The 72,089-nt window shown below is 40.6% G+C and overlaps 1 protein-coding gene across 1 annotated transcript; it reads right to left on the bottom strand.

The window, feature by feature from the left end:
- Positions 1-17,393: 17,393 nt before the first annotated feature.
- Positions 17,394-71,245, bottom strand: SLAIN1 (SLAIN motif family member 1). The gene is made up of 7 exons (XM_081214744.1): positions 70,413-71,245; positions 56,176-56,315; positions 32,408-32,557; positions 29,189-29,530; positions 24,843-24,998; positions 19,795-20,077; positions 17,394-18,481 (listed from the first exon to the last, which is right to left on the bottom strand). The coding sequence occupies exons 1-7, from the start codon at positions 71,024-71,026 to the stop codon at positions 18,406-18,408; spliced, it is 1,761 nt and encodes a 586-aa protein (XP_081070870.1). The 5' UTR covers positions 71,027-71,245; the 3' UTR covers positions 17,394-18,405.
- Positions 71,246-72,089: the final 844 nt, after the last annotated feature.

Raw genomic sequence — 72,089 nt, 5'->3', positions numbered from 1 at the left:
TTACGATGTGATTGTAAATGAGATTGTTTCCTTAACTGCTCTTTCTGATAGTTTGTTATTAGTGTATAGAAATGTAATAGATTTCTGTATATTGATTTTGTATCCTGCAGTCTTACCTAACTCACTGAGGAGCTCTAGTAGCTTTTTGGTGGTGTCTTTAAGATTTTCTATGTATAGTATTGTGTCATATGCAGACAGTTTTACTTCTTCGTTTCCAATATAGATTCCTTTTATTTCCTTTTCTTTTCTGATTGCTGTGGCTAGGACTTCCAATACTATGTTGAATAAAAGTAGCAAGAGTAGGCATTCTTGTCTTTTTCCTGATCTTAGAGAAACTGCTTTTAGTTTTTTACCACTGAGAATAATGTTAGCTGTGGGCTTATCATATATGGTATTTATTATGTTGAGGTATGTTTCCTCTATACCCACTTTGTGGAAAGTTTTTATCATAAATGGATATTGAATTTCATCACAAACTTCTTCTGTATCTATTGAGATGATCATATGATTTTTATTCAGTTTGTTAATGTCATGTATCATATTGATTGATTTGTGAATATTGAACTATCCTTGCATCCCTAAGTAAATCTCACTTGATCATGGTGTATGATCCTTCTTATATATTCATTGAGTTCTGTTTGTTAATATTTTGTTGAGGAGTTTTGCATCTATATTCATCAGATACATTAGCCTGTAACTAACTACTTATTTATTTATTTATTTTGTAGTGTCTTTGTCTGATTTTGGTATCAGGGTAATGGTGGACTTGTAGAATAAACTTGGAGGAGTCTTCCCTCCTCTTCAATTTTTATAATAGTTTGAGAAGGATAAGTATTAGCTATTCTTTGGTAGAAGTCCCCTGTGAAGCCATTAGGTCCTAGACTTTGTTTGCTGGGAGTTTATTACTAATTCAATTTCACTGCTAGTGACTGGTCTTTTCAGATTGTCTATTTCTTCCTGGTTCAATCTCAGAAGATTGTTTCTAGAAATTTGTTCATTTTTTTCTATGTTGTCCAATTTGTTGGCATATAACTCTCAATAGTATCCTCTGCTGATTTTTTTGGGGGGTATCTCTGTGATATTGGTTGTTATTTCTTCTCTTTCATTTCTTATTTTGTTTATTTGGGTCCTCTTTTTTTCCTTCATGAGCCTAGCTAAACGCACATCAATTTTGTTTATCTTTTCAAACGCACATCAATTTTGTTTATCTTTTCAAAAAAAACAGCTCTTGATTTCATTGATTTTTTTTCTACTGTGTTTTTTTCCCTATTTTATGTATTTCCTCTCTGATCATTATTATTTCCTTCCTTCTGCTGACTTTGGGTTTTGTTTGTTCTTCTTTTTCTAATTACTAGATGGTAAGTTAGGTTGTTTATTAGAGATTTTGCTTGTTTCTTGAGGTAAGCCTGTCTCACTATTTACCTCCCTCTTAGAACTGTTTTTGCTGCATCCCATAAATTTTGGAAAGATTTTTTTTCTTATTTTTCTTGAGATATTTTCTGATTTTCATTTTGATTTCTTCATTGACCCATTGGTTTTTTAGTAGCATGTTTATTCTCCACTTGTTTGTGTCTTTGCAATTTTTCTTCCTGTAATTCTAGTTTCATATCATTGTGGTTGGGAAAAAATGCATGATATAATTTCTGTCCTCTTAAATTTGTTGAGACTTGTTTTGTGTCTAGCGTTTGATCGACCCTGGAGTACGTTCCATGTGGACTTGAAAATAATGTGTATTCTTCTGTCTTTGGATGGAATGTCCTGTAGATATTAAGTCCAAATGGTCTAATGTGTTATTTAAGACTACTGTTTCCTTATTGATTTTCTGTCTGGATGATCTGTCCATTGATTAAATGGGGTATTAAAGTCCCTTTGTAATATTGTATTATTGTCAATTTCTCTTTATGTCAGATAGTATTTGCTTTGGATATTTAGGTGCTCTTGTACTAGGTGCATATATGTCAATGAGTGTTATATCCTCTTCTTGTATTGAAACATTTATCATTGTATAATACCCTCCTTTGTCTTTTGTTGTAGACCTTGTCTATTTTGTCTGGTGTAAGTATTCCTACCTCAGCTTTCTTGTCATTTCCATTTGCATGAAATATCTTTTTCCATTTTCTCACTGTCAGTCTGTGTGTCTTTAGCTCTAAAGTGAGTTTCTTGTAACCAACACATAGATGGATCTTTTTTTTTTAATCCAGTCAGCCACAATATATCTTTTTTTTTTTGCTTTTTTTTTTTTAATGTAGTTGATCTAGTTGATTTACAATGTTGTGTTAGTTTCAGGTACCCAGCAAAGTGAATCAGTTGACCCTACATCTTTTGATTAGAGCATTTAGTCCATTGACTTTTCAACTAGTTTTTGGTAGGTATGTACTTATTGCCATTGTGTTACTTTTCTGGTAGTTTCTGTAGTTCTTCTGGTTTTTTTCTTCTTTATTTAGCTTCTTCCCTTATGGTTTGATGATTTTCTTTAGTGGTATGCTTGTGTTCCTTTCTCTCTAGTTTTTGTGTATCTATTATAGGTTTTTGATTTTTGGTTACCATGGGTTCATATATGTTGACCTATGTCTATTTGTTTTAAACTGACAGTCACTTAAGTTCAAACACTTTCTCCATTTTTTATGCCCCTCCCTCATGTTTTGTGTTTTCGATGTCATATTTTACATCTTCATGTTTATCCCTTCACTGTTTATTGTAGTTATAATTGATTTTACAATTTTTTTCTTTCAGTCTTCACACTAGTTTATTTAAGTGGTTTATCTACAGCCTTTCCTATACATCTTCCTTTACTAGTGGTCTTTTTCCTTCCCTATACTTACTTCTGTTGTGGCCTTTTCTTTTCTACTTAAAGAAGCTCCTTTAACATTTATTTTAGGGTAGGTTTAGTATTGATGAACTCTTTTAGTTTGAGGTTGCCTGAGAAGTTCTTTATCTCTCCTTGAATTCTAAATGATATTCTTTCTGGGTAGAGTATCCTTGGTTGCAGACTTTTCCCTTTCAGTAGTTTAAATATATTGTTCCACTCTCTTCTGGCCTACAAAGTCTCTTCAGATAAATCAGCTGATAGCTTTATGGAGATTCCCTTGTATATGATTCTTTGTTTTTTTCTTGATGTCTGTTTCTTAATCTTAAACTTTTGCCATTTTAATTATGATGTTTTGGTGTGGGTCTGTTTTGCTTCATCTTGTTTGGGACTCTCTGGGCTGCCTGGAACTGGATATCTATTTCCTTCTTCAGATTTAGGAAGTTTTCAGCCATAACTTCATCAAATACATTTTTGATTCTTTTCTTTCTCTCTTCTCCTTCTGAGACCCCTATAATGAGAATGTTGGTGCACTTTGATGTTGCCTTAGAGGTCCATAAACTGTTCTCATTTTTTTAATTTCTTTTTTCTCTTTGCTCTTCTGATTGGGTGATTTCCATTATTCTGTCTTCCAGATCATTTCGGCCTTCTTCTGTATCACCTAGTCTGCTGTTAATTCCTTCTAGTGGTTTTTTTTTTTAAATTTCAGTTATTGTATTCTTCATTCTGGTTATTTATATTTTCTAGATCCTTGTTAAAATTCTCACTGTGTTCATGTATTCTTTTCTGTAATTCAATTAACATTCTTGGTAGTAATGCTTTGAACTCTTTTTCTGGTAAATTGTCTATTTCTGTTTATTAGTTGTTTTTTTCAGGTGTTTTCCCTTATTCTTTCATTTGAAATAAATCCCTCTGTCTTCTCATTTTGCTTAACTTTTTCTGTCTCCTTTCTCTGACTTATGAAGGGGTGTCCTTGTGTGGGACCATTCCTATTTAGTCTGCATGTGCCCAGTGGCTTTGGTGTGAGCTGGACCTTCTCCTCTGCTCAGTGACCAACAATGCCCTACTCGGGGGCAATGTCTGGTTTGAACTTGCTGGAACAGAAGCCCTGAGTGTTGGGGCCAATCTGGCTCTGTGCCCTCTATGTGTGTGGTCTGTCCCCTCCTAGCACTGGCACTTTTCCCTCAGAGGAGAGCAGTGCTAGAGCAGAGGGGCAGGAGTAGGTGCTTGGTATGGGTTGAGGCATGGGCTGTGGTGGTCCTGGCACCAGAGCCCCAGACTTCTCTTGCACCCTTGCCTTCTTGGGTGCTAGCAATGGCTGCCATTGCTCTGTTCAAATGCCATTATGATCCAAGCCCGCTCTGTCCCTCACAACCTCGCATTCCCCTCAGTTGCATCAGCCCTCACCCTAGTGTGGAGCTGTGCCATGGAGCAAGAGGGGTGAGAGCAGGTGCTTGGAGTGGGTCGGGGCACAGGCTGTGTTAATCCCAGCACCAGTCAGTGTCCCTGACCCCTCTTGATCTGTTGTCTCCTTAGGGCCAGCAATGGCCACCCTTGCCGCATTCAGATGTTGTTCTGGGCCAAAGCTGGCTCTGTTCCTCATAACCATTCACTCCTCTCAGCCACAGTAGCCCTTATCTTAGTGCAGAGCTGCACCATGGAATGAGAGGGGTTGGGGGTGAACTCGGCTCAGGCTGGGGCACCTGCTGGGGTTGCAGGAAGCTGGTCAGAGGCCTGGGCAGTTTCAATCTGCTTCCTCCACCTTGTTTTGGGAGTAAGCAAGTGTGTTTGTGCCCTTCACAAGTGGAGTCTAGGTTTCTATGGCCTCGCCGTCAGTCCCACTGTTTTTTAAACCACCTAAGGGGACTTGTTTTCCCAGTGTCAGATCCCAGGGCTGGGGTGCCTAATAGGTGGTTCACACTACTCCCCAAGAAGTATCTCCACACCCATGGAATTCCCCTCTACTCTGTGTCCCGTCCCAGGGGTGCAGATCCCAACCTGATCACGTCTCTTCCCTTCCTACACAATTCCATGTGGATTTTTCTTACAGCCTTGCTTGTATAAGTGTCTTTCTGCCAGTCTCCAGTTTGTTTTCAGTGAGAATTGCTCTATATGTAGAAATATTTTTGATGTGTTCATGGGAAGAGGTTAGCTCTGGTCCTCCTACTCCATCTTTATCCCCCTCCTGTGTCCTTCAATTTTGAATGTCAGCTTTGCTGGGTAGAGTATTCTTGGTTGGAAGGTTAAGGGAGTGTCATGATATATTCAGTTTCTTCTAAAATGCTGCTGATAGTCTTATGGAGGTTCCCTTGTATATAACAAGTTATTTTTCTCTGGCTGGTTTTAAGATTCTTTCCTTGTCTTTAACTTTAGACATTTTAATCATAATATGTCTTGATGTGGGCCTTTGGGGTCATCTGATTTGGAACTCTAAGGCTATCCTGGATCTGAATGTCTATTTCCTTCAGTCATTATTTTTTCAAGTATGTTTTCTGCCCCTTTGTCTCTTCCTTCTCCCTGTGAGACCCCTAATGTGAATGGTGGTCTGCTTGATGTTGTCCCTTGAGCTATCTTCACGTTTCTTTATTTTTTTTCTTTTTTAGCTTCTCTAATTGGTGAGTTCCACTGCCCTGTCTTCAGGTTCACTGATCCTTTGCATCATCATCTAGTCTGCTTTTGAACCCCTCTAGTGTATTTTTCAGTTCAGTTATTGTATTCTTCAGTTCTATGACTTCTGTTTCGTACTTGTGTTTTCTGTCTCTTTGAAGTTTTCACTGGGTCCCTCCATTCTTCAAAGTTCAGTGAGAATCTTTATGATTGTTTTTTTAACTCTTGATCAGGTAAATCACTTACCTCCATCTCCTTAAGGACTTTTTCTGAGGCTTTACCTTTGTTCTGTGTTTAAAAACTATTCCTCTGTTTCTTCGTTTTGCTTGACTGTGTTTGTTTCTGTGCATTAGATAAAACAGCCATCTTTTCCACTCTTGAAAGAATGGCCTTGTATAGGAGAGGAACCTTTTTGTTCAACACTTCCCTAGCTCTAGGCTGTCACTCAAACCTTTGTGATTGTCCAAGCTGCCTATTTTATTTTTAGCAGCTCCCAGTAGTTATGGGTCATCAGTGTCCCAAAGAAGAGGATCTAAGTTAGGACCTCAATTCGGGCTGATTGAAAGCCAGACCCTCAGGCAGCAGCTTTTAAAGTATGGAAATATATACAGTTCTCTGGGATCAAAAGCATAAGTCCTGCTGGCCACCAGAGCCAGGTGACCTAGAAGTGTCCCCTGGGGGCAGCCAGAAGAACCAGGGTGCCAGAGGAATGTACAAGCTCCTTTCTGGAGATACTGGCAAGCTGAAGTGAGGCAGAGGAGGAGCGCAAAGATGATTTCCACCAGGCTTTATTTCCTGAGAGAACCTCAGTAGGCTGCTAGATATGTGCCTGCACCTCATGCCAAAGCTCCAGGACAAGCAAATAAGCCTCTTTCACAGAAAGACTGGGGGTGTATTTCACTTGCCTGTGTAGTGCCCTGAAGGTGGTAGCTGGCCAAGAACGATGTCTCTGATTGTTACAGTCCCATGGGACCCAGGAATGCAAGCCCTCCAGCCAGCAGAGCTAGGTGATCAAGGGGCATCCCCGAGGTGGCAGCCATAAAAGCTGTGGCACCAGACATAAAAACCAGGGCACGAGACACATGTAAACTCTTCCCTCTGGAAGATACTGGCACTCTGGAGCACAGTAGAGGGAAGAGTGTGAAGATGGTACCCAACAGCCTCCTTCCCCAGAGAACACCCCAGCAGGCCCCCACATGTGTGTTAACTTAGATGCCTGCCCCTCAAGCTGATGATTTAAGATAAGCAAATAAGCCTCTTTCACATAAGGTCTGTGCACCTCTCAGCCAGCTGCTCTCACACTGGTTCCTGGGGCAAGTCAGTCTGAGCACGCGAGCCCTTTAAGAGCCATTTCTCAGTGCACTGTAGCCTTTTGGGTCTCGTGGACATGAGCCCCATTGGTTTTCAAAACTGGTTTTTCGGGGGGTTTTCTCTGAAGTCCAGGTCTTAAGAGTATGGGTGCCCAATGTAGAGTTCAAACCTTTTTTTCCTCAGAGAGAAGCTCCCCAGCCACTGGTGACCACCATCCTCCTTTCTGTCTCCATGTATGTGACTAATCTAGGTACCTCATATAAGTAGAATCATACAGTATTTGTCCTTTTGTGTCTGGCTTATTTCACTTAGCATAATGACCTCAAGGTTTATCCATGTTGTAGAATGTGTCAGAATTACCTTCCTTTTTAAGGCTGAATTCCATCGTATGGAATTTTATTTATCTCCAGATGACCACTTGGGTTGCTTTCACTTTTTGGCTGTTGTGAATAAAGGTGCTATGAACATGGGTATACGAAGAATCTGATCGAGTCCCTGCTTTCACTTCTTTGGGGAATATACCTAGAGGTGGCATTGCTGGATGTATGCTAATTTTATTTTTAATCTTTGGAGGAACCTCATGTTTTCCATAGCAGCTGCACCATTTTACATTCCCATCAGCAGTGCATAAGAGTTCCAATTTCCCCACATCCTTGCCAACACTTGTTTCATTTTGTGTTGTTTTTATTTAGTTTATAAAAGCCATCCTAATGGGTGTGAAGTGCTATCTCATAGCTTTGATTTGCGTTCCCTAATGATTAGTGATGTTGAGCATCTTCTTGTGTGGAGGAGGCTCCAGAAGTAAAATGTCTTCAGAGAAAATGAAGAAAAAATGGGATTAATAGATGGCTGATAGATTTGACTATGTGGGAGAAACGTATTTTACAGAGCTCTGTGGACTATAAAACACTTAGCCACAGGTTCGAAGAACTCTAAGAAATTTTTGTTTTAAATGAAGCAGTTCTTAACTCCAGGAAAATGTAATATATGAAGTCAATAAATATTGTTTAGATTAAAAACTTGTTTAATTATATTGGGAAAATGGAGGAAAGAGCGCTGGTAGCTGTGAGCAGTGCTCACCAGTGTTCCCAAATCTCTTCCACTTCTTGGACTCAGAATATCATGCTTCATACTTCCTGTGCAGCTAGAGAGGCCGTGCGGGCAGCTCTGGTCATATTCTGAGGAGATGGCACGTGCCTCTCTCAGTGTGGAGCACTGAAGTCTTGGTCTCTGAGTCTCAGTTCTCTCTCCCTGCTGTGATGAGCTCTGGCGCCCCCTGTTGACATGGCCGTGTTATAGGAAGGGGCAAAGTGACTACCTTTGTAGCAAAACCCTCCTCTGACTCCACTGGACCCTAGCGTGCACGGGAGAAATGGCTGTTTGTAGCCTGAGATGTGGGGATCCTTTGCTACTGCAAGATAATCTACGTCAGGGGCTAGGAAACTTTTTCCGTAAGGGGTCACAAAGTTAATAGTTTAGGCGTTGCCACACATAATCTGTTACATATGCTCTTGTTTTTTTAAACAACTCTAAAAAAGTAAAAATCATTATTAGCTCATAAGCTGTATGAAGATTGTACAAAGATGGGCTGTGGGCCAGGTGTGGTAGTTTTCAGACCCTGATCTAGACGACTGTAGTGGGTACCGACCGCAGATCGGCTGGGTCTTTGAAGCTGGGGAAGACAGCTATGTCGCCCAACACAGAAGGCCAGGAAGTCTGGGGACTTAACACCCACTGACTGAAGGGAGCTGGTGAATAAATATCTCAGCTCTGTGTGGGAGACCCGAAGGAGTGCGTTCACACTATTTCCTCGAATATCCTTATAGGCTTAAGTTCCAGCAACTGGTCAAATAAACCCCCTTTAGTGCCTGCTTTCCCAGTTCTTCCCCGATTCCACTCACCTACAGCATGTCCTGTACCTCCCAGTTAAACGGCTGACCTTTGTCTAGAATCTGCCTCTGGGGAAAGTCAAATGAATATATCTATCCTTAGTAGCACAGCTATTAGTGCAGGAATGTAGTGCTTCTGTGCCACTGGCTTAACAGTCAAGCAGTGAAAGATGAGGAAATGGCGTCGGAGTGAGAAAAGTGGTGACCCGTGTCTTGCCCATGTTATGGCAACACATCTGTGATAGCTTCTTGGCTGGGAGGCTGTGGAGAGTGGACCACAGCCCTCACTCGCCTCTAATCATTGGATGCGATGTTCCCTAAAATGAATCTGCCAAGTGCATGTGCTAAATTGGCTTAGCTCTGTTTAAAGTCTTTTTAGTAAGTGACCAAGCTCTGCCTATCTTAGCTTCTCCACATTTCCCACGTCTTTCCCTTCCGGTCTGTCCAATGTCCACGGGGCAAATACAGTCATCTCCCCAGTGGATGTGGATATGGTGCTCCGTTGCGGGAAGCTCCCTACACTGCAGAGGACAGAAAGCTAAAACCCTCAAACCTCAGGCTTTCTTGCTGCGAGAATTGCAGATGCAGTCAAGGGTCCACTGATCAGATGCTCTTGCAGGGGAGGGTGACAATTCGGGAACGTCTGACGTGTTGTGGGCAAGCTGTGGAGGCATTGGCTTCATCCTGTGGCAGCATTAGCAGAAGTCCCTTATCTGGTCCCTACTTTCATGTGTGGGACACATGGGGCCCCCTGTGGTCCATCTGCCTTTTGTTGGTACAGACCTGGAGGGTATGGTGACACAGCCTGGATGCAGCGTCCTGTTCTCTGCAAGGGCAGCGTGTTAGTGGAGCTAAGGGTTCCGGGGCAGCTTCTCATTCCCGTCTGCCCCATCTCTGGCACCGTTGGCCCATCTCCTGGTCTGCGATGCTATGTGACGAGCTGTTCTCAGAGGCCTATCCTGGGCTGGCCCACTTGTCTTGCCAATTATCTTATAGGCACTAATTTCTTCCATCAGATCCCTTCTGCTTCAACATAGCTAGGGTAGTTCGTGCCCCGCACTGAACCCGGGCTAACACAGTCTGAGATGGCATTCTTGCCTTCCTGTCTTCCCTTGGGGAGAGCCGGCATCCCCGCCCTGTTCTTACTTTGCATGGGCTACAAGGCCCTCCCCAAATTAGCTCCTGCCCATGCCTTCAGCGTAGTTCCCTCTGGCACTCCCTTGCACCCTGCAGGCAGCTGAATGAAAGTTCACCAGATTGGCCACGCAAGTTAACACCTGTTCTTTGCACACTCCGTTTCCTTGCACGTCTTGCCCCCTCTACCAGGAATGCCCACCCCAGCTTTGTGCTTGCTTCCACCCTTGGCTCTCTTTAGTTCTTTCTCCATAGACCATGAGTTTTAACTTCACATTTATTCAAGTTATCTTTTGGTTCAAAGCCAGGGTCCAAATCCCAGCTCTGGCCCCTGATAGCTCTGTGACCATGGGCAAGTTGCTTAACCTCTCTGTACCTGAGTTTCCTCATTTTCAAAATGGGGATAATAGAAAGACAGATACCATATGAGCTCACATATATGTGGAATCTAAAAACCAACCACAAAAATGAGCTCACAGATACAGAGAACAAACTGGTGGTTACCAGGGGGGCAGGGGGTGGGGAGTGGGTGAAATGGGGTCAAAAGGTACAAGTTACCAGGTATAAAATAAATCCTGAGGATGTAGGAAAAATAAAATAAATGGGAATGATAATAGTATTTACTTCAGTGGGTGTGTTAGCTGTACTTTCTTGGATTTGTTATGTCTGTTGGGCAGCTGTTCATCACAGGGCCAAACTATCTACCGAAGTGTTGACCTCTTCCCTGTGAGTCGGCCTGCATGTGCAGACCGGCTGATCCCAGGCCAAGTCCCCCACCCACTTCTTATCCAGTTCTCACACACCAAAGCAATATTCCCCCTGCACTAAATCACCCTAGGACCAAGTACTAGGCAACTGGAGACCACCCCTATAGCTCGAAGCCCCCTGGAATTATTCAGATCAGCCCATCCTAGACTGCTTACTCTGCCCTGCCTTTCCTTTCCTGCAGAAACCCCAGCAAAGGCTCTGGCCTAGACTTCCACCTCCTGACCAAAACCTGCCTCTGTGTGCTGTGACCTGCCGCTTCCTTTCCGGAAACATGAGTAATAAAAGTCTTCTTTCAGTGGCATCGACCTCTTGATGTCATCACTCAGTCACTTCCACAAATTAAAATCCCATAGGTGTAATTTTAGAACAATAAGATTGTGTGAGGATTAAATTAGTAAAAACTTCTAAAGAACTTAGCTGAGTGTCTGGCACATAGGAAGAGAAGTATGAGTGTTACAGTGTTACTATTAATAAACAGCTTCCCATTGAACTTGGAATAAAATTCAAAGCCCTTCCTTACTTGACGTTCCACAGGCTCATGCCCCTCCCTCTCCCGTGGTCCTGGGACCTGTGCAGTGGCACGTAGGCCTGTGCTCAGAAGGGCCCTGTGATTGGCTTAACGCTGGACTGTTGCCATCCTGAAATTCTTAGTATGTTCTCAAAGTTCATTTCGTACTGGGCCCCACACAGCACGGAGCCAGCTGAGCCACTAGCACACGAAGATCCAGCCCCACCAGCCTTCTTTTGGCCCTTTTACACTCCAAATGCTTCCCTCTCTCTACGTGAGATAATCTTTCCCTTTCTCTTCATTTGATGAATTCCCATACATCCTCAGCTTAAATGTCCTCTTCTCAGACAGGCCTTTCTGGAGCATCCTTGCCCCCCTGCTCCCATCCCGTTATTCTGTATCTTAGCTCCTTGCTTCTTCCTTTATAGGAAGGACATGGTATTTGTTAGATGTGAACCTGTCTCTCTTACTAGGTCAAGAATGTCACTTCCATGAAGGTAGAACCACATCTGACTTGTTGGCTGTGATGTCCTCCGCGTTTAGCACAAAGCCTGACAAATAGTAGACTCTCAAAAAATATTTGTTGGATGAGTGAGCCCAGGACCTGCTTTAAGACCAAACTGCTGACCCCACCAAAGCTGATCATTCCCTTGGTCCCATCACCACTCTTTCTCTAAATAGCTTTTAGCATAGTGTTGCATTGTTTACATGGCTAATTCTGATTTCTCTGAATTTTAGACAGCCCAAAAAAATATATATGGTCTCTTCTCCCTAATCCCTGGCTGAATCATGAATTTAAGGATTAGATGTAGGGAGATTTGGGGGTCCTTCTGTTACCTACGAGGATGATAAAGGTAGATTATTCTTTGACAGTTTAAGGATGCAAATTGTCATTTCCTGGGTAACCACTAAAAGAATAGCAAAGGAGGATTAGGGTATAATTTTCAAACTAATAGGAGAGAAAAGCAGAATTAAAAAAAAAACAATCTAAAGGAAGACAAAAATGGGGGGAAAAGGAACAGATGTAACAAACGAAGCTCACAAGAAGGTGGTAGATTTATATCTAAATATGTCAGTAATTATTTTATATACAGTGGCTTCAATGATCAAGTTCAAGGGCAAAGATTTTCATACTAGGTTTAAAAAACCCTGAACTATGGGCTTCCCTGGTGGCGCAGTGGTTGAGAGTCCGCCTGCCGATGCAGGGGACGCGGGTTCGTGCCCCTGTCCCGGAGGATCCCGCATGCCGCGCAGCGGCTGGGCCCGCGAGCCATGGCCGCGGAGCCTGTGTGTCCGGAGCCTGTGCTCCGCAGCGGGAGAGGCCACAGCAGTGAGAGGCCCGCGTACAGAAAAAAAAAAAAAAAAAAAAAAAAAAAAAAAACCCTGAACTGTATGTTGTTTAACACAAGAATGATACAATTTGAAAGCAAAGGTTTAAAAATATGTATCATATAAACACTAAAAGAAATATGTAGCTATTTAATATCCGAAAAATAGATTTTTTAAGACATTAAAAAGAAAGATAAAGAAGACTAGTTCCACGAAGCAAAATGTGATAGAACTATGACGAGTAGAGGAGTGTAGAGATAAGCCACCAATAACGTAGGAGGTTTAATCATGCTTTTGGAAGCACAATAAACACAACATCAGATTTTAAAAACATGACTTGACTGGACTCCAGGCCCCAGTGGCTTTACCAGTGAGATTTATCACATATTTAAGGGAGAAATAACTCCAATATTATATAAATCCTCCCAGCTAGAAAAACACATAGTACTCCCCAATTCATTTTATGAGACTAATACTATCTTCATTCCAAAACCTAATAGGGACAGTTTGAGAAAAATTATAAACCAATTTTATTCAAAAGTTGGACAGAACTCCTAAATAAAATATTAGTAAATGAAATCAATCTATTTTAAAAAGGAGTAATGCATCATGACCAAGTTGGATTTATCAATAATTCAAGGTTGAGTCAATATTAGAAAAATCCATTATAAAGTTAGCACATTAACAGATTAAATGAGATAGTCTGATTTTAATAGATGCAGAAAGTTTGTTTAAACTTCACATTCTTTTATGATAAAATACTGTTAGCAAATTTGAAACCTAATGGTAAGAAAAGAGAAAGCTTTCCTTTTGAATTAGCAAAGAGACAGATATCTATTATCATTTATGTTTACTACTTCATTGAAGACCATAGGCAAGAAAAAGAAAGAAAAGATATAGGATAGGAAAGAAAGAAATCTAACATTCATACATTTTGACTGTGTATATAAAGATTCTAAATATAAATTAATGTAACTAACATAAATTTAAGTTGGTTGAATAAAACATTTGAATGCAATTTTAAAAATATCATAAGTATCACATAGCATAAAGAAGTATCACATACCTAGAAATTAATCTTGCAAAAGGCATTTCAGTTCTCTGGGAAGAACTTGCACAATTTTATTGAGAGAGATTAAAGAATACCTCAATCAATAAAAGAAGAGGTAGACCATTTCATGGATTTTTAAGACTCAGTATGTAAACAGTCAATTTCCAACATATTGAATTATAAATTCAATGCAATCCAATCAAAACTCCAACAGGATGTTTTTCTGGCTAGTTTGTTTAAAAATACATATGGAAATGCAAAGGGAGAAGAATATCCATGACACTCTTGAAGGAAAAGATAGCAAAACTACTCTATTTAGCAAAATGTAATTATAAGCCTATAGAGATTAAAACAGTATGGTTCTGGTACAGGAATAGACAGTTCTGAAATAGACACATACACACACAAAGACATCTGATTATGACAAAGAACAGTGAGGTAAGGACAAAGTTTTCAGTAAGTGTTACTAGGACAACTATAAATCCACATGAACAATATAAAATATAGGTGAAAAGCAAAATAATAAAACGTTGAGAATACAGGAGATTATATTCACGATTCCAGGGTCAGGAAATACTCTTTAAACAAGACACAAAATGACTAATCTTTTTTTAAAAAATGGTAAATATGTACTATGTTAAAATTAATAATTCTATCAAAATACCTCATTAAAAGAATTAAAAGGTAAGCTACACAGTGTGAAGATATAGTTTTAACCCATATAACTGACAAAAGGCTTGTAGCAGACTATATAAATAACTACTACAAATCAGTAAGGAAACCCCAATAGAAAAATGGACAAAAGACCTGAACAGGAATCCATAAAAGATGATACGCAAATGTTCAATAAACAAATGCAAAGGTATTCTATCTCACTACAACCAAGGAAATGAAAATTAAAACCATGAAACACAACTAGATACCCACAGACTTAAAAGTTAAAGATGTTAATACCAAAAGTTAACAATACCAAGTATGTGTAGTAACAGGAATTCTCATAGCCTCCTGGCAAACATGTACAGTAGTAATACAACTAATGGGAAATTAGGTTGGCATTATCTAGTAAAGTGGTTGGCAGTGTTTTGCAGGCAGCTTCTAAGATGGCCCCAATGACCCTTGTCTCCTGGTATTAACATTTCTGTGTAATCCCCTCCCCTTAAATGAGGGCTGGACATAGTGACTTGCTTCCAATGAATAAAACATGGCAAAAACGATGGGCCGTCCCTTCTAAAAACTAAGTCACAACAGAAAACTTGCCAGCTTTCTGGCTCATGCTCTCCCTTTTCCAACCTCTCTCTCTCTCTCTCTCTCTCTCTCTCTCTCCCCCTCTCCCTCCCTCCCTCCCTCCCTCTCTCTCCCCCTCTCTCCCTCCCTCTCTCTCTCTCTCACGTGCTCATTCTGATGAAGCAAGCCACTATGTTGTAAGCTGCCCAACGAGAGGTCCATGTAGCAAGAAAGCAATGGTACCTTCTGGTCAATAGCACACAAGGAAATGAATCGGCCCAACAATCACCTGAGTGATCTTGGAAGCAGATTCTTCCCTAGTGAGTCTCAGGATGACTGCAGCCTTGTGAGAAACCCTGAGCCAGAGGACCCAGCTAGGCTGTGGCCAGGTTCCAGACCCATAGAAACTGAGATAATAATGTTTTAAGCCACTTAGTTTTGTAGTAACTTGTTATGCAGCAATAACTAACTAATACAAATGTCAGCCAGGCTAGACTGTCTGTTAACTCAGCACCATAGTTCCCTTGAATGTTGCAGAACTAAGCATCTCAGGATCCCTTTTCCTGTATGAGTCCTGGTTTGTTACAGTGAAGAATGCACATGAGATAGAAGGTGTAACTGTTTTTTTTTTTTTTTTTTTGGAATGTGTCACATGGCTTTTGGGCTCCTAGTTCCCTGACCAGGGATCGAACCCAGGCCCCGGCAGTGAAAGCACCGAGTCCTAGCCACTGGACTGCCAGGGAACTCCCTAGAGAGCATAACTGAGCTCAGCCAGAATCATGGTTTTCCAGCCTACTCCACCCACAGCCTCCCCGTCTCTGTTGGAGGAACTCCATCCTTTTAGTTGCCAGCCCAAAACACCTGGAGTTTTTCTTTTGGTCTCTAACACAGTATATCCAATCCATAAAGAAATCCTGATAGCTGTAGTTTTAGAAGACAGACTGAATCTGACCATTTCTATCTCCTCCATTGCTATCCTGCTGGTCCAGTTCCACATCATCTCTTATCTGGACTAAATAGTTTAATTCACCTTCACAGCATCTTCATTTCTTAAGAGTCTATTCTCACCAAATGCGAGTGATGCTTTTAAAAAGTCAAATCATAAACTCTGCTGCTCAAAACCATGAATAGCTCCCATTTCCAGAGTAAAATCAAAGCCTTATAGTGGCCCACATGCCCTACGTGATCTTTCCCCGTCTCCCTTCGGACCTCATCTCTACTGCCGCCCTCCTTGTTCCCTCTGCTTGCAGCCACAATGGCCTCCTTGCTCTTCCTCAAACACCCCAGGCACGCTCTGCCCTAAGCCTTTGCCCAGGCTGCTCCCTCCTTTCCAGCAGCTTTTCTCAAAGGGGGCTCTGTAAATCACCTAGAGGGCTGATTCAACAGGTGTGGGGTGAGCCTGAGGATCTGCGTTTTCTAATAAGTTTCCAAGATATGCTGATGTGCGGACCATACCGTATGGCATCTATTGATGCAATATATTAAAGTCTCTCCTATGCATCTAGAATAAATGTTACATACCATCCTGGGGAGAACTGTGAAAATAATCACCAACACCATTTTGTCTTTGTTCAGGTGTCACCTTCTCAGTGAGATCTACCCAGATGACCCTACTTAATGCTTGTTCTCTCCCCATCTCCATTTTCTCACCTCCCCCCTTACTTTCATCTCCTTTTTTTGCCATAGCACTTAAGACCTAACGTACTGTGATTTACTTACTTGTATGTGGTTTAACTGTCTCTCTCCTAACTAGAATGTAAATTCCAAGATACAGGGATCTTTGGTTTTTATTCCAAGGGCTGAACAGACTTTTTTGAATATAAATGAAATACTTGATTTGCAAATGAGTTGAATCCTTTCATCTTCTCAGCAGAATATAAACTCATTTTAAAAAAATGTACTAACTGAACTACATACGTTCATAGGAAGAGCACAGTAGGGGCAAAAACAGACTTTTGAGATCAGATACACCTGGATTCAAAAGTCAGCTTCACTATTTACTAGCTAGATGTTTACACTAGGTTAATGTCACATCCCTTGGGCTCAGGGTCTTTATTTTTTAAGTGGTGGTAATAGGAGCTGATTGATTGTTAAAAATTAGACAAATATATAAAAAATTTCTAGCACAGTCCTTGTCACTAACAAAGTGCTCAATAAATATCACTTCTCCTTTGATACCTCACCTCCTCTAGCCCACATTTCATTTGAAGGACAGGCTAATTAAAAGCCAGTCTTTTAGTTCCCCATGGAACTATGCAGAAAGGCACACTTCTTAAAAATAAAAATCTCTAATGACCTTCGGGAGAACTCTGTTTTAAAACTTAACATTGAAACCTTTTACCTAACCTTTCCATAGCAACTTCAGGTGAAAAGTTTTCCAATGTACATCAAATACAGTGTAGACTAATGATAATACTTCGCTATTTTACTGACACTGAGAAAAGAAATACTTCAAGTTCAACCCCTATAAAATATTGGAATCTCCACTGACAGTATTCATCCACAAATGGGTTTCTGGGCAAGAGGCTCCTTGGGTTCTAGTGACCATCCTCAGTGGTACCGAAACCCCACTGCAGAACTAAAGCCTCACATCTCTTATCCCAAGCATTTTAGAGAGAATTGTTTATAAGTGCGAATATCCTGCCTACCCGCCTCAGGTATAAACGCCCTGTACAAGAGCATAACAGTGACAATACTTTCACAGTCGTGGTGAAACGTAGGCGTGGTATTTGTACTGTTTATGCTGCGCATTCATGCGTGACCTGGTATTGCTGAAATAGTCTTTATTTCTGAACATTCCAAAACAGCAGTGTACACAGTAACAAATATTAAGTCATATACCATAAGAAAGCATTCATTAGTGCAAATGGATTTTGTAAAAGGTCTATCAAAAAGATTTATTTGCTTTAAAATGCGTTCATTTCCAGAAGCATTATTAATAAAATGTTACAGTTTCATCTTCTGTAAAAGTATTGAAAATCAACTGTAGTACAGTAGCAAACATTGCAGGTATTAAGTGCAATGAGCTTGTGATGATGCCATTATAAATATGAAACCCACGTATGACAATTAATAATGAAACGACAAGACCATTTCACTCTGTTGTTTGGCTGTCTCAGTGTTCAATGCTTCAGATTACATTGTGCTCATTCAACATAAAATTATGTCTCTCAAATTGTTATGATGGATTTTTGCTGATATATCCCTAGAGCTAAAAAAATAGTACCTTACCACAAAAATATTTTTATGGCACAAAATTTAAGTTGTTCCATAGTGGTTCACGTAGGTGTAAAAAGAAATAGGCACAAAAAATAAAATTCCTGTAAACTATAAAAAAGAGAATTTCAAAGCATACGTTATAGAACCTGGTTGTAAAGATGCAGTGTATTAAAATACAGAACATGTAATGGGAAGATGTTTAGAACATGTAAGTAAACTGAACAAGTTACTTTAAGAAACTCAGATGGCAAAGAAAGCATTATGGATACATCTCAATTCTCTCAAAAAGGATTCAGGTACATATCAGTTCTACAAAAACTTCCTAGCTCTAAGTGTCACAATACTGCAACCATGGATTTGTGAACGCTGCAGTATCTCAGGCAAATATTTAAGTGCAATAATTAGTCTCTGGTGATTGGTCCATTGAAAAACAATGCAGTAAATATGTTAAAACGCAGAAGGGAAAGAATATCCCGACATCCGCTGTTACCCAGCCAGCTAGGTAACACGACCCTCATTTCCACTTCTTTCCAGCTGTTCTAACGTACATAGAACTGCATCAGTAGCAACCATCTCTCCAGTTTCCATCCCTCAGAGTGCTGAGTGAAGACAGAGGCTTTGGAGGCTGAAGGAAACTATAAAGGAATGAAAAAAGGACACGGCTTGTAAGTAATCCCACGAGTCCCATCACTTACTTTGATCTCTCCGCCACTCCAGCCGTGACAACGTGCTGGCACCTTCCCAAGTGTGCCTTGTATTTCTGGGCCTTCAACATGCTCACCTAATGGAAAGCCCAGTTCTCGGCACATTGCCACGCATGTTGTATGTGAACAAGCAGATTTGCAACCTAAGTGGAAAATGATCAATACCCTTAGTGTATAAAGAATATTTTAAAATCAGAAACAGATAAACTCAGGAGAAAAAATGGCCTAAAAACATAAGTGGTTACTTCATTGAATACAAATTGAAAATTTCTTCATGTTATTCTGTCTTACAAATAATCAAAGATTTGCCTATTATATTGGCAGAGAATTTAAAAAGAATGATAATATCCAATGTTTGCCTAAGTCTGTGGCAACAGACCTTCTCATTGTCTGGCAGTGACAGCCCTTCCAAGAGGTTAGTTTGAAGACATATATCCGAGGATAAATGGACTGTCCACAATGACCTACATACATCAAATTATGTGATTCTATTCAGTCACGAACGCAACACAGCCCGGCACTGAACAAACATGCACCAAAATGATTTCTATCTGGATAGTAGGATTATTTACTTTTCTGTGTTTGTTTTACAATAGTTTCTGAATTTGTTTTTGAGCACCTATTTATCGGAAAATAAGAACTATTTATAGGTACCCAATGCATAAAGAAACATTACTTGTTCTCACATCCTCTTCACACTTTTACCATGGCCCCCTCCCTCTCCTCCTCCAAATTTTCCTGTCAGAGTTGATTTACTGCCTCCATTTTCTCATCTTCTACCCTGTCCTCAACTCGCTTTTATGGAATTGTTTTTAACCGTAAGACACTCCAGGAGATCCAGTTCAAGAAGGGCACGTCACAACCATAAGATCATCGAACGGGTGCCCTGGAAGCAGGCTGGAATTTTGAAAGAAAAAAAAACCAAAAATTCTACCTGGAACATACCAAACTTATACCAACGTAAGCTAATACAGCCCCAGTTAAATATCACTAAGATGCTTTTAAAATCATGACTGTTGGGGGAGGGTGTGTATGTGCATGTGCCTAACGACATTTTTGCCCAGTTTGATTAAAAATTGATTAAAACAGTATTGAACCCAGAGGCAGGAGGTCACGCGTCAGGCCCAAAGGGGCAGAGTGACCTACCAGGGTCAGACAGAGGGAAAGTCAGGATGGTCCCCGGAGCAGCTTCTAACTGCAGCCTGCAAACGAGGCCGTGCAGGCGAACGAGCAAAGGTTCTTACCTTCTGACAGGCTGTGCAATTTTGCTTCGAGGCAGGTTACTCCCATTTAGTGCCAATGAAGGTCTTGGGAGTGCGCTGCGGCCCATGATCCCAGAAGCTGCAGCTTTGTTGGGGGCAGGGATCCCCGTGTTGGCGTATAACTGTAAGCCGTTGGATAAAGGCATGTTACTGCTGCCTTGAACGGTTGGACTCACGTAGGCTGTGGCTTTAAGAGGCTGCCGCACAGACACTGGGAAATGTCCCACGCTGTGGATTCTGTGTTGAAGCTGCCCTGGTGACGGAACTAGAAGAACAAAGGACACTCACGTGAGAGAACGCTTACCACTATCTACACGTGTGTTATGTTCAAAGAAGCTGATACTGCTGAAAGGGTTTTAGATATATAGAAATTTATCTACATATATGCACGTACATAAATGAGATACGAGTTCCAGACTGCATTTAGTATTGGAAAATTCTACTTCTTGACAAGCATCTCCTTCTCTGTCAATCAGCAGCAACATTTCTGAGTGCCTGACTATATTTAGAAGCCAGCTGGAACAACCACCTTCTTTCCTTTAACAAATTTGAGCATCTCTGAGTTCTCACAGGATTTCCTCCTTGCTTGCTTGCTTGCTTGCTTTGAAGACATTAGGATTGCTTGATGGTTGCACTGGGGGTGGTTTCATGAGGATAAAACAAGGGGACAATTTAATAGCAGTAATTATAGTAATTATAGAAGGGAAGACAGGTGGCATCGGAAGGCACCAACAGCTTATTACAGACATATTTCTTACATAATTTTCATCATGACATTTATCTCATAGGGTTGGTGGGAAGACTAAATGAGTTAATCCACATAAAGCCTTACAATGGCTGAGTAACCACTCAGCAAGTACTACCTTGATAACAGCAGCAGAATCTGAAACGAAGGGAGCTCTCTGGGCAAGAACCCTTAAGAACTTCATCAATATACTGGCCCATCATTGTGCACTATTTTACATTAAAAAACAACTGTTTGGCAGAAATTTTTAAATTTTATAAATCCTTTTCTCCAAGGAAAAAACTGAATCACCAATTTAACATGAACTTAATACACACAACAGTACCTGTCATTTACTAACCACTCTAGCCTCTGCTGCTTATGATGCGTGATGCGGTTAACACAAACGGACCCTGTTTTCTAAAACAGTTTAACTGATTTTGAACTTAAGCACAGAATATACAATAGATATCTCTTTGATAGAAAGTGAGGAGAAAGACAAAAAACGTCTATGGTTTTAATATCTCTTGAAAATATTTCCTTAAATTAGCTTTGTTCAAGTATACAGTAGGTGAAATCTATATGTAGGAATGCTGATGTATGTGTACAGTAAGTAGCCAAAAAATTCGATGAAAAATGAGGTCTCTGTAAGATTCTGCTATAGTTCTGTTTCCATCAAGCTTTAGGGACACAGTAAACTTGTGTTGGCTGGCAAATCATCTCTAAGATCCTTTCCAACCAATTCTACAACTCCTTAATTTAGGAGCTTCTAACTGAATGTTCCAACATATTGGCTTATCAACTGTAACAAACATACCCCACTAATGCAAGATGTTAATAACAGAGGAAACTGGAGGAGGGGAGGGGGACGTGCGGGGATAATGGGAACTCTGTACTTCTCGCTCAATGTTTTTGTAAACCTCAAACTGCTCAAAAACAAAGTCTTAATTTTTTAAAAAAACTCAACAGGTGAATTTGGCCCAATTTTTTCTGAAACACAATATACGTAAAGTACCTAAATGTTAAGCCTAGAGCGGAACGAAATTTTGAAGTGAACACACGCGTGTAACCATATCCACAGCAAGACGTGAAACACTGCCAGCACCTCAGCAGGCTCTCACATACCCTCTCCCAGTCAGTACTCCCCCAAAGTGACTGTTATTATTTGCACTTTTATCACCCAGGCTATTTCTTCCTATCACCCAGGCTATTTCTTCCTATGTTGAACTTCATGTGAATGGAATTATATAGTATGTTCTCTTCTTTGGCTTCTTTGACTCAATATTATGTTTTTGAGATTCATCCATATTTGCATTGCTATGGGTATTCCATTGAATGAATGTCAAAATCCATTCTCCTGATGATAAAAAGCTTGGTTATTTCTAAGTTTGGGGTTTTATGAACATTCTTGAATATGCGTTGGTGTTCAGATACATTATGTTATGGGTATATTCCAAATTTATAACTATTAGGATAAATAAAGTTATTAGCAAAGCTGCTGAATACAACATCAAAATACAAAAATCAATTGTATTTCTAAATACCAGCAAACTAGTAGAAACTAAAATTTGAAAAAGATACTATTTATAAAAAACATTTTAAAAATAAAATACTTAGGAATAAATTATAGATGTCTTAACCTCTATATAGAAAGCTACAAAACTTTGAGAGACAAGATGATCTAAATAAATGAAAGAATGTTCCATGTTAATGCATTAGAAGACTAATATTATTAAGATACCAATTCTAAAATTTATCTACAGATTCAATAAAATTTCAAAATCATTTGAAATGAAATTACGGAACAGATATTCAGGAAGATACTCCTATTACTCCTATTAATTCTCCTACACACAAGATAGATAACCACCCTTGAGTTTAAAAAATAACAAAGAGAAACTAGTTAAGATCAATAGACACAATCCTAATTTTACAAATGAGAAAACAAGAATCAGAAAGGATATGGAGCTTTTCCATGAACTTATGATTAAGAAAAGACCCAGGGACTTCCCTGGTGGTGCAGTGGCCAATGCAGGGGACACGGGTTCGAGCCCTAGTCCAGAAAGATCCCACATGCCGCAGAGCAGCTAAGCCCGTGCGCCCCAACTACTGAGCCTGCACTCCAGAGCTCGCAAGCCACAACTACTGAGCTTGCGTGCCACAACTACTGAAGCCTGCATGCCTAGAGCCCGTGCTCTGCAACAAGAGAAGCCACCGCAGTGAGGAGCCCGCGCACCGGAAGGAAGAGTAGCTTCCGCTCATCGCAGCTAGAGAAAGCCCGCGCGCAGCAACGAAGACCCAAAGCAGCCAAAAATAAATAAAATAAAATTAATTAAAAAAAAGAAAACACCCCAACTCAAGTTTCTGACTGCTAACCCAGTGTCTTCCTTCTGTATCAGGCTGCCTCTCCAACTTTCTCTATCCCACCTTTGTTCACTCCAGAAAGCAGAACGGCCCAGAACTAGAATCTTCATGATACACACTTAGAATGTATAAAGCACATTCTCTTACAATGCTTAGGAATAAAAGTCAATGAGAGCAGAGTCCTGAGATCTGAAACAAGTTCATGACTGACCTCCTCTTACACATGAACATTGTTCTCAGGTTTTTTTGTTTTCTCTCATTATTATGCTTGACTTACAATGGTTTTTCTATTTTCTTCATTTCTTTCATGTATCAATTGCAATTCTTCTATAAAGAAGAATTTCCCCTCTTCTCCATTTATTTTATTCAATTAAGTATGACCCACAGTTAAATAACCTATGGGTTATAATCCTTTAATATAAATATTTATTCTGTGGCTCAAACTGTCTCAGATTTGGGCTCTGGGAGTTTCTTCAAGTTGTTTCCCATATCCTTTTGACATGTTCCCATCATTTTTTGAGCACTTCCATCAAAACCTGCCATGGTTTGTAGTGTGCGTTCTATTCTATTTTGGGTTACGTACATTTTTCTGGCACTCAAATCGTGCTATTAACCCACACTGAATTAGAGTTCACAAAAACTCCTAATCATTACCCTATCTGCTACCGTCACAACTGTATTTTCCCTTCTATGCTTATACTATTGACTTTTGTACTCAAGTGTAGAATTTTTATCTCAGTTAAATTTCATCATGATATATTTGGCCAATTGTCCTAACCTCCTGACATAAAATTAGTAGTCCTCTCAGTTTCCCACCATTAGTTCACAGGTTGTCTTCTGTGTCTATAAACAAGACATTAATTGAAATATTAACAGATCAAGCCCTAAGATACAGCCCTATGGCATTCATTTATACATTCGTTCAAACATTTACTGAGAGCTCAATGTTCCTGGCAGCATGCCAGGTGCTGGGGACAGAAAATCAGATGAACTATGGTCCAAGCCCAGAGGGAGCCAGTAGGCTAGTATGGAAGATGACATAATGACAGAAAAGTGTAACACGCTGAATAACAGAGGTAGGCACCAAAAATCTAACCCATTCTAGACATGTGTTGGAGGTACACAGGTTAGTCTGTTAGGGCCACCAGGGAGTCTTCTGGGTGCAGACTTAAGACATCTGGTTGATGGCACTTGGCCACACACTCTGAACACACTTCAGGCCTCCCAGGATTGGGCATATCAATACTGGGACTGTGACCTTGGATCTGCCACCCAGGGTTCAGCCTCAGACTTAACCCCAACTACCCCTACAGACAGCATGAGTAGGAGGTGGGGGGTGTGCCCTGGAGCCAGCACATCCCCACACAAAGCGAACACACACGCACACGCGCACACACACACACACACACACACACGATTTTACTTTCACCATGCTGTTCATCACTGGGTAAACCGTATGGAGGATGAATGGCACACTGCGGGGCAAACTGAAATGAAGTAGGTGAATCCTACTTTAGACACACTAAAATAGAACTTCATTTGCCAGGGGAAAGCTCTGGACTGGTGAAAAACAAGACCAAAGTAACAGCTAGACAGAATAAGTGTGCTTTCCTCAGAGTAAACGTATCAAGTACACAGCTTAAAAGAGGCAGATCTGCAAAGAAAACATTTTTGTATGATGAGTAAACAAATCAATCACCATTTAGTGCTTCTACTGCTATCCCTGGGTATAAAGGATTGCATATAATTTACTAATTATTAATTGGTGACATAGGCACCAATGAAAATACCACTCAGTTGTAATGGTGAAAGACAAAAAAGTGTCACAAGGAGCAAAGTTTCCTGTAGTGTTCTTAAGAGAAAGAAAGAAATGAAATAGTAAGATTTTCCTAATGGTGTTATAACTAATTAAAATTACACACAAAAAAATTGTCATACTTACTACAGGACTGTATTCTTGAAATTCCATTTGCAGCTCCATGCAAGCTTGAGTCAAAACTCTGACTATTCCGCACGGTGACTGGAGAACTACCATTGCTACTAACAGCGGTTGTACTTGGCATCCGAGCTAGATTAGGCATACTTCTTCGGAGCTTATCTAGAAAAGAATTTTAACTAAGTTAAAAATCACAACTTTTATGCCAATTAAAACACTAGCTTTCAAAAGTAAATACAAATAGAAATCATATTTTGTTCAATGACAAACAGAAATTATCATGTGTTATGAACTCTAGCAAGCTAATTAATTACCCCCGGTAGCGACAAACACACTCCATGTCTCCAGAAAGGTTCCATCAGACTGCTAAAGGAAAGCACTTGTTCTATAAAAAGAGGGAGGAATTAGGTAATCAATTAGCTGTTTGTTCCTATACAATAAGTGTATAAAACTGAATCGAAGTGAGGATAGAAAATAATCTTACAGTTTAAAAAAAAAAAGCTAGGAATTGTTACATGTTAATAAAAAAAAAAAACCCTAGAAGTGTCAAACCAGCAATTACTGAATCTTTTGCTAGCATATCAAAAAAGGAGGAAATTCTTAAAATTCTAACTTGAGATGTTTTGACATATCCACTCATCACATCAACATGACCACATTAACTTCTGGCAAGTTTTAAGGGGCATGAGTACACCACCAAACCTTTGGAGACTCGAAAAAACGCTTCCCTTTCTTTTTCCTTGCTGAGTACATCTTCCGCCAATAAGGGGCAGCAGAGAGTCAGTCACGCACAGACCTCAGTGCTGCTGAGATTTGAATTCAGCCACAAGAGGGCACCTCTACAATGTAGACAGTTCTCTCTTTAATACACACCCCGCCAATCTGAAGTACATATATCAGGTCACTCAAGCTCAGAAAACAAAGGATACATCTGAATACTCAGTAAAAACCCATTCAAGTACAAAACCAGATTCATTTTTCTCCCCTTTACACACAGCTCCTTCTGCATCACTTAGATCCCTTGATTATAGCCCAACTCATCAAGTCACCTAATCCAGAAAGCGGCGGAATCTTCCAAGTTTCACCTCCCTTCTTCACCCTCGACTCCCAAGTCCTGTCAATTCTGCCTCATAAATATTTAACAAATCTCCCACTACCACCTAGTTTAGACCTCATTATTTGTCATCCACATTTTCACAAAATTTTCCTCTTAACTGGTCTCTGTACACCCTGTCTTGTTCCTCCCCATCTTCCAAACAGCCAGTGACTTCTAGCCAGCCACTTGCTAAAACCCTCCAACCACTCTCCCTCCCCTTCCTCTGAAAGCCCAAGCTCCTGGGCTGAGACAAGGTCCTTCTAAGATACAGGCTCTGCAGCCATCTCTAGCCTCACCTCCTGCTGCCCTCGCCACACAGCCTACTTGCCAACCACAGTGGAGAAAGGAATTTCCAAATCCTTCACACTCTCTTGTACCCGTGGGCGTGCTGGTCCTTTCACTTGGACACCCTTCCCCACTTTGTGGAATGAATGAATGGACAGACGAGTATCTCCTGTGTATATATACTATACAGTGTGTTAGACAAGGGAGTTCCCGACTCTCAGTGGGGTCAGAGTCTAGACCATTGTTTCTCAATCTTTTCTTCTGCTATCAATCTTTAGGAATCCTTTAAGGAATAAAGGCAGCAGCCAGCTACCCACCAAACATCTAAATCTAGACTTGCAGTAAATACAGGGCTCAGGGGAGGTCCTCAGGCTAACACTGATTACACCATGCCACTGATAACCCCTGCCATACCCTAAAAATCACAGTTAGCAAATGTTCTACAAGCCTTACTCACTTATCATACCTGGCAAACTGTTCAAATACAGTAGCTCTACCCTGCCCCACCTTATGGGCAGGGGATACGTTCCAGAACCCTCAGTGGGTGCCGGTAGCCACCCACAGTACAGAACCTTCGATATACGATGTTCTTCCCATACAGGCGCTGACAGGCAGGAAGCACCCACAGCGTGGATACACAGGACAAAGGGATGATTCACGTCCCAGGTGGGACACAGCAGGAAGGCACCAGATTTCCTCACACTACTCACGACGATGCACAGTTTAAAACTTACGAATTGTTTATTTCTATAATTTTCCATTTAACATTTTCAGACTGCAGCTGACCATGGGTAACTGAAGTCACAGGTAAGGGTGGGCTGCTGTATGCTCCTTTTAATCCTATGATCCCCAGAAATATACCAAGAACTTTCAAGAGCCATCCCTTTGGAAACCAGGCAATGTAGGAGCTATGGAAGTAGGAAATATTAACACGCACTTCTATTTTATTTTTAATTATTTTCTTCTATCCATATTATTTTAATAATTTAGAAAGATATTTGAGAGATTGGTTTCAAAGTTACGACCCTCATTTCACAATTTTGTTCAAATAATCCTCTGGTAACAAATGAAGGCTCAGATATCTGAGCCATGTTAATAAAAGTTTAAAAAAACAGTGGGGTTGGGGAGACCACCTTTACTTTTTCAGCACTTTGAACTTTTCCAGCGTTTTTACTCCAGGCAATGGAATGGTCATTATTTCATTTATTCCTTATGACAAACTTAGGTTAAAGGATTACATGTTACATAAAGGAGAACGTGTACCAGATGATTTGATGTCCAATTATACCTAAGTTTTCTAAGAAAGGGATATTATTTGTCGACATTTTGTAGCCAAATAAGTGAGAGCTCAGAGGCATGAGAAGCCTGGGAAAGGTATAAGTGGCAGGCCAGGAGGGGGAACTCAGCACATACTGGCCTTCAGAGCCTGTGTACTCAGCCATTAAGTTAATTAGTCAGAAGTCCAATCCAGAGAACTGCTGTGGTATTCCATTTTCCTTTGCGTGTGGAGACCAGACCTTTTAGAGAAATAAAACTACCACAGTCAGACACCAGGCTGAGAAATATTTCCACTTTCCTAACAGGAACCATCATAACACAGATCTAGGGACACCTAACCCTTTTCATGATGGTACTGAATGTTAAGTTAATACCACTTTTCTAAGGTAGGACAATGATCCCACTGAAAACTAATCAAGATGCAGAGGGAGCATCTGCTTGACAGGCAGGACGTGATGCTCTAAGACAGCTGACAAAAAAAGCCTTTGCAGAAACAACTCTGTGCCCTCTCCCGCAGTTTTAATGATGCTGTAATTTTCGTTAAGCACCTAAAATATTGTCTTTGATATTATGAGCTTTAATAAATTACTCACTAGTGGCAGTCACTTTACCTGCCACTGTTTTCTTTTAAATTTGAAATCTGAAGGTATTAAAAAAGAGAGAAGTTCTGACTAAAAAACCTTAAATATTTTCAAATGGTCTCTCAATAAGCATGAATAATACAAGTACAGAGGAAGAAAAAGTAAACACTAAGTACATGATAGCAGGTGATGACTAGTATGATTTGTATTTGGCCTTGCAATATTTTTAAATAACTTGTTGGATCATTTCTGGGCCCAGATTTGAGAAATGCTGCTGTATAATAATTAAAAGCTATAACTCTATAAATATGGTTGGTTTCTCCATACTCTACAAGATTTGTGTGTGAGGGTCAGGCTGATCATCAGTGCAAAAACATACCAGTCTTAGAATATCACATGATTATTCTCCCTATAGTTCTTGTAAGTCAAGATCTATAACTCCTGGGAGTGGGGAAAGAAGATAAATGATGAAGAGAGAAATAGAAAAAATTACAAAAAAGAACGACACATATTCCCACCCACCGTGCTGCCATCAGGACAAATCAACTTGCCGTTACCACGCCAAATATCAGCTTCCATAGCCCCACTGCTGCACTGATCTTAATTCTAGATGTCAGGACACCAGAGGGAAAGACACATCCCAGACTTCCCCTAAATCTCGATGTGCACAGCAGCATCCTCTCCAAGCACCAGGGTCCACACTTCCCATCCATCACTCTGGGCTAGGAGCAGGCCGTCAGAGATGGGGGGTTTTGAGAAAGATGAGAGAAGATGCGGCTCCATGCATCTGACTCCATGGAACTAGGAACTCCCCAACTTCCACAGCCCTGCTGTCCTACAGCTTTACCAGCCACAGCACGAAGATGCTCCCCATTTCTGACTCAGTCTGGTACCTCACAATGGTTTTCCTGAAGCTATACATCTGGGACACGTAATCAGAAGCTGGTCAATTATAGATTTAAATGTACACCAACCAAACTGATAAGGTCTTGAGGATGTACTTAATCAGTCTTGGAAACATTTACCAGTTATTTATATCGACCTTAAAACCATTTCTTGACCATGTATGAAAGATCAAAGCACATCGAATACCAAAGGGACATACAACTTACCTCCGTTGGTCCTATTTGGTTGCTGATCTGGAGTTTGGGCTTGAGGTGAATAATACTGTTGCTGCTGGTAATTATTCGAAGGAAAATACTGGGACCCGGGGCTCCTCCTACACTCCCGAATGCTGGAGAAAGTCTGTGAATGGGGAATTCCTCTTTGGAAAGGTGAGCATCTTGGAAGACGAGGCTGAGGTGGTGGCAGGTGATCAAATTCCTCCTCGTCCTCCAGGCTGAATCGATCGTATTCTTGATCACTGCATGTCCCTTTTTTTCCTGAATTCAGTGACACACTGGAACTAGGTCTCGACACAGATGCTGAAGTAGAAGCATAATCTTGCCTGAGACCTATGGAACAACAGGGAATAGTATTTACCTTATGAGGCATTTCAATCTGGCTTAACTGTTAAGTTCCAATTCATCAAATATTTGAGGAAAATTTGTGTCAAGCAAGTGATTCAAGTGGAGACCCACTATCTTGTTCTTAGTTTATTAAATCCCAAGAAAACAGACAGGTTTACCTACCAAACAGACAGCTAACACTAGACTATTCTGTTCTGGGAAAAGATTGCCCCAATTTCCAGTGAAGATTAAATATACCGCTACAGTTCATCAATCAGTATCTGTCAATTTCCCCAAGCCATTCCTTCTGGAATCTGGAGAGATACTTAGGAAGGCTACTTAGGAGACACTATTCATCATCATGATGAGTAGTTAACTGTGAGTTAGACAATCAGACATCAAATCTCTGCCCAAGTAGGAACTCCCACTCCCCATCCCAACTTTCAAAGTCAAAGGAAAGTTCAAAACCTGGGGCACAAGTATTTTCTAACGAGGTCACTTCTCTTGTTCTTTTTGTTACTAATATTATCTTTTTCAAAGCATGCTGACACTTCAAAACTTCAATAGTTTTGGGTCATCCTAAATGACAGCCAACTAAAAATAGTCAAACTGGAAGTTTCTAGTTATCTTGTTGCCAACCCACAACTTTTTTTTTAAAGTAGTCTATGCCTGACTGACTACTTAACTTCTGAGACTGACATCCAATCTTTCAGCCATAATTTTTTTTTTTTTTTTTTTTTTGCGGTACACGGGCCTCTCACTGCTGTGGCCTCTCCCGTTGCGGAGCACAGACTCCGGACGCGCAGGCTCAGCGGCCATGGCTTACGGGCCCAGCCGCTCCGCGGCATGTGGGATCTTCCCAGACCGGGGCACGAACCCGTGTCCCCTGCATCGGCAGGCGGACTCAACCACTGCGCCATGAGGGAAGCCCCCAGCCATATATTTTTTTAGAAAGAGTTACTGTTTGTGTACTGTTACTAAGTAACAATATAAAATAATTGTTTTTCCTCTCAAAATGTATCTTGTTAAATCTTGCATAAGCATTACAATGTTTCTCATAGTAGCCTTGCCCAACTCTGAAAGCAGGAAATTGTTATGCTTAAATGATACTTGGCTGTTTCTACTTAGGTTGGCCTCAGAAGATAATTCCAGGATAAGCTCAGCCCAGTTCTGTGATCTGCATCTTCTTGTGCCTTTGGATACCATTAATACCCTTGAAGTAGTTCACTCTCAGATTGTTGTAACCTTATTGCAGAACCAGTAATAACTCAATGTTATTGGAAATGACATTTCCAATGATCTCTCCTTCAATAATTATGTATCTTGAGAAGTACAATTTTTATGAATAGTTGACTTACAATGTTTTGTTAATTTCTGCTGTACAGCAGTTATTCAGTTATACATATGTATATACACGTAATTTTTTATATTCTTTTCCATTATGGTTTGTCTCAGGACACTAAATATAGTTCCCTATGCTATACAGTAGGACCTTGTTGTTTAACCATTCTATGTGTAGTAATTCGCATCTGAGAATGCATTAATGCATGTTTAATTGAACTTTTATTAAGATAACTACACACTCACATGCAGTTCTGGGAATAATAGAGATCTTTTGTGTACTCTGTCCAGTTTCCCCTGATGGTATCATTTTGCAAAATCATAGAATAATAGGACAACTATGGTATCGCCACTTATATAAACCCATCTGATTTAGATTCTCCAGTATTACTTTTATATGTGTACATGTGTTAGTATTAAATTCTATACAATTTTATCACCTGTAGGCTCATATACCTACCACCACCGTCAAAAACAGAGCAGCTCCCTAAATCCCTTGTGCTGCGCTTTTATAACCACATCTACCTACCTCCTGAGAGCCCATGCCCTATCCCTAAGCCCCGGCAACCACTAATCTGTCATCCATTTCTAAAATGTTGTCATTCCAAAATGTTATATAAATGGAATTATACAGTATGAAATCTCCTGGGATCATCTTTTTCACGCAGCATAATTCCCTGGAGATTCATCCAAGATGGTAATGTCTATCAAAATTTATTCTTTTTTCTTGCTGAGTAGTACTCCATGGTATGGAGGTAACCCCCAAGCTTGACTAACCACTCACCTACTGAAGGACATCTGAGCTCATTCTGGTTTTTGGCTATTATTATAAATAAATAAAGGTGCTATGAACATTCATATACAGGTTTCTGTGTTTCTGAACACAAGTTTCCATTGCCCTGGGATAAATGCCCAAGAATACAATGTGCTGGGCCTTATGGAAACCGCATGTTTAGTTCTCTAAGAAACTGGCAAACTGTTTCCACAGTGGCTACACTGGTGATGTTTTACATCAATATATTTTGCCCAGAGTATGTCCTAATATTTTACAATGGTCATGAGACTGTGAGAAGCATTTAATTGCTCCACCTACAAAGTAGGATGGGATGAGGGAAAGAATAGAATTGTTTGCCCATTACCTGGGGAGAAATGCCTGAAACCTCCCCACCCCCTTAGATTTCAAGTAGAAGCCTCTAGTTTAAAATGTTTTCTAGTTTAAAAAGAGGAACCGGGGCTTCCCTGGTGGCTCAGTGGTTGAGGATCTGCCTGCCGATGCAGGGGACATGGGTTCGAGCCCTGGTCTGGGAAGATCCCACATGCCGTGGAGCAACTGGGCCCGTGAGCCACAACTACTGAGCCTGCGTGTCTGGAGCCTGTGCTCCACAACAAGAGAGGCCGCGACAGTGAGAGGCCCGCGTACCGCGATGAAGAGTGGCCCCCACTTGCCGCAACTAGAGAAAGCCCTCGCACAGAAACGAAGACCCAACACAGCCAAAAATAATTAATTAATTTAAATTAAAAAAAAAAAAAAGAGGAACCTACTTTCTTCTTGCAGACGAGCCATGATCTGAACATCAGTGAGGTCCTGTAACTTATATCCCATGGAGATAGAATCATCCTCCAGCTCTGAAGTACTCAGCTCACTGTCTATGGATGACTGGGGACTGAGAGGGGAGCCCCTGGATGTGTAACCTAAAAACAAGGGAAACGTATTTGTTACTTAGTCTAAAGAACTGCTATCTGCATGTGCTTTACAGTTCACATATCAACAGTCAGCACTTCAAGGCATTCTCCAATCAGAAGGCACAGAGTGGCTGAATGAATTAAAAACAAAACAAGACCCATCTACATTTTTCCTGTTTTCATTAAGTCACCAAAAACATCCAACACACCACTATGACAGGAGAATGGCAAGACAGTATGCACATCTTCACGTGTTCATAATTCATATATACAAAACCACTTGTTTTGTTTTCTCAAATTCAGTTTTCATAATTAAAAAATCCACTCTGTGCTGTACACTAAAAAAATTGTTAAAAAGGTAGATTTCAGTAGATTTCATGTTATATATTTTTTTTACCACCGCAAGACAAGAAAAATCAATAATGCTAAATCTGCATCCCGTTAGCTTAAGTATGTATCTAAAGGCATGGTATAAGAATACATATCCTGTACACTTTCAATGAATAATCAGACATGCTTGTCTCTGGTAGTAATGGATTATATATTTTAAACTAAATTTTAATCTGGTCCATTTTTTAAACAGGTACAAACAGCAGTGCTATAAATGGATAAGAATATCACACATAAAAGGCACACATCCATACAGGGAAGCACATACAAAACCTTCATAATTTAGAATCGTCACAGGAGACCTGTAGTCACTCATGAAAGTGAGAAAGTAATGGCTTGAGATAGGAGAACCAAGGAAGAAAGGGCTGAAGGGAGAAAATTATAGGGATGGAACCACCAATGCTGAGACAACTACGAGACCGTCATCTCATAAAAAGCTACTATGACTATTCTTTCTACACAGCCCTGACTTAATAAAAAGCACCAACAATTTTTTAAACAGCAAGATATAATAAAAGTCTGATAATCTTCAATCATAACGAAAATCATAAAGACCTTTATTTTGTTCAATATTTAATTTTAAAAGCACATTATGCATTTGGAAACACATAATTATATATATATGCATTTGATAAAGAGTGAAGGCTGCCTACTATACACAATTGAGAGATTAATGACGTTAAAGTACAAATTAACCCTAGCCTTTGTCATACCCAAAGTAAGTGTGCAGCAGACTCCCCATTGTGATAAGTAAGATTACCCTCAAGCTTTTCAATGAAAGGTGGATATTTAAGCTGTGTTTAGTGACTGATTTACAAAGCAAGCCGCTAGACGAGAAGTTGAAATATTACCTGTTCTTTCAGGTGTTAGTATTGCTTTATTTGAGGTTTTAGAGAAGCTGGGAGTATTAATGCCATTGCTATAAGGGCTGAGTCTTGCCACAGGGCTATAAGGAAAAGCCAGGGAGACATTTGAAGGGAAGAGACTCCGCCATCGGCTAGCTGTCACAGAAGCAGAAAATAAACAGCAGCGGTTAGCTATACAGAAGCAGACGTTGACTTGTCAGAGGGAGAAAGGGAAGAGGTTAAAAAAAATGAAGAGACAACGCAACTTTTCATTCTTAACTGGCTCTCCCTTATCTAAGGGAAAACATACGTAAAAGCGGGCTATTTGTGAAGCAGGGCCCGATTTCTACCTTCATGAAGAACCATTCAATCAGTGCCACCTTGATTACAGTCAGTATGTCTACATAACAGCGAAAAGTTGTTTTTAATTTCCCCATTACGAATGTTTTCTATTTCTGCACAAAAATTTAACTGTTTTAATAATATAAAATGTTAATGTCAAAAGAAAAACTCAAGGAAACTTATCTTTAGAATTATGGGAAATAGTTCTTAATATTAACTGTTCATAGTCCTATTTTCTTTCCTAAGGTTTATTTTCAACCCATTTAATATTAATAAATGTTGATCCAAGAATTACTATGCAAACTTGTTCTTGGATTATGGAAGAAACTTAAAATGACTACTGTATCTACTGCATCTCTGCTTGAGTCCAAAACAAGCTTTATGGAAAAATGATCTACAAAAATCACAGAAGGGTATATATACACCAAACCTTAGTGTTAGTTATTTCAGGTGGCAGGCATAGAGGTAATTGATAATCTGCTGGATTTTTTCTTTATAAAAAATGTTTTCCAAATTTTCTGCATTGAACATGTGTCACTTAGGTAACTTTTAATGGTAGGATTATACCTATTATTAATAATTATTCATTATTAATTTTACAGTATTAATTAATACTGTAAAATAAGGAACAAAAAGGAACTTTACCTGCATCGGCAGATGATCTAATTGCACATTATCTCTCCTGTCCTAATTAACATATTTCCCTCCTCCAAAATTACCAGCCCCTTGGATCTTGGGATCATAAAAAGACCCTAAATTGTAAAAAAAAAACCTTAAGTCACACCTAAAATCACTTCCTCTCTCTTCATGACATACAAATTACTGTGCTAGTCAAAATCCACTTTTCTAAAAAGCAATCACTTAGACATGTGCTAAAGCAGGACAGGAGGGAATAGATGAAAAGTATAAGTTAGGTTAAGTTTCACTTTGAGCAATAACTTCGTTACATTTGCTGGAAATTCGACAAAACTTGAAGAAACAAGTATAAAAAGAACTGCTTTGAAATGCACTCCCAGGACACTTTTAATGAGAGACGCTAATGAGCAAATAGCTAACAAGTGTTCAAAAATGGGCAGTGGGGTTGGAGAAGAAGAAACTGTGGGCTGTGGGCAGGCAAAAAAGTAACAAGCTCCAATCCTGAGACTGGTAAGGTCCTTGCATACTAGCACCATGGTTATTTATAAGAGCAAATGCTTCCTGTTACTTCAGCAAGAATTCTTGAGAAACAGCACCATCCCATTCAAACAACTACAGAAGAAATAACCTTTTCCTTATGCAGATGGAAGAACTAGTTGAGGAAACTACATTCACAGTGATTCTGCTTTCAGAATCCACAAGTTTCACGAAGGGGTCACTGCCAGGAAGCCTCGTTCCTAGTTGACACCAGTCACGTCAATTATCCAACAGGCAATTTCCAATCTGTGCCAGAGCAGAGATGTGCAGAGCTGGCACTCCCTTCCCTAAACCACCAGCTATGTAAACCTGATCCCGAAACACAGTGAGAAGTAGGGGTTAATATGCAACACACACTAGGTAGCTCTTCTCACATCTTCAATCTCTATAACTCAAAGTTTCTCATTAAAAATTCTATATTAAAAAAAACCCCAATGGTTCTTTGTGACAGCTGACTTGCTTAACAGTTGATGTTATGTTACACCAATATGATCACTCGCCAGGCAAATTACAGTGACTGCGTGTTCTCACCCACAGATGCAGGCGACAACGCATCACAACTAACCAGCATTCATTACTCTGCACAATGACTGCTGTGACCCGGGCCTCCCAGCACAATGGCACAGCGACTGTGGCTATGACAGCAAGATCCCAAGGAAGAACACAATTAGCATCTATTGCAAGAAAGAATGCTCTGCATTGTCCTTTGGCACGGAGGCTTTTAAGAAGAGGGAGGAGAATTATCGCAGAGGCAAGCTAACAAAATAACGATGTTATGTCAGTGCCGGAGGTTGTGGTGGAGAAGGAGAGGGGAGGGGAGCGGAAGCCGTCGCCTCCTGGTTATTCTTCAGTGTGGAGCTGAAGAACCGTAAGAACTGTAACAGGAAGCATTTTCGTAGAGGATAAAAACAAAAAGAACTTTCATAGGGCCATTTTGTTTTTTCCATTTAATTAATTTAATGGATTTTCTGTATAACACGAGGATGTCAAATGTTTTGAGAGGCTTGATGATGATCAAAGTGACCCTAAGAAAGGAGCAAGACAACTTTTGATAAAGGAGAAAATGGGTGATGAACTTCGGAACAGCTAAGTTTTCCTATCCTCCTACTCTAAAGTTTTATCGGTAAGTAAAGGGCTTCTCCAACTTGGATCAAACGTATCATACTTGGCAAGGCTTTCATTCCCAAATATCTCTCCCAGAACACTTCTGTCTGCACACTCTGTGGTCCTACTGCTGCTTCCTTCATCAAGACCTCGCCATCTCTCACTAGATTATTGCAATCTATTCCCCAGCCAAGTTCCAGCCACCAACACTGCCCTCAGAAAGCTTGCTCTGAGCATTGCTACCAAGCTTGTGTTGGTCATTGATTATTTTAACTGTGTTGCTCTCTTCCTTTCTAACGTGGCTTTTCATCCAATACTAGATCTCAGGTACTCCAGATCACCTCACTAGGACCCTTATCCAATGCCCTATACCTCACTTCCCACATCTAGAGTGTTTCTAAAGCTTCCTTGTTAAGAATACAATTGGTATTGGTTAAACTTTTGACTTTGCCACCTTCTGTCCAATAAGCATTTTCTATTGAAATAAATGTGACAAAGTACTAAGTTGTGGACAGATACCTCATCTTTCAGCAAGAAACTAGTTTGAGTGTCCAATGGTCTACTAGGTTATTTTTTTGTACACCTTCAAAGTTGTCTAACTTAAAAAATAAATTACACAATATCTGTGAAGCTATTTTTTGTACATCATTAGGCAAAGTATAACCCCCCCTGCAAAAATCAATTTGATAAATGCTCCAGTAATGATAATATCAAGAAAAATCATAAAGGACAGGTAATGGGATAGGTTTAAGAAAAAATCTAAATTTAAAAAATTTTCCATACTAAAAATTATTCCTAACAAAAAAAAGTTCCCAGGGCTTCCCTGGTGGCGCAGTGGTTGAGAGTCCGCCTGCCGATGCAGGGGAAACGGGTTCGTGCCCCGGTCTGGGAAGATCCCACATGCCGCGGAGCGGCTGGGCCCGTGAACCATGGCCGCTGGGCTTGTGTGTCCAGAGCCTGTGCTCCGCAACGGGAGAGGCCACAACAGTGAGAGGCCCACATACCGCAAAAAAAAAAAAGTTCCCAGAAACCATGACACTCCTTCCATGCCTTGATCATCTTTGCCTACACTCATAGTATATATAGTAAATATTCAAATTTTTGTTGAATATATATATCCATGCATATAATCAAAATCTAATTTAAGAATGCAGCATGGCTTAATTCACATAAAAGGAAAAAGAGTAACTGATCTAATATGTAAATCTTAGTGATAATCCTCAAAAGGACAGTACTGCATCTACCTAGAAGAGTTCAAAATAAAGCAACACTCTATTCTGGAAATAATCATTTTCACACTTTCCCCTTGTTATAGACAGAGCCAGTTGAGTACCCAGTACAACATCTGGCACACAGTATATAATTGATAAATGTTGAATGTGGTCAAAATCTTGGCAGGTTCACTAATACTCCCCTATTTCAAACCATTCTACCATTCCTACCTTGACATCTAAATGATTTTGCTACATTTCTCAAACTTAATATAACTATAATTTAGTATATCTTTGAAGACAAAGGTGAGTCTAGACATTTCAGCCCAGCTTGAGGCCCAGTAAAGAAATATACCTGTAGGAGCACTTCGTTAATACTTCCCAGTAACCGCTAAATTGTTGAACTCTATGTGTGTGAATCTTCTGGTTCCGAGCTAAATGATTTTATGTCACTAACGGCCAGGTCCTGTGCGGAGTAACTGATGCATCCGGATTAAATAGGCTTCAGCCTAGATGAGCTAGTTCCTACAATGCACAGTTAAAGTGAAGGATTGTGCCAGGAACACTAGTTGGCAGTAAACCATGCAAGAAGGCTACAAAGCTTCCTCAAATTCTTGAGATGCCAACATTTCTTAAAATCAAAGAAACCATATACAAAACAGCTGAAAGTGTGTTTAGTGGACTTTCTGTACACCCCACTCTCAGTGTAGCATCTAAGTTGGTTTGAGTCCTGGAGGGCTGGACTCTTACTCTGTCTAGTGGCTTCAAACAGCACAGACACACTTCTAACCAGGTGCTATGGTCTGATTTTTTGTGTCCCCCTAACATTCATACGTTGAAATGCTAAACCCCAAAGATGACGGTATTAGTAGGTGGGGCCTTTGGGAGGTGCTTAAGTCCTGAGGGTGGAGCCCTGAATGGGAGTAGTGCCTTATAAAGAGGCTCCAGAGAGATCTGCCACGTGAAGATACAGGGAGAAATCTGCAACCTGGAGAGGACCCTCACCAGACCGTGCTGGCACCTGATCTCGGATGTCCGGCCACCAGAACTGTGAACAATAAATTTCCGCCATGTATAAGCCACCCAGTCTGTGGTATTCTGTTATAGAGCAGCCTGAACAGACTAAGGCATGGGAAGTTATCCTAAAAACAAGCCCTACTCTACTTCTCCCATCTTTTTTGTTTCTTTCTTATCCAAGAATAAGACTCTAAAAGTCAAAACTGCAGTTTTGCTCACTAATTTCCCACATCCTGTTACTTGTCTCTCTCACAAAGCAGGTGATCTGGAGCATCACTCCAGAAGGTTGGAATGATCCCAGCAGTGTGAAGAAATCAGTCTAAAGCAGCCCTAGAAATGTTTTCTTTCTGCAGTTTTTAATAAGCCTGATGAAAACTCTTTAACAGCAAATCTGAGTTCTGTTTTACTAAAATTCACAGAACTGCCTTCTACATAAGTCATATTTTTGTATCTCCTTGCTCGTGGCTCTTCTCAGCTACCCAAATTTATATTCTCCATCATTCCCTAAACCAGGAGCTGCTTTGAGGAACTGGCCAACTATCTGTGTACTCCTGAGCCAAAAAAAAAATGGAGTCCAGAATAATTCAGACACCCAACATTTACAGACCACACCCACAGTCATTCCTTTATTCAACATTTACCGACAGATACCAAAAAAATAAAGGTCAGTCTCCTGGAGCGATCTCTTCCATAGGTACACACAGCACATAGTTCTTTTCCTGCTCAATTCCCACAGTCATTCTGGGAAATCTACCTGGCCCCCTATGCTCCCACCTGCTTTTCTAAAATTCATTTTTCTATTCATTTGAGTAGGCACCCACCATGGTGGCTCTCCAGTGCCAGATGCTACGGATACTGAGCTGTGTTAAATATGGTTACTGTTCTCCCGTCCTTCCCACTTCAATTTCTAAAGACCAGTAGTGCAAAAGACAGGCAAGTAATAAGAGTACAAGCACCATGACAGCACCATTAAGTGCACGCAAAGTGAGGACAATGGTCAACTTTGAGGGAATCCAAAGACTTCACCAGAAGACATGATGTTGAACATGGCCCTTGAAGGTTGAGGAGCTTATCTCCCAGGGTACAATGCCGTTCTACATATTCATCCTGGATGACACATGTGAAGTCATGGAGGCATGAACAAGCCATGCCTATTCAGGGAACGGCCGACGTTAGGACTGAAGCACAGGGTGTACATGGAGAAGAGTTGGGGCTGGAGAGCTTGGGAGGATCCGTTTCCACACCATCATGTATAGTAGAGGCTTTAATGTTCAAGTACTGTCTTGACTTTGAGAAGGAGAAAGGCATGATCAGATATGTATTTTATGACAACATATAGATGATGGACTAATTGGGTAGAGATTGATGATTGGGGGACCAGTTAGGAGGCTTCACAGTGCAGCTGGTGAGACACCACAAGGTACCAAACTAAAGTACTGGCAGAACATTTGGTGAGAACATGTGAAGCCACATCTGAGCTGAAGTGGAAATATCTGGGGAGCCAATGAATACAGGGAGTGCAGAAAAGGAGTAAGGCAAAGCTAACACCATGGATTCTAAAACACAGATGCCATCCGCTAAGATGGGAAACATGAGATAAGCATGCTTAAGAAAAAAATGAATTAAATTCGAGATACTTGTAGGACATGCCTATGTGCTTGTGTCCAGTAAGGAGTCAGAATGCAGGAAAGAGGGCAAGAGACAAAGAGATCAGGGTCCATCAACAAGTAAGTGTTAGATGAAACTGTAGGCACTAGTGAAATTACCCAAGCAGAATGTAAAGAAGGAAGAGAGAAGAGGCCTAAGGAAGGAGCATTTAAGAGTGGGTATGGGGAGGATCAGTAGAGGTGGCGGGAGATGAAGGTGGGTTTTGTGGCCTCTTACCTGTAGATTAGAAGGCAGTAAACATGCTGAGAAGGCAGAGGCTGGAATAGAGAACCTGGCAAGTATTAACAGTAATGACCAGCCCACCACGGAGACAAGCACAGGTTATTACCTAGGGGAGTCCGGAGAGCATATCTCCGTGATAATACTAATCTCAACAGGCAAGCCTAAACAAAACACTTGAAGATGTTAGCAAGTGTCCTTTTTATGATTCTCTAAAGGGCATTTATGTCCTATTGGTTTAGGTTTAGATAGCTGAAGTGTGGTGGCCATATTACTCATGGAAATGTCAAAGTGACACCACCTTTGTCATAAATAAGGGGAAAAAAAGCCCTAGTGATTGAAGGTTATTTGCCACTGGGGAATTTTAGAGATCGAGGGTAAGATCTTGGTAAGAAGAGTTAGATGTGGGTCTGGAAGGCTAGGTGGCTGTATTCAATGCCTGTGAAAGTCAGAGATGAAAGTCACAGCAACAGGCCAACACAAGAGTTGGCAAACATTTTCTGTAAAGGGCCAGGCAGTAAACATTTTAGGCTTTGCTGTCATATGGTCTCTGCTGCCACCACTCAACTCCGCCAACTCTGCCATCAGAGCATTAAAGCAACCGCAGACGATACATACATGAATGAATATGGCTATGCCCCAACAAAACTTTACTTATATATACCAAGAGCTGAATATCATAGAAATTAGGGGTCATGAATTATTACTGTTCTTTTAATTTTTTTTCAACCGTTTAAAAATGTGAAAGAGGCCATATAAGAACAGGCAGAAGGCCAGGTATGGCCACAACTTGTCAACCCTTGGACTATTATACACACAGGTTTTGTAATATTCCCTCTGATAAATGCACAGGATTAGAATTCTATTGCAAGGGTATGTCAAGGGTTCAGACATAACAACGATAGCCAATAGCATTCTCCTTACTGTCATTTTTCATAACATACTGTAATAAAGACCAACAAAAGACTAAAAAGACATTGGACACCAGAGTTCCGGTCTCCATCCTGCCACATGCTAGTTCTCAGATCTGGAGCAGATCAATGTAACATCCTCGTGTTGCAGCATTCTCATCGGAAAAGAAGGTATGTTTGTCAGAGGGTAATAAGCAGGGCTGTGGCGGGTATAAGACGAAAGTTTACACCATGTATTCACAAAATACAAAGCATTTTTTAAGGAAAACTACTGAAAAGTTACAGCAAGTTGGGGCAAAAACGTCTTCTAAATTCTGAGGGAAAATGTTCTGGAAGCTAGGTGGGAGAAAGGAGAATGCAGAAATGATCCACTCTTCCACTCTTCCTAATACTCAGGCCGTTTAACCTGCCTTCTCAAAATGATGGGCATGCTTTTTACGTTATAGCTCATCTAGACCATTTCACAGGCTTAATCTTAAACCACCGGGGCAGGAAGACCTCCACTTTCACAAACTATCCTCTCCAGAATAAACTTCCTAGGTGACTATATTACAGCTTTACATACCTACAGCCTACAGAAATGCTTGGACTAAGCTTAAACAAGGGAATTAAGAACCCTAGGAAAGACAGTATTTTATTGGTTCACTCTTACAAACTCTGACTGCACAGACTGAGGTAAAGGTTTTCTGGAGTAAGTTCACAGGAAGTTAGCACTGCTGACTTGGCTCCAACCCATGCCAGCCCCCTGAAGTAGTAACATATGGTTTGCAGCTTATCTGATCCACTATTTTTACTGGGTGAACTTGAGCAGCATTAATTTCTCCACAGCTCTCCCCGGCCTGATAAATAAGCATATGGGATCTAGGAGGTCTTTCTACTACTCTGAAACAGGTGATCACAGTGCTCTTTCCCGGACATACAAAAAGTAAAGAGGATTCAACTATTATGCACATGCCAGTGGATTGATATAAGGAGGAAGGCTAAAGAACTAGCAGATGAGGGCCTTAATTGGTGTAATTGGTATTCTTAGGGGCTATTTAATCAGAGTAAGTTAGCCATCACCCCCAAGTCTCTCAATCTTCAAATTACAGCTAGAAAAACCTAAGTTAATTTGAATGTTTTCCCACAGATTCAGTCCATTCAACCTACAATGACAAATGTAATGATTTAAAATGATATGTTTTATATATATATGATACATATGCACCTATGATCCCGGAACATTGTAGATACTCAGTATTTAAACTTCCAGTTATATTCAAAATGTAATAATTTATAAAAACATGACTTACATACCACCTTCAAAAAACATCTAATAAAACAGTTCATTTATGCATACAAATAATACCTAGAGCTCATCAAGAAAGTCACTTTCAACATTAGGATTAAGTTTAATATATTAGGTTTGAAAGTAACTAAAAGATGGTGTATACCCTTAATGATTGGCAGATAAATGTTTAATATTTGTTGAATGAGAGTTACAAAATTTCACCATGAAGGAGTGTTACTTGATAGCATTTATTCCATAGGGATCAGAGTTTTTTATAATTATTTTTGATCTGAATTTCATAGTTAAAGTAATCTAGCTGGTTAAAGTATCTCATCATCATGAGTAAGGCATTAGATCTTTTCTACTTCTCAGACCCTAACCAGTCCCGGGACCACACGCTGAATGCTCTTCTCTCCCAGCTACTACTGGATCCTTCTCAGGTCTTCTCTAACCAGGACAATGGTCTAAAAGTAAAGCTGGAAAACGAGAGTTGGGAAGGGAAATTCTGTGGATTGTCCACTTGTTTCCACTTAATCACTGGTCAAAACTGAAGATAAGCTGCCAGCTTTAAGCACACATGGACCAAATCCAGTGTTATCCGGGACTGGAGTGATCTCTATGACTTCACAAGTCACCATCGTCATCAGACTTCCCATCTGCAATTAACAGGGGAGATTAAAAATAAATCTAACTTCAGCAGTAATTAGACTTCAAAGGCATGTTTAAAAATTCCCTTGTACAGAGGTCATTTCTCCCTTAGGCCTGACTGCTATGGCTTACATCAAATTTAAGGACAGTGAAAATGGCCACAGAATGTGAGAAGAGGGCCTATGTGAAAGTAATAATGTATGTAACCTGCAAAGAACAAGGGAAAAGAGTGACCTAAGAATCTGTCAACCATGCGATGTTGTCATGCAGATTGCAGACAGCTGCTCTCAGGTTAGACTACAGCCACAACTCAAGCCGTGACAGCCGGCTGGAACAACTTCCACGTTCTACACGGCAATAATGAGATAAGGAAGATGCTACAGAATCTAATTCTATGAAGAAATAGGCTAGATGATCTTACGTTTGAACATAGTGGGTTCCCCCCAGCGAACACTAAGGACAGACTAGATCACCAATAAGAGTCTTCCTGCCCTTGAACATGTACAGTGTGGTAAGAATCCAAGCCCAGTAGGCTAATAGAAAGCACTAGAAGCTCCTGAATAGAAGAGTGCTGGAAATGGAATTTGAACCATCCTTCCTATTTAGCATCTCCTGGGCTAGCGTACTCTTCTGCCAGTAAGGGACACAATGTGCGTGGCCTGCATTCTAGGGGCAGAAAAGGCCTCTGACCTACTAGTCTTGAGTGGTAGTAGAAAGTAAACATATCAATATAAATAACGGAGCTTTGACAAAGCAAAAACTTTTTTTGGCCCTAAAACTAACCACTTCCATGATTTTATTAAAATACCTGCATGTAGAAGAACATTCAAATATACATAGAGGTTGTAACAACCAGATCCATTTGGCAGGAGTTTTGCTTTGGAATTTGGGGACAGTTATATAATTCGTATATAAGTGCAACTTTAAGTAGACAAACCAGCACCAGCTTGGTGGTACCTGACTCCCCGTGGTGAAAAATGTTAGACATTTCGTGCATGCTCACCCTCTCTTACCTTCCACCTCGGTTTGATGGTTCTATCTGGACACTGTCAAGGTTTATTGTATTTTCGTTCTGTGCAATAGCTGTGCTTCGGACAAGCTTTAAGGTGATCACTGGATGTCAAACCACATAAACATGGCATTTCAGTGTTTTGATGTAGTAAGTACAATTAACTGGAGAACTGAGCATTGTGAAAGGACCACAGCAAAGAAAAGTAACTGGCACTAGACCCCAACAACTAGGGGAAGGACATCATAAGCCTTCAGAGTCAAATCATTTTCTTATTTTATCTTTCTTGGTTTCTCCTAGGTCATCTTGGTGACCCAGGGTTTCTAGATCTCATGGATCTCTCTCCTGGTACTTTTCCCGCCATTAAACTAGGGTGCATAAAGTAAAATTTTCTATATCTTTGCAGGTCCAAAACCCTCTGCCACTTGTCTCCACAATTTACTATTTGCCTGAGTACAAAATCAGAGTTTGAAAATAACTTCCCCTCAAAACTTTAAAGACAGTATTGCCCATCTAGCATCCAATATTACTTATGAAATATCTGAGGTCTGTTACTGTTGTAGACAACCTATTTCTTCCTTTGAACATTTTTAGGATATTCTCCTAAACCCTGGAAAATCTGAATTAAACCAGGATGTCTAGGTGTAGGTCTCTTTTCATCTATCCCAGTTCATGCTGAGGGCGTGTCCTTTTTCAGCTCAAAGAGATCTTCTTCTGTAATTTACTGATTCTTTCTTCCTCTAAACTATCTGTTCCAGCTTCTAAAACTTAAAGATTAGAGGTTGCAGATCTGTCCTTCAAGTGCCCTAACTTCTCTCAATTTTCTCTTTTGGGGCAATTCCTTTGTCTAATTCAGATAAGCAGCTTGGTTCTTAGCCCTGTCCATTTTTATTTCAGTACTTCCAAGAAATTGAAAATGACTAAGAGTAGTCATAATTTGACTACTGCTCTTCCTAGCAATCTGTGCTTGGTTTAAAACTGTATTACTACTCTCTTGAATCTGAGCACACTGAGCTCTCTAGTCCCCTAGTTACTTCTTTTCTACAAAGTCAGCTGACCTGTTTATTTTGTTCATGCTATTAGTTTTCTCAAAAAGCAAGTGAGACTTGGTTGCTGGTTCGTATTTATGAATAAAGGCTAAGTTCATCTGAATACAGGTAACTGGCGTGAGTTTCTTTTGCACCAGTATAGGTATTACCCCAACAGGTCGCTAAGGAAACTAACAACAGACAGTACGTAAACAAGTGGATTATTTCATAAGCAAGTTCTCCATAGGTGCCTGGACACGCAGCAGTAGAGTGGCTGAGATCCCATCAGCACAAAGGAAGGAGGTCTCTATCTTAGGGGTGGAAGGTAGAAGGCTTCCGAAGTTCAGCTAATACTCCTCCCACCCTCTGCTCAGTCTCATATGGACACCTGAAGTCACCTCGAGGTCTGCTTCTCAATCAGATCTCTCTGCCTTCTTTAAAAATAGGTATCTGGTTTGACCCTGAAGATTAGACATCCCCACCACTTGCAGTCATCATCTTTAGCACATGCCAGCAACTCCTACTGCTAGAGTATCCTTTTCCTGATCCCACTTTCATTATCTAAAAATGCTATGAAAATGGAAAGTCACACACGATTACATTGCATGTGCATATATACGCATGTATATGAATACACAGGCACACACAAGATGACTAAAACCTGAATTTCAAAAGATTGATACTTCTACACACACACCCCGTTCACTGAAATATAATCTTACAAGTGGAAAAATATTAAACTCACAAGTACAAAATGACAAGAGCTCCAAAATTCAAACACATGAAACTTGTCATTATATAAAAGTATAAATAAAGCTCCATGTATTATAAATAAATGAGACTATCAAAGCCTTATATTTTCCAAGTAAATTAAGCACCATGAAGTTTGGCCACATTTTAAACTACTGCTTCTCATAGGAGGTCACGCAAGAAATTCAGGATATTAATGAGAAGCAGGAGAAAACATTTCCAAGTCTAACTAAGTTAAAGAATCATCCTAAAAAATGCTAAAGCCCAACTGCAACATCCCAAAGAATTTCTAAAATCACTATTTCAACTCTTCAAATTTTGCCAGAGTTCAAAAAAGGGTCAGTCTTGTAAGACAATCCAGATAATACCCTGCAGCTTTCCTGTCCAAAGTCATGTCACTCCTTTGCTTAAAACTATTCAAAGGTTTCCCAACCATCTTAATAGAAAGTCCAGAGTCCTTAACTCTAGTTTCCTTTAGAATCACTCAGCTCAGGTTTTCTCCCTGCCAGTGGTCTGCCAGTTCCTCTCACTGCACGAGTCTCATCCCATCTCAGGGCCTTTCCACATGCTGCTCCTCTGGTCTGAGCTGCTCCCCTGCCCTCCTCTGCTACAGAGTTACCTGCTGAACTTTTGCTGACTCTTCAATATGTCACATCCTCAGGAAAGCATTTCCTGGCCATACCCCTCAGACTCGGGTCCATGAACATCATCATGCTTGTTTTAAGGGAAAGGAAGAAAAAAGAACAAGAGCTGCCATCTGTGTCATCTGTTCCCTGTACTGGACTGCTTGCTCCAAAGGCCAGATGCTGAGTTCATCTTGCCACTGTACCCTTAGTCCTTAGCACTGTGCCTGCACCTAGCAAGGGCTCAATACATTTACTTCATGGTTTAGCAACTGAATCTTCTCTCTGGTCAAGGCCCAGTGTCTCAGGAAAGGTTGTCTACAAATTCTTGCAGAAATTGACTGTTTTGTAGAGGCCCCAAGGAACAGGTATGAGCACCTACCAAAATAAAATTTTACTGCCATAAAGGCAAGTGTAATCAATCATCAGAGTAGTGTGAAAGAAGGAAACCACTGCTTTGGGAGAATCTCCATCATTTCTTCTCACTGGGGTGGGTAACAAAATAGCATGTCAATTATGTGTTCATTGTAACAAACATTATGCACTGTCATAAGTGACTGCTTATTTTGATAAACACCTTTCTAATCACGGTGGAAATGCAGAACAGAAAAACAAATAGAAACACATGCATAATTGGCAAAAGAAAGGAAAGGACAATTGCCTAGGATTATCTGGCAAATACATATCTATATTGTTGGATATAATGGTATAGAAACTGTGAATTTCCTGGGAACACAATCCCTAATTATTTGTTACTTTACTGTACTCAACATCGTTCCTAATAATGAAGCAAATACACTGATGCTATTCGGAGCCTAAGAGCAAAGCAAGGATGTGATGGAAGCACACAGGTGTGATGCATCTTCCACTTCCAGCGCACAGAGATAACAGCAAATGTCAAGAAACCCTGTTTCTGTGCAAAAATTTCCGTGTGGTTCCAGATTACTTGTCCAGTGAGAAAGGGAATCCTTTACAGAGCTTACCTAAAATGAACCGCACAGACTAAGTTTTAATTTTGTGTTCCAAGTGTGCCAGAGCACCTCAAGACTGGAAACACGAGCTGGCGGAGATAGCATCTCGGGCCCCGCAAGGAGAGACTGGGCAGGCTCCAGGAGACAAGACACTAGATAAGCTTCTTAATGTCTCAGTTCAATCTGTGTGGCTGTTGAAAATGAAAAAGGCCACCTTCAGGGCCCTGGGTTAGTCGACAACTTTCTTCTTCATTGGCTAAATTTAGAGAGAAACACTTCATCATAACAACTGAGACAAGAATGGGAACTGGTGTCATATGAAGATAAGAGAAAAACTCAGCTAAGAGCTAATAGCTATTCACATTTGCTTAGTATATAATCCCAGAGGAAATGAGAGATGGTCCCAGGGAGACATGACCCAAGACAGCTAAGTGTGCAGAGCTACACTATTGGTGCAAACTATACCCACACTCCTCAAATGTGACCTGTCCTGATTCAATAGTTATGGACATTCAAGAATCTTAAGGCAAGATAAGCTTTTATTAACTGGCCCCAAATTAACTGAGCCACATATTGGGTGTTTCAAATTACTTAGATAAGCTTTTGGATCATTATTTGGTTATCTAACATCCCAGCCTCATGACATGGACTTAACAAAAGAGTCTAGATTAGCCTTATTCCAATTTAGAATATCATGTGAGTTAATGCTACCCATGAAAGTTCTACGGGTATTTGTTATTTACATTCTAAAGGGGTGGAGGAAGTGGGGAAGAAGAAAGAAAAGCATGTCAGAAATGAAATATTAATACATATAGATCCAAGAAGCAGGAAAAAAGGAATAGACCACAGAGGTCCTCTTGAATTTTCTACTATTCTTGAATAAACTACACTCATAAAACTTTAATTTGAGATCCCTAACTCTACCAAGTATCTTTATTTATAGGGAGAGAAAACAGACCCACTCCCCCAGAGAAAAAAATACTCTTCGTTTTCTATAAATAGCCAAACTAAGAGGATTCCCTGTATTTTTCTTTGGTTCAGTCTCTGAATAAAGAACTGCATATTAGGAATGTGTCCATATATTTACATGGCACTTCACATTTTTCAAACTAATTTCACATTCAACATTTCCTGAAATCTTTGTAACAGCCCTGTGAAATCTGTTAAACGTCCCCACTTATAAGCAAGACATTGGAAACAAGTGACGTGCTCTTAACCAGAGTCAAGTAGGGCTGAGGCACTAGATCTAACTACTAGATCAAAAACCCTTCCCCCATGGGGCTTCCCTGGTGGCGCAGTGGTTGAGAATCTGCCTGCCAATGCAGGGGACATGGGTTCGAGCCCTGGTGTGGGACGATCCCACATGCCGCGGAGCAACTGGGCCCGTGAGCCACAACTACTGAGCCTGCGCATCCAGAGCCTGTGCTCCGCAACAAGAGAGGCCACGATAGTGAGAGGCCCGCGTACCACGATGAAGAGTGGCCCCTGCTCGCCCCAACTAGAGAAAGCCCTCACACAGAAACGAAGACCCAACACAGCCAAAAAAAATAATTAATTAACGGGGAAAAAAAAAAACCTTCCCCCAAATTCATTCATTCAACTATCAGCATTTAACGCCTACCAGGTGACATTCCAGGCACAGGGAGGGTGACAGCAGGGAACGAAACAGACTCAGATCTCTACCCTCAGAGCTTACATTGTAATGAACACGACTACATAATTTTTGTGTGTGTGGCTTTGGCTAACCGGATGCCATTTACAACACCAAATGTTCAATTAGATTCTTTGCTCTAAGGAATTTAAATGTATTCAAATTAATACATCATAGAAACCAACCATTCAGAGCTTAAAACATGTTTGAAAACTTAGTAAGCACTGGCAATTCAAAAGGAAACTGAGGTACAGGTCCCCCTAGCCTCAGATGCTTAATCTACGTGAAAAAAAAGGGATACACATGTTAAAAATTCAATTAAAAGACATTCACAAAACAGGGTGCTTCCAAATGGAACATAACAAATATTACTAGGAAAAACCAACCAAGAAAAAGAGGAAATATTAGTATAGGCTTTCTTAATTTTATACCAATAGATTGTAGATTTAGAAGTACTGAAAGATTTAACTTTCAGCAATTAGTTATTTTACTTTTAACATTACTTTCTGTACATTATCCAAAAAAGCCATTTATGTTATTCCAATATATTAGGAAAGAGACTGAATATTTAAGCCTTTATTATGTCTCCTTCACAAACATCTTTATTTAACCCCTTATAGCAACTCTATAAAATAAACATAAATGTAGAAGAGGCTGAGAAAGCTTAAGTGACTTGCCTGTGCTGACTACTTGATATGTAAGACTTTACAAATTATACAATTCGAATATTAAGACCAGTTTGGAAAAGGGAAAAATAAGTTTCAGGAGCCACAATAAAGTTGCAATTAATTTAATTAATATTCAGTTAAAATATTAGTTAATATTTTAAGTCAATTTATATTCCCTATGAGAATTTAAGAGTATTGGATACATATTGATCATCTGTAAAAATATATACCCTACACCCAAAATAATTATCCTATTGTATTTTGAGTGCAGTTAACCAATTAGCAAAATTATAGCTGTGACAACAAAGGTTTTCTTTTAGCAATATCTTACAGTCATAATGTGGGTGCTCACTCCCTATAAAATGAAATCATATAAAACATTTCTTTTCCATCATTTTCTTCAGAAAAACAAACCTTCTTCAAAGGGCAGGATTTTAATAAGCCTGTTCTCACAACCTCAAGGCAACACTTGAACACTTCCCATATATTCTCCCATAATTTACCAAGTTTTGGAATCTAGAACCAGGGTCACAAAGTTGTCAGATATGAATGAAGGTTATTGGAGGACCCTCCCAAATCGAGAAGGTAGGCGACGAGAAGAGAGTTAGGCCCTTCAAGAAGTTATAATCCAAACGAGCTCGTTAGCAACTACACAATGAGAGACAATTCTAAGAGGAAGGCTACCCCGTGTACCTGCAGAAACAGAGGTTGACAGACCCTTACTCAGATGTGCTCGGGAATGTGTGGGCCTTAAGCAGAGAAGACAGCTAATTTGCAACCGAGAAAATAGCACAGGCTAAGTTCCTAGGGTACAAGGGGGAATGAGAAAGAAGAGATGTAAGACCAAGGGACCCAAGGGGACATAAGGTCCACCCACCAGATAGACTCTGGCTCCTGATAACTATGCCCCTCTTCACATGTTCTCAGGGAATTCATCTTTAATTGTTGAGTAATTTTCTTCCCAAAAACATCAGGGTCAGGAAATAAAAACCAAATATCTAAAATACTTGTCCTCTAATAAGCAGCATCTTATCTGAAGCTGCAGGCTAACATTAAAGAACATTTACCTATCCCTTGGTAAAAGAGTGAGAGAGAGAGAGAAAGAGACAGAGAGGTAACTTTACCTTTCTTCAAAGCTCATCTCTAACTGCTCCTTTTCATGGCAGTGGATGGTCTTACTGAACAGTTCTGGGGTGGGGGAATGGCTGGGAGAAGCATGTACAACCACTAATCATTTTTCAACAAAATGCACTAAGGTAAGTAAAAACCAATTATTTTAAAGTAAACATGCTTGTGAATGGAAAAGCAATGCTGCAAGTTGATACTTCAAGTGACGCCAGTCTTTCTTCTGAAAGAAAGAGATGGCTGGTAAGGAAAGTGGTGCAAAGACTTCACCCCATCTTGAAATATTCAAAAGCAAAACTGAAATTATAACGGTAGTAATTGTGACATTGGGTTCATAAAGAATTAAACAAAAACTCATTTATTTTAGCAACAGTGTCTAATACATGTCAGGTTCCCTTCTGTAGCTGGTGTGATCAACAAAACAAAGTCCCTGTCCTTCGGCAATTTATATTCAAATAAAGATACAACCCTGGTCTCAAAGAAAATGCTCAGTGACGTCTGTTACTTGAAGATGAAGAGAAATGAAGTCTAAACAAAAAGAAAATGCTTTATTAGGGAGTTACTTGAAACTTCTAAAATACGTGACACACGTTATTCCAATTAAACATTTATGCTATATAATGAGTAAAGTTTAAGTTAAAACTGTAATTAACTGATACCAGTTAATTAGCTGTCACTGACAAAGAATCCCTTAACTGGAATCCAGTAAGAATTCTTTGATATGGAGGACTATGATTTCTTCTCTCATTTCTACAAAATCACAGTAGAATGACAGCTAACTCAGATCTTCTAAACCTACATGGAATATCAAATAGGAGAAGAGATACTATCAGACTAAGAAGAGTCATTTTATTTAGAAATGAAAAAACAGATAAACATTAGGTGATGGACCCAGTTGGGTTTTGATATTCTCTGCTCTGAGGGTCCACAGTGGGGATAAGTGAACAAAGACCTGGAAAAGCTCTGAAACTGACAGTACAGGTACCACAGAGGGTAGGGAGTCCTATGGTGAAACAAACACAAGAGGACTGCTGCAAAGTCTATGGGAAGAGTACCAAAACCCTTGGGCTCCCTCCCCAGCCCAAGCAGCTGCTCCTCTCCTGCTTTATCAAAGACAGATTTCATCACTTAAACTGAAGCAGAAAGCTGCTAGATTTAAGATATCTCACACATACAAGGGTATCTTACAAAAAACAGAAGGATTAAGTGAAAGTTTGCAAACTACATGGTAAACTCAATGAGGGCAGGGACTTAACATCTGTTTTGGTTACTGCTGGATCCCCGTTACTACAATGGTTCCTGACACATAGCAGGTACTTAATAAATATGCAGCAAAAGAGTTTAGCAGATGAGTTTTTTAATCTCCAAGAAAGCAGAATGTTCAAAAAAAATCAAGAATAAACAAAAGAAGAGAAAAATATAAAATGTGAACATCAATCCAGGAAATTCAGCATCTGACTAAAAGGAGAGCCTAGAAAGAAAGAATAGAGAAAACTGGAGGGGAGGGGTGATTACAAAGAAATAATGCATGAAATTTTGCAGAGCTAAAGTTTCCAGGCTGGAAGTGCCCACTGTCTCACAAACACACACACACACAGACAGACAGACACACACACACACACACAATGCAATTTCAAAATACCAGGAAGAAAAGATTCTAAAATATCCAGTGTATTTTAAGCAGAAAGATCAAAAATGAGAATGGTACAGGATTTCAACAGCAATCCTCAAGCTAAAATATAATGCAACACTGCATTCTGAACTCTGCTGGAAATGGTTTCTAAACTAGAATTCTACATGTAGCCCGAAGAACAATCAAGTGTAAGAGCAAAGGTACGATAAAGACATTTTCAGACATATGACGTTCTCACCACTGACCTCCCACACATCCTCCTTCCACTTCTACTCCCCACAAAAAGCAACAGGAGAATGTATTCTGCTAAACTAAGGAATAAGGAAAAGGAAGTCTCTGCATTTAGGACACAAGCGATACAATGCAGAAGACAGGATGTGGAATTCGCAGGATGAGAGCAAAAGGAAGTCCCACCATGACAGCTGCGCACAGGCCTACAGAGAACAAGGTAAGACTGCAGTAAGAACAGAAGGCACCACCAGGAGGAATGGTTAAACTAACTAAATAAAAACCCTTGGTGGGTGTCTATGTCTAACCATACTGAGGATGTTTCATTTGGAGAGTCTAAGGGTAAGTTAATGACAAGGATCAAGAAAAGTGTCTTTTTACAGTTAACTCAAGGAAAAGCAGAGTTAAATGAATAAAGAAACAGAATGATAAAATACTGCATGGCTTCGATGTGAGTCTTGCTATCATAATCCATACTGATGTATCCTAAAATTGGTAAAAAGCTACATGACGGAATATGCGGAGAAAAAGTATAGCGGGGGGAGGGAGTTAAAAATGAAACCTTCACCACCCAAAGTAGAAAGCCAACCGGTAATGATTAAAATTGACAACTCAGGCAATAGCCATACAAGCCTGGAATTTAAAAAGAGAGGGTAGACAAACAAAACCAGAACAAATAGTTTTTGTTAAGTAACTGCATCTGGGTAATAAAATGGGCATGGGAGAATGGGGTAGGAATTTGCCCTTTTCCTTATAATGTCTGTAAGACTAATGTTTGCTAAACTATAGAGGTACTGCTTTATAAAATATGTTAAGTTTCAAAAATTTTTTTTCATCCATTGAACAACCTATTCTAATCCATTACTTCTTATATCATAATGGGATTATGGATCTTTGGAACAAAAGCATTTAGTCTCACAGCAAAAGAGGATTTAGATTTATATACAAATTTAGTAAAAGACTAATTTTGAATTTGAAAAGCTAGTTCTCTGCTCAAACTTTTATATGAAATTTAAATAAATTACACTATGAATAAAACTGCAATTCATGTCCTCATGACCTCACAATTTTGCTTTAGCCCCTTGCCAATGAAAGGAAAATTAGATAATAAGGCACTTAGTGTAAAATCTCAAAAGTAGCCACCAACTATGATTATTTTTGAATTACATTATGTTACATTGCGTTAAATTAACATAGCCTCTCCTCTATTTTTTAAACCAACCTTGTATGTAGATCTACCTTGTGTGCAAATGAACTATAAAGCAGGGGTCAGCAAACCTACGACCTGAGTGGCCCAAATCCAACCTGCCCCTGTTTTTATAATACCCACCAACTATGAATATTTTAACCATTTTCAAAAAAAAGTAAAAACCAAAATTAAAAATCGGAATATATTTCTTGACACATGAAAAAAAGTCACATGAAATTCAAATCTCTGTCCATAGATAAAGATTTACTGGAACACGGCCTTGTTCATTACATCTATGCCTGCTTTCTAGTGATGGCAGAGATTGGATGGCCCACAAAGCCTAAAATATTTACTATCTGATCCCTTTCATATTGTTGACCCTTGAACTAAAGGATTCTAATTCTTAATTTCATTTGAATTTTATTTTTATTTTATTTCAAATGAAATTGAGCAAAATTCATATATAAAAGTATACATATAAAAAGTCCTTGAATCAGAGGTATTTGAATAAGGAAGCTTATACAACCTTTGAAAGAGAAAATAATGGTCTGCTTAGGGCCACTCAGGGAAATGGGACCAGAATCAAGACCAGAGTCTTGGCCCTGAGATGGCTGTCCTCTTAGACATGCATCTGTCACCAAAGTTTTAATCCTAGCATGCCTCTGTTCCTACTCCACTCTTCAACTTTCTATTACTACATCACTTATTTCATTTTAGTTAAAATGCTAATAAAACATGCTGATTTTTAGTTTGGCCTTCCCCACGTATTTAAAACAGATTTCTGTTCATATTTACTGTTGACTGTGCCAATAAAGCAGGATGGAATACTGGTTAAGGACAGTCTTTGCTGTCAGGGAGACCCAGGCCCTGGCTCTGCTTCCAAGGACCACTCTGCCCTCATAATCCTCTCAACTTCTCTAAACTTCACTTTTCTCACCTCTAAAAGTGAGTGTAGTACCTACCTCAGATGAGAAGTTAGAACACAATGAAAAATGTCAAGAACTTAATGTTCTGTCAGAATTAAGAGCTCGAGAAATGGTACCGATTATACTTTGTCTTATCATGTCCAAATACTTGATAAGCATTCATTATCCTTGAAGGGTTTCATAGGCAGTGTTCTCAAACCTCAGTGTGCATAAGAATCACACTGGTGACCTTGCAAATGCAGATTCCCTCAGCCCTACTCTCAGCTACCCTGATTCTTTAATCCGGAGGGTTAAGATTAACCCTTAACCCCATTTTCGAGCTCAAGTGTGATTTGGATGTGAGTGATCCATGGAATAAAGTGTACCTAGATAATGAAACAGATACAGAGGTTAAGAGACAAGCAAAAGCCTAAATAATTACAGCCTTAAGTACTAGTCTACTTTGTCAAAATAGCAAGGAGCTGAGTAATACTCATTCCTTTTGCATTTTTTTTCCCCTGCTACAACTTATCCTAATTATTTTTTTTACTTAAACTTATGTTGGGCTCCATAATTAAATGTAACATACAATATGAAGATCATCTCCTAGTTTGTAAAGGTTAGGACTTCCAGTTATATACATCCAAATAAACATTTAGGGAACTCAAAAGGTCAGTGTCCAGGTCCCAGTGGAATCCCAGTTTACTATCTTGGAATGCAGTGACACAACCTTGTAACCATCCCCAGAGAATGTAAGACTGGCCCATTTTATGTACTGGTACATTCATAAACAGAAAGAAAAAAAATAGAAAAATAATATGTATTCCTACAACACTAAAAGAAGCTGAAAATCTGTGTAAAAACAAGCACAAAACTAAATATGTTCTATACCGAGAAACCCTGATGTGTAAACATATGAAGTGAATCACATGCAACAGCTGCACCTTGGGGTAAGGTTTTTCAATTAAGTGTCTATTCCAAAACCAGTAACAAAACAGAGTGGACAGTGGCGGGAGTTTGAGGATGCAGGTGTACGGGTTCGCGGTTACCTTGCTCCAGTCTAAAGCACAGGGAACGCCTTGCTGCTTCCATCTCCGGAGTCGGATTATCTAGGACATGTCTACACCACTGCAAAGGGCTCAGGGATTTCTCTGATGACGGGAATGTCTTTGAAGAGCCAACGTATAACCTTAAAAAAAGAAATCTACATTATAGGGATTATATAGCTACATAGAGATTACCTCTCTTGTACTTGAGAAAACAACATGTATTTAACAGTTTCTATCCAAACAGAACTCACATTTGATTACTTCAAACACCAAAATCATTTTTAACAGATAAATATCCCCTGGTAGAATATGACACATTCTGTAGCTTGGTGGCAAGGAAGACTTCAGAAAACTATGGAACAATGTCTCAGGGAGTCGGAGATCTGTGGCTTTTGCTACTGACCTGACCTGGGGCGCCGTGATGATCTGATCAGCTCACTTATATTTCTAGAAGTGAACATTTTCATCTCTCTTTGACAACAGAATCTTATGTGAACTTGGGCTAATATACATAAACATGATGTGGCAAACAAGGCAAGTCTTTTTTTTTTTTTTTGCGGTACACGGGCCCCTCACTGCTGTGGCCTCTCCCGTTGCGGAGCACAGGCTCCGGACGCTCAGGCTCCGCGGCATGTGGGATCTTCCCGGACTGGGGCACGAACCTGCGTCCCCTGCATCGGCAGGCGGACTCTCAACCACTGCGCCACCAGGGAAGCCCCAAGGCAAGTTTTATTTGTATTTAACAAAAGTAAGTCTAAAAACAAAAGTCAGCTGTTTGATTCTCTCAACCCTTAAATAATCAGATATTTCCCCATCTTAAATCTATACTAAATTTGATATGTGCTTCTTTCTCATTAAAGCCAAACAGCTTTCAAAGATATGTTTTAGGAAGAGTTCACTTTCAGCATCTACACCATTGCACAATAGTTGGCAGGATTCAAAATAACCACCCTGGGGCACTACAAGTCATCACAAAGGTCTTCTCTCATTGATGTACTGTTTTAAGGTAGGTTTTAGAATATTTTCAGTGATAGGGTTATACAAAAAGGTTTACCTTGAGAATTAACCAGTTGACAGAAAAAAGAAAGAAAATTATAATCACAGGCTCTAGTAACTGACCTTGCTATATAAAGCTTTATTCTAATTACAAATCTCATTAAAGTAATACTACTTCCAGCAAAGTTACCGTAATTCTAATGGGCAGGTATTCTTGAACTAACATACTTCATTATTCACTTTTACTGTTATCGTCCAGTCCACCAACTATTCGAGTAATCTATCCCAGAGGGTTGGGGAATGTAGTATTTAGCAAATTATTCTTAGAGTTCGGGGTTGGCAAGCTTTTTCTATAAGGGCCAGCTAGTAAATACACAGGCTTCGTGGCCACATAGTCTCTGTCATAACTACTCAACTCTGCCTCTGCAGCCCCAAAGTATCACCGACGATAAATAATAATAAGTACGGCTGTGTTCCTATAAACTTTATTTATAGATACTGAAAGTCGAATTTCCCATAATTTTCACGTGTCAGAGAGTATTCTTTTGATTTTTTCAATCATTTAAAAATGTAAAAATCTAAGCCGATCAGCTACATAAACCAGGCAGTGGGCCCAGTATGCCCACAGGACACAGTTTGCTGACTCCTGTCAGGAGATGAAGATTCTAAAATCTCACTTTTAGTCAATTTGACAGTAATCCTAATATGTCATTCTTCCCTTACAGTGTGGACCATACTCTAAGAGAGTATGTTGGTTAGTTAAAAATTCTTATTCCTTGGGCTTCCCTGGTGGCACAGTGGTTGAGAGTCTGCCTGCCGATGCAGGGGACATGGGTTCGTGCCCCAGTCCGGGAAGATCCCACATGCCACGGAGCGGCTGGGCCCATGAGCCATGGCCGTTGAGCCTGTGTGTCCGGAGCCTGTGCTCCGCAACAGGAGAGGCCACAGCAGTGAGAGGCCCGGGTACTGCAAAAAAAAAAAAAAAAAAAAAAAAAAAAAAATTCTTATTCCTAGGTCCCACCTTGGCCTACTGTGTCAAGGTTATCACCAATCTATGTAGATCCTTCCCTTTTGCCCTTCCTTGCTGTCGGACCTCTACACTGTTACTGTGTAGCTCTCTCTAGACCCCTGTCCAGGACTGGGTAGCTCACTCTAGACCCCCAAGTAAAGGTTAGTCTAAGCCAAAGATTGTTCTCAATCTTTGACGTATTAAAATCTCAGAGGATTTGTTAAAACACAGATTGCTAACACCTGATTGCAGGCAGCTCTAACCTACCTGATTCAGTAGGTTTGGGGTAAGACCAAACAATGTGAATGTCTAACAAGTTCCCAGGTGATGCTGATACTGCTCTGTGGAGGCCACACCTTGAGAGGGATGCACTGTGCTGAGCCAATCGTGCCAGCTCCATTAATCCCATTTGCCCAATGACTGGTTTAGGCACAAGCCTTGGACACAGTCCCAGGCAATAAAAACTGAGGGGAAATATTCTGATGGGCATGTGAGCAAGTTTCTCCTCATGTTTAAAGGGGTCACGAAAGACCCAGTTATATGTTGCCTACAACACGGGTACTTTAAATATAAACACACAGGTTAAAAGTAAAAGGACAGACCACTGTAAAGACAAATGAACAAAACCTACCCACAAAGAAAAGCCCAGGCCTAGAAGGTTTCACGACCAAATTCTACCAGATATTTTAAGAAGAATACCAATTCTTCATGAATTTTTCCAAAAAAATAGAAGAGGAGGGAGCACATCCCAACATGGTCTATGAGACCAACATAGCTATGAAACCTGATACCCAAACCAGACATAGACATTACAAGGTAAGAAACTAAAAACCAACACCTCTCATGAACACAGAAGCAAAAGGTCTAAATGTTTTAGCAAATTTTGGTACAACCATATATAAAAGGGATACTTCGTCATTACCAAGTGAGGTTTATCCCAGGAATGAAAGGTTGCCTTAACATTCAAATACCAGTGTAACTTATCACATATACTAAAATAGAAACACCATATGATAATCTCAATATAAAAAGAAAAAAAAATGACATCCATTCCTGATACAAACTCTCAGCAAATTAAAAAAGGGAGGAAACATCCTCGATCTTATTAAAGGCATCTACAAAAAAGGATCCTTAACAGTGAAAGACTGAACACTTTTCCCCTGCTATCAAGAGCAACACAAGGCCTGCAGGTTCTAGCTAGCACAATCAGGCAATAAAAACATTTGGATTGGAAAGAAACAAGTATATCTGTCTTTATTCACAGATGACATGATCGTCTATGTAAAAAAATCATCTATGTATAAAGGAATATACAAAAGATACTAGAATGAGTTTAGCAGCAAGACTGTAGGATACCAGATCAAAGTACAAGAGTATTTCTGTATTAGCAACAACCAGTATTTTTGAAATTTCACTTCCCATTTACAACAGTATAAGAAAAACCATAAGAAGCCTAAGGATAAATCTGACAAAAGATGTCAAAGACCCGTACACTGAAAACTACAAAACATTCTGAGAGAAATTTAAAAAGAAACAAAGAAACGGACCATGTACATGGGTCAGAAAACTAAATATTGTTAAGATGTCAATTATCCCTAAATTGATCTACTTAACAAAATTCCAACCAAAATCTCAGCATGCTTTTTGTAGAATGTAAAAGCTAAAATTCATATGGAAATGCAAAGATCCTAGAATAGCCAAAACAATGAAGTTGGAGAGCTACTGCTAACTGATTATTTTAGACTGAAAGCATGATCCATAAAAGAAAAAAAATGTATCAATTGGACTTCATCGAAACTAAAACCCTTGCTCTTTGAAAGAGACTGTTAAGAGAATAAATGACAGACCATGGATGGGGAGAAAATATTTGCAAATCATTTATCTGATAAAGAAACTTATAAGTGGAATATATAAGAAATTCTGCAAACTTAATAAGCAACCCAGTTTTTAAAAACTGGTAAAAGATTTAAACAGATAGTTCACCAAAGATGAGCTATGGATGGTAAATAGGTGTATGAAAAGAGGCTAATCATTAGTCATTAGGGAAATGCACCAATGAGATACTATCACACAGCTGTTAGAATGCCTGAAGATAAGATTAGCCATAGCAAGCCTTCGAGACGACATCATGGAACTGAAACTCCTAAACTGCCAGCAGAAATGTAAAATGCACAACCACTTTGGAAACGATTTTGGCAGCTTCTTTAAAAATTAATGTACACCTACTTTCTGTTACAGCCACTCAAAAGTCATGAAGTATTTACCTGAAAGACACAAATGCCGTGTGTCTATGCAAAGACTTATCTGTAATAGCCCGAAACTGAAAACAACCCAAATGTTCATGAAAAGATGAATGGATAAAACAAACGAGCGTTGTGTCCCTACAATCTAAAACCTTCACTATAAAAAGAAATGAACTACTGATTCATGTAACAACAGAGGTGGATTTCAAAATAATTATCTTGATTGAAAGAAGCCAGACCAAACGAAACAAATGAAAAAGAGTACCTACTATATGATCTCACTGATACAAAAGTATGGAAAACACAAACTAATCTAGATTGACAGAAAACAGATCAGTGGGTGCCTGAGTTGGACGGAGGCAGGATCAGGACAGGAGGAGATACAAGGGGCCACAGGGAAGCTTAAAGCATTGGGCCATCTCCACATCTCCATATCCTGACTGTGATGATGGTTTTATGGGTTATACGTGGGCCCAAATCTATCAAACAGTACACTTTAAATATATGCAATTTATATCGCACTTATACCGTAATGAAGCTTTACGAAGAAGTCACAAGACAGTAAGCAACTGACTGCTTCCCGCCCTTCAGTGAGCCAGGAGCTGCCATCCACCAGGCAGCTGGATCACAGAAGCAGGTGCCACAGCCCTGACAGAAAGGAGCCACAACACTAGGCAACTGTGCAACCTCCTTATCTTTCAGCTTCTTTTAAATGAATACATTTTCCTCACTGTTTAATACACACACAGGTTCATGCACTCTCTGAGCGTCTGCTTGTTTGCAAACCTCTCTCTAGCTCCCACGTGAAGCACTGCTCTGCCCATCACCTCCAGCATCCCACGGGACGACCGCTGCTTTCTCCTGCCGCTAGGAACCTCCAGCAAGCAGCTTGCCTGGGGATTTCACACACTCCCACCAGTTCGGGGTTTTTTCTGGTAGAGTGTTTTGCTTTCTGCTTGCAGGGAACCCCTCAGGAAGATGTCCTTAATCTCTTCGGGCCTACGTAATATGGTTCTCTCGTTTGACCACGCAGCCTCACAGCACATTCAAAAGCAGCTTCCCAGAGGTACATGTAATGGCTCTGGGACCCACTCTGCCCTATTCACGTACAGGGACTTCTCTCTTTTCTCCTCCGCTGTCCACCCATGCTATCTGCTACTGTGGCTCCCCCGACCCTGCAGTTCACAGAATATGGGGGTGATCATGCGACTGAAAGCAGGGAACTCGGCTGAAAGCCTGCGTGAGGGATAGGTGGGACCCCAGATCCCCTCGTCTACTCCACACTGCCCATCCCACCACCCCTCCTCCACCACCATCTAAGACCGGAGGCTTACTATTGACACGTGCATGAGGCTGACCCAGAGAAGCTCTGACTTCAGGCACATAGAACTCAGCTGAGAGACAGATGAAGTACCCCCACTGAACCAGAGAGGCTGACAGAAAAGTCTACTTGCTGAATGGTTAGCACCCTAGCCCCATTTTCCCCTTTACATTCCTAGAATCGACTGCCTTAACTCCTATCTCCCAGAAGGTTTATGTCTGGAGACAAAGATGAACCCAAGAGAAGACCTAAAGATACTGAAACCTGAGCTGGCCACCCACCCAATCTCTGGTAGAGTCTACCGGCCAAAGAGTTCCAGCCATGCAGAGCCTTAGGTCAACTTCAATATCGTCTTTGGGTATGAACAGACAACCCACGACACCAGATATCTGGAATATTCCTTTTAAATAAAACCCTGAGACTAAAAGTATTGACAGAAGGGAAAAAAAGAACTGAGGAGGAAAAACAATGCAGGGAACAGATGAAAAATCCAAGACAATTATAACTGATATCATCTGAGAGAAAATGTTGTATTCACAAGACAAAAACAGGATATTTAAAATGGAACAGCTTCTTCTTTCTTGGCAAATGAAACAATTAAACTGTTATAGAAGAAACAAAAAATTCAATAAGTGAGTTTGGAAGATCAAGCAGAAGAAGTCTCCCAGGAGCAAAACATAGATAAAGATTAACAACCAGAGGAGAGGGATAAGAAAATTAAATGACTGTACCAGGCAGGCCTCCATCTCATTATTATAAGTTCTAAAACACATGTGAAAGTGAAGAGAAAGTTATTTGTTTTAAAGGCAAAAAATTTTCCAAAGTTGAAGGCAGGCCACCAGGTTCTAGAGTGAGGCACCCACAAATGCTCAGTGCAACAAATGAACAGAGAGGCCCATTACAAGGTACAACGTGACATTTAAGAACCCTAGGGATAAAGAAAGAAACCTAAAGAAAAAGTCACAAAGGATTCAATACCCAAATCACGTGCACTTCAACAGGTGTAAAACAATAAAAACTGGAAAAAAATGGAACCACGCCCTCAAACATGAGGAAAAATAACTTAGACTTTTATACCCAGACCAACCATGAATCTTGTATGAGGATAGAATAAGGACATTTTCAAATACACAGGATTTCAATGTGTACTTCTCACGCATGTCCCCCTCCTCAGAAACCTTACTGAGACTGCATCCCACCCACAAGAATAAATGAAATTCCAAGACAAAGGATTTATGAAATAGGAGATCCAATATTGGCAAGAAACCCGAAGGAATTCCCATGGTAACAGTATTGTGCATCCAGCCTAAGGAGCAACAGTAAAGACTGGAGCAATGGGATTAAGCATTCTAGAACGGATAGCAGTACAAAACAAATTTTTAAAAACAGATTTAAGACATTATCAGATACGTTTGACCTTCTTGAGAGATGTTATAGCTCCAGTATTTACAGAGATAATTAATAATAAGGGATTAAAGAAAGTGAAGGGGGAAGAGAGAGAGGCCATTATTAACTCTGGGAGGAACAAAGAGATTAAACAAATGTAACATACAATTAACAGGACTCAGCTAATAACAGTGATAACCATAACACAGGTCATTACGATGATTTAAGAGAAAAGTTATGAAAGCCATTATGAGAAGGGAAAGAAGCTATGGTAGCTGGAGGATGAAGGGAAGAGGCCTTAGTCCTCATTTTCCAAAACAAGTCTATATCTGTTTAAGGTCATGTAGTATAAAGACTGTTTAGAAATAAAGAACAAAAGAAACTGCCAAAGGAGTATAAAGTAATATCTATGTGGAGGACTCAGAGGTAGCAAAGAGTTGGGAGAACTGTTGCTTTCTGTAGTAAGCCTTGGTACAGAAGAGCTTTTGAACCATTTACATCCTACTTATTGTATTACCTTGATAGAACGTTAGAAGTACTACGGAAATATGTGGAATTAAGATAGAAGGGATCATTTTTAAAGTCAGTCTCCAAACAATGTTCCCAGGATAGTTTTGAGCCTACTGTTCCTCTGGCTAGGCCTAGAACTGGATTTAAAGAGAGAAAAAGGGCAGTTAGTTATGAAGATCACGTAGCTACAAACTCCCTGAGTATAACATGTCTCTAAAATTAGATAAGCAAGGTAAGACCTGTATTTCTCCTAAATGGCTCTTATCTTCTAAAAAGTCATAAAAATCGCCTCTTTCATTGTCATTACAATGCCAGCAACATTTACAATATCCTAGTTTGCCATTGTTAATACACGTACCTCCTACTAACTGCTCTCTCAACTTCTACCTTTCATTGACAGTATATTAGAATATGGCAAGAATATTTGAAAAGCCTTAGTCTAAACCTTGAGAATCCTTCAAATAGTAGAAAAGCTATCATTTAAAATGTCACACTCTAATTTTCCTTCACTTCTCTTCAAAACTTCCAAAAGCACATGACTAGAAACTATCGTCCTTCTCACAGAATCTTTTCTTTTTCATACATTTCATTTTCTGGACCCCCTGACTGCATACATGCACTAACACTGGGAGGATGGAAATAACACAAAGTCCATCATAATAACCCTGAATGCTTCAAATGAAGTATTGCAAAATGTCTAGAAAAATATCTTGGTTATTATCAATGTTCGGTTCTAAAGTCATCCTTCTGCAGATAATACAAAAATAAATGGTACAACAAAAATAATTACAATAAGTCCCCTACATACGAACGAGTTCCATTCCAAGAGCGCGTTCATAGGTCCAATTTGTTCGTTAAGTCCAACAAAGTTAGCCTCGGTTCCCAACTAACACAATCGGCTATATAGTACTGTACTGTACTAGCTTTATAATACTTTTCACACAAATAATACATAAAAAACAAAAAATAAAGAAAACATTTGAAAAGTACCGTACAGTACCAGCTACATCACTGCTGCTTTTACGCTTGCTTCTGGACATCCTGGGATTGATTGAAATAAAGATGCTATACTATTGGACTCTATACAGTACTGTAAAGTACACAAAAGCACAACCACTTGTAGAGGATGCATGCACATGACAAGGTACACCAGACACGTGAACTAACTTACGCGATTGGACATGTGAACACACATTCGCATCTTTGAAAGTTCACAACTCGAAGGTTCGTTTGTAGGGTACTTACTGTACATGTATATCATAGACCTGTCACTGAAAAGTAATATGTGTCAATTTTCAAACAAGCCATTTTAAGAGTCTTAAATCACCATAAGTTTTATTTTAAGGGAAGGTAAAACACCAGCACTGATTAGCACAATCCATCTATCTTAGTCAGCTTAGATTCACTAGCATCTGCTAGGGTCAAGCTGGTTAGCCACTGCAAAAGAAACTTACCCCCAATAAGTTATTTAAAAGGATACATTAAGTCTAAATTTTAGTTACTGAAGGTCCCATAGCAGACTCTTCCCCCTCCCTCCACATTTATATCTAAACTCTACTTCAGTGTCCCACTGCAGTGTTTCAGATTTACTCATTTGAAAGACACATCAGCAGAGACTTCAGTCAACTCCACTTGCTCCTAGAAAACACTGCACATTTTCGATCAGCATTGTCAGAAAGTGAAGCACCCTCTGGTCTTTCCACTGAAAATCAATTATGCAAAAAAACAGCTTAGGTGGTCTAATTTAGCTGTGCCATATGTATAGTACAAGGTGTTCAACAGCTTTGATGAAAAATTGGCAATGACTATAGCCAGCTGTCCAGGGCCTTGGTGTTACACATGGAAGATGAATATCTCATTCATTAAATTTTCCTTAATTTGTAGATATCACCATTTTCCCCTTGTATAGTTAAGAACTTTTCTCCTAGAGTGGCATGGGCTAATATATACTACCAAATGGAAAATAGATAGCTAGTGGGAAGCAGCCGCATAGCACAAGGGAGATCAGCTCGGTGCTTTGTGACCACCTAGAGGGGTGGGATAGGGAGGGTGGGAGGGAGGCAATATGGGGATATATGTATACATCTAGCTGATTCACTTTGTTATAGAGCAGAAACTAACACACCATTGTAAAGCAATTATACTCCAATAAAGATGTTAAAAAAAAAAAAAAAAGAACTCTTCTCCTGTCCTTTCCAGTTGGGCAAGTTAAAGTCCCTGCCACATCTCTTTTAAAAATAAATGCCTCCTTTTATAGCTGTATTTTATACCAGTTGGCATGTTTTAATCTTGGCATTGTCTGAATACAGACTCGTCTTCTGGTTGAGGTGAGCAGGTCCTGATTTACCCCAGCACTACACTATCTTCAGGGAGCCGTGCTCTTCTACCTGTCTTCTCCAAGCCCGTTTTGCTTTGAACAGTACAAATTGGAGTTATTCTAACTTTAGCCATAATGCACAAATGCATTAACTATTTCAACCCAGGACATATACACATAAAACTGAAATAAGTTTAATCAAGACACGTTTGTATTATAAGATACAATGTACTCTGATCCTGATTTTATATTCCACTGAACTTCATAAAAAATAATACTGAGTCAGTCCACTAAATTGACTTCATAACCTATTAATGGGTCACAACCATGCCTGGAGGAAAAAACATCAATGGTGCAAACACTTCTGAATCCATATAAATAAGTCTACATTTTAGTCAATTCTTTCAGTAAATAACTGAAGAAGTTTACATAAGTTACTTCTCCTTGGCGCTTTACACTGAAATTAGGGAGCTGAACTAGGTCACAGGAAGGTCCAGTATGCAGTTAATGGTTTACTGCTCCCATTGCCACTTCATACCAATCTGGTTCCCTCTCCTTGTACCCTGGCTCTTCTTAGCCTAGTGCTTCTCAGCCTGGTAACACTGGGACCGAGACCTTTAAAACATCCTTCTGTACAGACTGGCAAATCATCCAGTCACACCATGTGCCACGTACGCATCAGGACTTTAGCGCTTCTGAACTTTTTAAATTTGCTCCTGGTACTCGGTTTCTCCCCTGTACTTTCTGGCCTATGGTCTCCTGGAGAGCTAAGGCTGTCCAATTAGTAGCAAGATAATGGAAGAACTGATCCAGCAGGATGTGAAGTTTACTATGGGATTATAATAATTGGACTTAAGAATGAAGGTTCTGAAACCAGTCAACTTGAATTTTCTGAGACACTGAATTTTAGCAGCACTGTGCTAATATAACCAGATTGTGTTAAGGCAAAATTACATACTTTAAATTCAACTAAGATAAATATTTGAAGAAATAAGACAATTGTTTTGTTTCAAAGCTTTTCATCAAAACAAAAAGAATACATCATTCTTCTTGCATCAAAGTTTTTTTACAATAAACAGAAGAAACTTACAGGTTAAATAACTGTTTGGAAAAAAGGCCTATGAGACCTGACTGATCATTCATTAACTAATGAACTATCATCAAGCAAATACTCTTCTATTATTCACTTTTTTCTTTCACACATAACGCTTGAGCCAAGTGCCGTCCAGGCTGTACATTCTAAGATTGTATTAGAAAAAACAGACTTACATGAATGAACTTCTAAAATATTCAATATTAACCTACATTTGTAAACTTCCTTTCCTAAGGATCTGACATTTTAGCAGGAAGTGCTATTCTAAATAAATTATTAATTTTGTTTAACCCACTAGGATGAAATCATGATAAAAATGTATGAAAAATTGTACGTGATACAGTTAAAATAACAATATTAAGGACCAAGGTACTGTTAACGATGATGCAACTGTTACAGGGAAACAAAGATGTCCAAGATGTGTCCAATGAAAGGTAAGTGTAAACAAAACTGATGTGGATACATTTGCATATTGATTTGTATAACTATGTTTTTACCTTGAAGGATCTACAGAAGGTTAACAGGGTTCACTCCGAGTCATAGTAGTAAATTGAGGACAAGAGGGAAGACTTGACTTTATATTCACTTATGTTTTGTCTTTTACAATGAAAATGTGTAACTTATTGTAAAATATTTTAAAATAATTTAAAATGATCAGGTACATATTATCCACTTCAGCTGTTTCTTAATAAACATGGAAGATAAAAATAAGTAGCCTTCCTGCAAACATATCAGGGAAGCCAAATGAAAAGCACTCTATTGATGACGGCATCAGGCAGGGACACGCGGTTTGCAGTGATGAAGGAACATCAGAAGGCTCTGCAAGCATTAACAACAAGTGGGTTTAGCTTTGAAAATTAAACCCTGTTGACTGCTGATGAACAAACAGGCCAAGTACTGCAATACAAATATATTTCAATATAAAAAAAATGCTCTGATAGGGCTTCCCTGGTGGCGCAGTGGTTGAGAGTCCCCCTGCCGATGCAGGGGACACGGGTTCGTGCCCCGGTCCTGGAAGATCCCACATGCCGCGGAGTGGCTGGGCCCGTGAGCCATGGCCACTGAGCCTGCGCATCTGGAGCCTGTGCTCCGCAACGGGAGAGGCCGCAACAGTGAGAGGCCCACGTACCGCAAAAAAAAAAAAATCCAAAAATGCTCTGAGAGAAAATTTTCTATAAATCAGGTGACCTTACAAAAATTTTAAGTCCATCCCACTAAGATTAATGATCCCTCCCTGTTTTTCCACCTGGGATTCTAACCCTGGGTTGGTTTTGAGGAAGATACTGTATAAACAGTGTGCCATTTGTCTATAGAAACACCTGTAAGGTGTCATGGCACTGATTTAGTCATTTACAGATATACTTGATGAGTGAAACAGTAGAACCTGCTGCAAATCAAACGTGGTTAGATTTGCTTCAAACCATCTGAAGTGCTACTAGGCTAATCTCACCAAGTAGGTGATTTTTTTAGTTATTTTAATGGTGTTTTAACAAAAAATAACTACAAAAGGAAAGCCTAAGATATCAAAATACTAGCAATATTTGGGGGATAACTAAATATGGTAGAAGTCCATTTAATAAAAGAAAATATTACAATTCTATTCACTGTGTATGCACTAGCACAAAACTAATACACCTATAAAATAGTAAGTGTATCATGATAAATTTTAAAGTGCTAATAGTTTTAAAGCACAGGATTGATCCTCAGCCAAAATACAACAAGCTTCCTTCTATTATTTAAGTACGTATCTCCAGAAAAGGCCAAGTGGGGACTAAATCAATCTAAAATAATTTGAAAGTGGCCTAAGGGCTTACAGTTATTAGTAACAACCTAAGCACCATCATGAGAGCATTTTCTGGTACCATATTCAGGCTGAATCTGAGATTACAACACAGCCTGGACTTTACAAAAATAAAGGTGCAGCTTCTAAAGAATGGCTTAAAGTTCCAGAAAGTGGCGAGTTGTTTTGATTTTTACAAGCTGAGTTACCTGCCCAGTTGCCGAAAAGTACTAAGGAGAAGGATGACTATGCCTTATTATAGCTCCCTTTCTTTTGATTCTCAGACTCAAACCAATAAGTGTACTTTACAGTTAGAGTTCTCAACATAAAAAAGTGCAAGAGAAAAGGACCACCACAGTTCCCAATGGGAAACCAGCAAGGTTCTCCATCTCCCATTCCCTCCTGAGCAAGCACTCAACATAAACACAAAAAAAGTGAGGAAGAACCAGCTTGGAAAACAGGAAGAGGACCTAAGATTAAAAGAACTACAATTACTCTTCATGCTAATGCTAGGTAGAGGTGAATGCTGTTCATTCTCCCTGCGTGAACCTAAGTCTCACCTGATCTGAAGCTTCTATTCAGCTGACCACATCACACTACCTCTAACGACTGAGGAAAACATGTGAGCCAACCAAAAGAAGTCATGAAGTGACTGCTACCCCAGGAGCAAGCACCATTAAAAACAAATAAAGGAATCAGAACACCCCTCTCCCCTCCCCCCCCGCAAGGTACTCATTGATGGAAAGCAGACAGAGCTAACCAGATTTCAACTGAATAAATGCTGCCAGCCTCAAGTTCTCTGATAACCAACTTCAAGTTTCTAAAAAATAAAAAAAAAATGTTTCTCTAATCTCACTTTTCTTCAATCACCAGTTTAATTTTTTAAATTAAAGCAAGTTCCTTGGGTCCTAGGTAACAGAGTGCCTTCAAGCTGCTCACTCCATTTCCCGAAAAGCCTTCATTTTTTTTTTTTTTTACGCCGTTACTGATGGGAAAGCCAGTGAGGTCAGCACACTGGAAAAAGCGAGCCTGTTTCTGAAGTGAGAAGCTATCAAAGAAGATGCAGCGAATGAGGACAAACCACTGCACAACTCAAACAGTAAGAACGAATCTCTTAAGGAGAGATGCATCACTAGGCGGCTTGGGGTGCCGAGGAGGTACCCTGTCCGGCCTTGGTTTGGGAGGACAAAACAGTTAACAGTCGCAAATGGAGGTCAACCCCTACCCATCCCCCGTCACTCCCAAAAAAGACTGACGAAAAAGAGCACGACTGAGTGACAAAAAGACAAGATAGCATGGATTTTGCAGTTAATGCTAACGAGGAGCTTGGCACCCAATCATCAGCAAAGACGACAACACAAGGAGAGGAAAAGGACCAGTTCATCCCCAGATAGGTCGGCCTGAGCTGTAACAAAATAGGTTTCCACCCTGGTGAACAGCCTCCGCTCATCGCCCGGCTCGGCACCTTCCAGGTCACCCCGTCTGGGGGCAGTGGCTGAGGTCCCCCTCTTCCTTCCAGCCCTCGCCCTCCCCGGACGTCGCAGGCGAGGGCCCCGAGGGAGGGAGCGGAGCTCGGCAATACCAGGTGCAGTCGTCCTCGTCCCGCCAGGCGGCCACGCTCTCCAGGTCCAGCGGCTCCACCTCGTCCAGCGGCGTGGGGGGCGGCGAGGGCGGCGCGGCGGCGGCCCCGGGAGGTGTCCCCGCGCCCCCCGGCTCCGGGCCGCAGCCGCCCGCGCCGAAGAAGCCCGCCGCCGGCTTGAAGTAGACGAAGGGCGCCTCGGCGGGCTGCGCCAGGCTGCAGAGCAGGGAGGGCGCCGGGCCGGGTAGGCAGTAGGTCCCCGGGAACGCGGGGCCAGAAGCGCCGCTGCCGCCCCCGCCTCCGCCCCCAGCGCCCAACGCCAGCCCCAGCCCCAGTCCCCCCGAGGCGGCGGCAGCGGCGGCCGGGGGGCTCCGCGGAGCCAACGGACTGCAGGCCCCGGCGGGGGGCGGCGCGGCGGGGGGCGGCGGCGGCAGCAGCAGCAGGTGCGGTGCGGCGGCCGCGCTGGCCGCCCGGCTCCGCAGCTGCTCGTTCTGCTTCTCCAGCTTGCGCACCAGCTCCTGCAGCTTCTTCACCTCCAGCTCCGCGTTCACCACCGGCCCGGAGCCCGCTCCGGAGCCACCCCCCGCCGAGGCGCATTTCACCTGCTCCGCCATCATCGTGGTCCCCGAGGGCCCCGCGGCCGCCGGGGGGCGGGGGCGGGGCTCGCGCCGACGCGCCGGCTCCTCGGGCCGCGGGGAGGCTACGGTTCCTTCCTTGCCGCCCCGGCCCGGGGGCCGACTACGCTGGGGCAGAGGCCGAGGCGGCTGTTCGCATCAGCACCGGGCCGCTGCCTCTCGCCGAGGAAGCCGCCGCCGCGTTGCTCTGCACATGCTCAGAGCGTCCCTCCAGTCCCTTGGGCGCTGAGGCGGCTCCGGGTTTTAGCCGAGGCCCCCGGGCGGGGCGGGGCGCGGGCGCCGGGTGGGCGGGGCTGGGGTATCGGACCAGCCGGGGGGAGAGGCGTTCCCGAGGGGCGGGGCCGAGAGCGCGGGCTGGGGTCCTGGGGCCACCGCCCCCGGCCGCGCTACCCAATCCCAGGTGCCTGATTGGACCTGGCCTGAACTTTCCCGCCACCGGCACTTCCTCCCGCCGCGGGGGAGGGAGCGAACTGAGCTGACTTCGGAGCCCGAGGCGGGGTTCTAGAAAAAGCAGCCGCAGCAGGTGCCTGCCCTGCAGGAGGGCAGCGTTTGCCCGCCGGTTTGCTTCCTTCCAAGAGCGCTTGGGCTTAACCGTATCGTCTACCAGCCACTAGCTAGTTAAACCTATAGAAAACCAAAAGGCCGGGAACCGGTATCTTAAGAACCAAACCAAAGTAAAAACGTGGAACGGAAAGGCTTTGAGGTGATGCTATTAATCCCTTGATTGGTAATACAAAAACAAAATGGTGGGAGAGAAGAGGCCGAGGAGAAAGAAAATCTCCCTCTCACTAAGAGGGGGGAGAGTGGCCTCCCCCCACTAAAGAGCCAAGTGTTCAGTTTATTCTAAAACTGTCCGGTTTGAACTCTTGTATTACCACCAATGTTTGCCGCAATAAAAGAAAAGCATTTTTATACTATATACATTCATTAAACAAAAGATCTTTGAGCACCTAACTCTGTGCCAGATACCATTCGAAGAGCTGGCCATGCATTCAAGTGAACAAAACAGGCAAAAATCATTATGGGAGAAACATGAGTAAAGTTG

This window comes from Mesoplodon bidens (assembly GCF_964165515.1).
Source record: "Mesoplodon bidens genome assembly, chromosome: 17".
NCBI lineage: Eukaryota > Metazoa > Chordata > Mammalia > Artiodactyla > Ziphiidae > Mesoplodon > Mesoplodon bidens.
This window is presented reverse-complemented; position numbering and strand designations above follow the sequence as displayed.

Excerpts from the sequence above, each read along its gene's own strand:
- SLAIN1 (XM_081214744.1), bottom strand. The coding sequence starts at position 71,026 with ATGATGGCGGAGCAGGTGAAATGCGCCTCGGCGGGGGGTGGCTCCGGA. Across the intron at positions 29,531-32,407 it reads GGCTCGTCTGCAAGAAGAAA|GTCTCAGGCAAGATTATGCT; the intron begins GTAGGTTCCTCT and ends GTTGTTCCATAG. Across the intron at positions 24,999-29,188 it reads ACCAAATAGGACCAACGGAG|ATAAGCTCCGAAGAAGTATG; the intron begins GTAAGTTGTATG and ends ATTCTTTTCTAG.